Source organism: Helianthus annuus, chromosome 15, assembly GCF_002127325.2.
Source record: "Helianthus annuus cultivar XRQ/B chromosome 15, HanXRQr2.0-SUNRISE, whole genome shotgun sequence".
Lineage (NCBI taxonomy): Eukaryota > Viridiplantae > Streptophyta > Magnoliopsida > Asterales > Asteraceae > Helianthus > Helianthus annuus.
Genome location: NC_035447.2, coordinates 29554639 through 29626727, shown reverse-complemented (window position 1 = coordinate 29626727; position 72089 = coordinate 29554639). Strand labels below are relative to the sequence as shown.

The following is a 72089-nucleotide window of genomic DNA, read 5'->3' as shown; positions in this document are numbered from 1 at the left end:
TATTTGAATTTTTATTTTTTGGTCTTTATTGTAATGTGAATTTTATTTATCGCTTTTTAATAGGCAAATTGGAAAACAATAATCCCATCTTTCTGAAATTGGCCGATAATAATCCCAAGTCAGTTATTAGCCAATAATAATCCGATCTCGTCCAATTTTTTTTGTAAAATAGACCGCCGTTATAATAAGCTTAGCGGAGTTAAGTTTTTTTCTGAATTACAAACCAATGTTTTAGGGCTTTTGATCAGAACGGGGATATGAGTCGATTGATGTAAAACTTACCTCGAAATTGTGTTCGAAATGACTTGAATTTTGTTAATTGGAAGTTAAATACCCGAATTGAAGCATCGTTTTCGTGGGTTGGGGGCAGTATTTTGAGGTAAGTTTTACATCAATCGACCCGTATCCTCGTTCTGATCAAAAGCCCTAAAACATCGGTTTGTAATTCGGAAAAAAAAAAAAAAAAAACTTAACTCCGTTAAGCTATTTTAACGGCGGACTATTTTACAAAAAAAAATGGACGAGGTCGGATTATTATTGGCTAATAACTGATTTAGGATTATTATTGGCCAATTTCAGAAAGATTGGATTATAATTTTCCAATTTGCCTTTTTAATATATTATATATAGATTTATATCTTAAATTGCTCAACCGGTGTATCACATATGTAAATCGTGTTCCTTTTCATTGTATGTAGTTTATACAAATGTAAGTTAAGTATCAAAACTATTTATATTACCATAAAGTATTTTAACTATTTAAGTTAATAATAATATGAGTCATATTTTGTTCTAACAATTTCCTTGATTTTTTTTTTTTTTTATAAATTCGAATGTTCTGAAATCTATTTTTTGGAGTAGGTAAGGATGATGCCTTGACACATTAAAAACTATCACCAACTTTCTTTATTATATTGTTATACAAGTTGATATGAAATATTAATGCTTACATGTTGCATTAGTTTCAAATCTTGATATTCTATATTTAAACCATGTGATAAATCTAAAAATACTGGAGACATTCAATCCCTACGTTGACTTTCAGTTTGACTCTGGAAAAGATCAATATGACAACCGAAAAAAGTGATGAAGCATGGTCATGGATGAAGGAGGTGATACCCTTTGTTGCTATGTTGATGATCACATGCTTGGATATGAGTGTGTTGACCATAGTCAAAGCAGCCATGAATGATGGTATGTCCAGCATTGTTTATATTGTTTACCATGATGCTCTTGGCATCTTGATACTGCTTCCATTTTTCATTATCGGTTTCTTCAGGTTTGCCAACAAAATCCATTTTTATTTTTATTTTTTCGATCTTATTGCATGAAGATGAAGGATCAATTATAATAGTTTGACCTTTTACAGAAACGCTAACCGTCCACTCAGTTTCGGCATTCTTTTCAGATTCTTTATCCTTGGCCTTTTAGGGTAAGCCATGTAACAACTTTTTTTTAAGGTTAAGATGGTTTGTAGGGCTGTAAACGAACCAAACATTCGATGAACAGTTTGTGAACTGTTCGGCGGGAAGTTCGTTTGTGTTCGTTCGTTTATTAAACAAACGAACACGAACAAGAAATTTCGTTCGTTTACTTAAATGAACAAACATGAACAGAGATCGTGTTCGTTCGTTTATGTTCGTGAACGTTCGGTAACGTGTTCGATAGTTAATTAGTGTTTTTAGTTTTTGTATGTATTTAAATACTTCAAAATTCCGACAAATTAAATATCTAATAAGTGTCAGTGTATTATATATTTTGTTCATGAATGATTGTTTATCTTCGTCTGTTTCCATTTGTGCTCATAAACATTAGTTTGTGCTCATTGGTGTTCGTTGCCTAAAATTAACAAACAAACACAAACGAACACGAACAAGTTCATTTCCTTAAGAAACGAACACAAACATAAACTCTCGTTCGATAAGTGTTCGTGAACAGTTCGCGAACACATATATTTCTTAACAAACGAACACGGACAAGGTCCTGTTCGTGTTCGTGTTCGTTCGGTTCATTTGCAGCCCTAATGGTTTGTTTTGAGTCGGGTTGGTACAAAATGGGCTATTTTGGGTAAGGCTGACAAAAAAAATGTCTTATCGGGTTTAATGTCACACCCCCAAAATCCCACACTGCGGAGTACCACCGCTTGGAGGCGTGACTGACCAGGATCAAGCCACCAATCATATTGAACAAACATATAATAGTTAAAGTAGTTCCGAAAACCCAAATCAATACGATTGATGTTCAAACCAAACTTTGTTTTAAGTAGCGGAAGCATAACTATAAAAACCCAATATAAGTTATAAGTTCAAATATCGTTCACGATCCGTATCCCACAACGACCTGCTCCTCCCTGTGCAAGCTCCAAAATGTACCTAAGGTCCTGCAAGGCATGCAGCAAATAATCAACAACTAGTTGAGCGAGTTCACAGGAAATAAGTTCGTAATAGTAATGAGTATGTTCATCTAGTTGGGGGCTTCCCATGCATGTAGGTACTAATGGTGGGGGTTTCCCATGCCTTGAATATATATTACTAGTGGGGGATTCCCACGTCTATCTCCACTAATGGGGCTTCCCAATATGATACTTACTAGACTATTTGCAACCATGTGTTCTTCTTAATCCGAGAACAGGGATACGTACTAGGTCACGCAGGATTTACGTGAGTGCCCTTCCCCGAGGACAGTGGTACGCGTGGGGTTTACGTAGGATTTACGTAAGTGTCCTTCCGACCCGGAAGACAGTAGTGGGTGTTAGGTTACGCAGGATTTACGTAAGTGTACTCCCGACCCGGGAGACAATGGTAGATACTAGTTCACGTAGGTTTTACGTGAGTGTCCTGACTATCCTGAGGACGATGGTCTATAATCTAGCGATTGCGTAAATACAAGTAATCATTCCATATCAAACGTTCCAACCCAATTCCCAACCCCGGAATCCCATGCCTTGGCTGTGTGAACTCACCTTGGTTTGCTCGGCAGATACACAAAGAGGGTTTCTTGAACTAAAGTGGTCAACCACGTCCTAACAAGGTTACCACACAAATCAGGTTTTGACACAAATGATGCACGTACGTATCACATAAGTTAACACGTTACAAACATGTGAATATCATGGTAAACACATAACAGTCAAACAATGCTTCCAACATATGCGAGCAAAATAGCCCCAATAGTAATCGGCCCAACATGTTGTGCGATCCACAACATGTTGTGCGATCCGCATAGTCCCGGCCCAACTATACTTAAGCCCAACAGAAGAGAAGTCCAAAACAGTGTGCATGTATAACTGGTCTCGAGTCGCAACCAGCGATCTCGAGTCGCAACAAGAAGGTTTCGAGTCGCAATGGGACTCGCAACTGTGGTTTCGGCTTGTCATGGTCCGGTTTCGAGTCGCAATGGGACTCGCAACCGTGGTCTCGGCTCGTGCTGCTGTGTCGGTGTGAGGTCCCGAGTCGCAACTGGACTCGCAACCACGGTCTCGACTCGCAACCGTGTTAAGTCTATCAACGTGTAACAGATTTCCATGTTTCATGCAATCAGTTTCGTGGTTTCCAAACTTGCACAAAATCAATCAACGATTAACAGTTTCCATCCATGTGTTATTCGATCAAACAAGCAAATCTATTACGAATTCATATGAACCCTAACTAAACATACGAACAGTAACATAACGATTTTTATGAACATATCTTATAACTTCTAAACTATCCGATTCATATGAACATTAACACTTACACATAAGAGCCGATTACATAACAATTATATCATTTATCAAATCGCAGCCTATTAACACCTAGTACCATTCAATAACATGACCAATCATAAAAACCATACAAATCCATTAAAATCATTCGGTATACAACATCAAGAACAAGCCGATGAACATGAGCAATTTCACATATGAATCATATCTTTAACCATGAATACAAACATAAACATACTAACCGATTAATGGCAGAAAAGGGTGATCCGAACAAGGAAGGTCTTGTGCCGTCGGGTTCCAAGCAAACGAGAGAGAGAGAGAGAGAAGTCTAGGGTTTCTTGTGTGTGTTGTGTTTTGTGACAAATGAGAGAACTACCCCTAGATGGGTGTTTGTTTGCGTACAAAACAAGTGGGCCGAACCCAACTCGGGTGCTCTATGGGTCCGCGTACAAGGTGTGGCCCAAAGGGGCTTGTGTGACCGGTTAGTCTTGTACGATCGGGTTATAGTGTGTGGTTTGGGCTCGTTCACTATACTAGTATATAATACACACATATCACATAAACATAACATATCATGTATTCGTTCAAATAATATGGTTCACGTAAGCATATAACGTTACACACGGTAAGTCTAAAGTACGAGTTGTCACATTATCCCCAACTAAAAAGAAATTTCGTCCCGAAATTTGGTATGCATTCACTGAGGAAGCTAGGTAAGTTGCATCGTTCACTGCTTTTCCTGGGGTGTCACATCCTCCCCCCGTTGATCTGGAATTTCGTCCCGAAATTCCGAAGTAGTAGCTTCAGCCTCAGCAGTGGTTGCATTGGTTCCGAATAACTGGGGGTACTTTTCTGTCATCCTGTCTTCGCGTTCCCAGGTGTACTCTGGGCCACGTTTGGAGTTCCAACGTACTCGAACAAGAGGGATTCTCTTGTTTTTGAGGACCTTCACATCCCGGTCCGTGATTTCTACTGGTTCCTCGACGAACTGCAACCGCTCGTCGATAGTGAGTTCCTTAAAAGGAATGATGAGGGTTTCATCTGATAAGCACTTCTTTAGGTTCGACACATGAAAGACGTTGTGAACTGCACCGAGTTCAGCTGGTAGGTTCAGCTTGTAGGCTACCTTGCCAATCTTTTCTATGATTTCGAATGGTCCGACGTACCGCGGATTCAGTTTGCCCCGTTTGCCAAAACGAACTACACCCTTCCAGGGTGAGACTTTAAGTAAAACCCGGTCCCCGACCTGAAATTCCAAAGGCTTTCTACGCTTATCGGCGTAGGCTTTCTGACGGTCGCGTGCTGCCGCCATGCGTTGTCGTATCTGTGCTATCTTTTCTGTGGCGTCCACTACAATCTCTGGACCCGTGATCTGACTATCCCCCACCTCTGCCCAACAGAGAGGTGACCGGCATTTACGCCCGTACAATGCCTCGAATGGAGCGGCTTGTATGCTGGTGTGATAACTATTATTATATGAGAACTCCACCAAAGGGAGGTGCTTTTCCCGGCCGTTGCCGAAATCAATAACGCATGCCCTAAGCATGTCTTCAAGTGTTTGAATCGTTCGCTCAGACTGCCCATCCGTCTGAGGATGATATGCTGTGCTCATGTCTAACCGTGAGCCGAAAGATTTGTGCATTGCTTGCCATAGTTCTGACGTGAATCGTGCATCACGATCCGAAATAATGGAGGTGGGCACTCCGTGCCTCGAAACAACTTCTTTAAGATAAACGTCTGCGAGAGTGGAGAACTTATCCGTTTCCTTTATAGCCAGGAAGTGTGCAGACTTGGTGAGTCGATCCACGATCACCCATATAGTATCATTCCCACGCTGGGATCTAGGTAGGCCTGTAACGAAATCCATGGAAATTTCTTCCCATTTCCATTGAGGTATCTTAGGCTGCTGAAGTAGGCCCGCTGGTTTCTGATATTCAACCTTGACTCTCGCACAGGTCAAGCACTTGCCGACATAAGTAGCGATGTGGGCCTTCATGCTAGGCCACCAATAAGTAGTTCTGATGTCATGGTACATCTTATCCGACCCTGGGTGTACCGAGTAGCGAGACTTGTGTGCCTCGTCCATCACAAGTTCGCGTAGACCGCCATAAAGTGGGACCCAAATACGCCCCGTTACATAGTAGGCGCCGTCTGCCTTCTGTTCCATTCGTTGTCGTGAGCCGCGTAAGGCTTCAGCTTTGACATTTTCGGGTTTCAATGCTTCTACCTGAGCATCTCGTATCTGTGCAGGAAGGCTAGACTGAATCGTAAGCTGTAGCGCTCGCACGCGCCGTGGTAAAGTGTCTTTTCGACTGAGAGCGTCAGCTACAACATTGGCCATGCCTGGATGGTACTTGATAGCGCATTCGTAATCGTTCAGTAGTTCAACCCATCGTCGTTGACGCATGTTCAAATCCTTCTGCTTAAGAATATGCTCGAGGCTCCTGTGATCGGTGTAAATCGTGCACCTGGTACCGTACAGGTAGTGTCGCCATATCTTAATCGCGAAAACAACAGCTCCCAGCTCTAAATCGTGCGTCGTGTAGTTCCGTTCGTGAATCTTGAGTTGACGTGAAGCATAAGCAATAACCTTGTCGCGCTGCATTAACACACATCCAAGTCCCCGAATGGATGCATCACAATAAACCACGAAGTCATCCGTGCCCTCTGGCAGAGAGAGGATAGGTGCACTGCAAAGCCTATCCTTTAGGTGCTGAAAAGCAGTTTCCTGGGGATCTCCCCAACGGTAGGTGACACCCTTCTGTGTCAGTAATGTGAGCGGCTGAGCAATCTTTGAAAAGTCTTTAATAAACCGTCTGTAATAACCCGCCAAACCCAAGAATTGGCGTATTTCCGTTGGCGTACGTGGTGCAGGCCAGTTTCTGATTGAGTCTACCTTGGATGGATCGACATGAATCCCATCCTTGTTCACTACGTGGCCTAAGAAATGGACTTCACGAAGCCAGAAGTCGCATTTCGAAAACTTAGCGTATAACTGTTCCTTCCGTAGGAGTTCCAAAATAAGGCGTAGATGCTGCTCGTGTTCCTCCCGACTCTTGGAGTAAATTAGAATGTCGTCGATGAATACTATGACGAACTTGTCAAGATAGGGTTTGCACACCCTGTTCATAAGATCCATAAATACGGCAGGTGCGTTCGTTAACCCGAACGGCATGACAAGAAACTCGTAGTGACCGTAACGAGTTCTGAATGCAGTTTTGGAGACGTCCTCCTCCCGGACCCTCAGCTGATGGTAACCAGACCTCAAGTCTATCTTGGAGTAGTAACACGACCCTTGCAACTGGTCGAATAAATCATCTATGCGTGGAAGAGGATAACGGTTCTTCACCGTCACCTTGTTGAGTTCACGGTAGTCGATGCACATTCTGAACGTACCGTCTTTCTTTTTCACAAATAGTACTGGAGCTCCCCAAGGCGAAGAGCTTGGACGTATGAAGCCCTTTTCCAAGAGCTCTTGTAGCTGCTTTGACAATTCTTCCAATTCTGATGGAGCTAGACGATATGGTGCGCGAGCTATGGGTGTTGCTCCTGGAGCGAGCTCGATTTGAAATTCGACCTGACGGTGAGGCGGTAAGCCAGGTAAGTCTTCAGGAAACACCTGAGGGTAGTCGCGAACGATTGGAATATCCTCCAATTTCTTTTCCTTTGCTGATGCGTCGGTAACGAGTGCCAGAATGGCAGTGTGCCCCTTTCGTAAGCATTTCTGAGCCTTCAAGAAAGAGATGATGCCAACAACAGCACCACTCTTGTCGCCTTTAACTTCGAGAGGTTCTTGACCAGAACGTGGAATGCGAATAATCTTCTCGCTGCATAAAATCTCTGCCTGATGCTGGGATAACCAATCCATCCCTATGACGATATCAAAACTTCCCAAGACTATGGGAATAAGGTCGATGGAGAAAACTTGACCAGCTAAGACAATACTACAACCCTTGACTACTTGCGTGGCTTCTAAACTCTTACCGTTAGCTAGTTCTACGACGTGTTTGGTGTTTAGGGGTGTTGATGTACGTTTTAACAATTTACTGGCTTTCACAGAAATATAACTTGTATCCGCACCCGAATCAAATAAAACAGTCACATAAATATCGTCGAGGAGAAACTTACCCATAACCACATTGGGATCGTTCATTGCGTCTCCTCGTCCCAGCACGAAAGCTCGGCCCCTTGCCTCGTTGCCATTGTTGTTGTTTCCCCCGTTGTTGTGCCTGTTGCCCTGGTTATTGTTGCGATTCTGATTCAACTGGGGACAATCACGTTTGAAATGACCTTCAGCCCCACACTGGAAACATCCCCGATTTCCATGCTGTGGCTGCTGCTGCTGCTGCTGTGGGTTCTGTGGAGCTGGTTGTTGCGGTTGCTGGTTCTGATTTGCAGGTCGTGGGCTCCTACAGTCTTTGGCCTCGTGACCCATCTTGAGACATCTTTGACAACGACCCTTGTTGCACTGGCCGCTGTGATGCCTGTTGCAGTTGTGACACTTAGGGTGAAACCCTTGATACCTTCTCTGTCTATGACCACCAGAGGATTGCTGACCAGGACTCTGGTAGTGATCAGTTTTCTGCTGCTGAGCTTGGGATTGAATGAATGCTGAACCTTTGCTTGAGTCCCCATCCCACTTTCTTTTGTTGTCACTGGGTGTAGTGGGAGTAGCGGCTGAAGTGGTAGCACTGATGCGTTTGGGCAACTTGTTCTGATCCACCGCCCGATCCATGAGGCGATGAGCAAGACGCTGGATGTCTTGGATGTTGTCAATGTTAGCCGATGTAACATGGCTCTGAATTTCTGAGGCTAGACCCTTGAGGTACAACTCGATGCGCTTGATCGGAGGGTCTACCATGGTAGGACACAAAATAGCCAGTTCATTCGATCGCTTAGTGTATGCTTCTATCTCTGGCCCCGTCATCTTCAAGTGATAAAACTCATTCCCCAACTTGTGGATATCATCCCTTGTGCAGTACTCACGCTTGATGAGTTCCTTGAAATCGTTCCATGGGGTGGCGTTAGCAGCTGCCAACCCGAGAATCTGAACTTGGGCGTTCCACCAAGTTAGTGCTATTCCTTCTAGCGTGCCAGTGGCGTATTTCACCCTGCGAGCCTCAGGGCATTCACACATCTCGAAAACTGACTCTAGTTTCTCAAACCAGTGGAGGAGTCCCACTGCCCCCTCTGTGCCGCTGAAAGTACTTGGACGACAGTCCATGAAGTTCTTAAAAGTGCAAACTTGCTGTTGCGCTGGTTGACCTATTGTGTACGAATAGGGCAAAGTTTAAATACAAGGGCTAGTTTAGGAATGTAGGATCTAAAGATCCTAGTGTGTGCTATACTGCAGGATATACTACCTGCTTGAGCAGCTGCAAGTGCCGCAGCAACTTGAGCTTGAACGAGAGCCTCTAGCTGGGCTTGAGTCATGTTAATCCGTCCAGACATGATCTTCATAGTAAAAGTAACGTAAGTGAGAGTGGTTCGCGAGTAGGGCGATGACAGAAAAGCGTAAGCACGTAGGTATTCTCATGTAATACAGTCATGTGTATCTAAGCGTAATGCGAGCAAAGTTCTAAACAATTCTAGCAAACAGGCAATAAACATAAACCTTATTACCTAAGATGTCGAGTCTTGCACGTGGAGCGAAGCGTTGTTGTGAATCGTTGAGAGCACTGTTCTGATTATAGTCTGGTTTTAATAAAAACGTTTTCCCATATTAAAACCAAGTTCTCTATAACCAATGGCTCTGATACCAATCTGTCACACCCCCAAAATCCCACACTGCGGAGTACCACCGCTTGGAGGCGTGACTGACCAGGATCAAGCCACCAATCATATTGAACAAGCATATAATAGTTAAAGTAGTTCCGAAAACCCAAATCAATACGATTGATGTTCAAACCAAACTTTGTTTTAAGTAGCGGAAGCATAACTATAAAAACCCAATATAAGTTATAAGTTCAAATATCGTTCACGATCCGTATCCCACAACGACCTGCTCCTCCCTGTGCAAGCTCCAAAATGTACCTAAGGTCCTGCAAGGCATGCAGCAAATAATCAACAACTAGTTGAGCGAGTTCACAGGAAATAAGTTTGTAATAGTAATGAGTATGTTCATCTAGTTGGGGGCTTCCCATGCATGTAGGTACTAATGGTGGGGGTTTCCCATGCCTTGAATATATATTACTAGTGGGGGATTCCCACGTCTATCTCCACTAATGGGGCTTCCCAATATGGTACTTACTAGACTATTTGCAACCATGTGTTCTTCTTAATCCGAGAACAGGGATACGTACTAGGTCACGCAGGATTTACGTGAGTGCCCTTCCCCGAGGACAGTGGTACGCGTGGGGTTTACGTAGGATTTACGTAAGTGTCCTTCCGACCCGGAAGACAGTAGTGGGTGTTAGGTTACGCAGGATTTACGTAAGTGTACTCCCGACCCGGGAGACAATGGTAGATACTAGTTCACGTAGGTTTTACGTGAGTGTCCTGACTATCCTGAGGACGATGGTCTATAATCTAGCGATTGCGTAAATACAAGTAATCATTCCATATCAAACGTTCCAACCCAATTCCCAACCCGGGAATCCCATGCCTTGGCTGTGTGAACTCACCTTGGTTTGCTCGGCAGATACACAAAGAGGGTTTCTTGAACTAAAGTGGTCAACCACGTCCTAACAGGGTTACCACACAAATCAGGTTTTGACACAAATGATGCACGTACGTATCACATAAGTTAACACGTTACAAACATGTGAATATCATGGTAAACACATAACAGTCAAACAATGCTTCCAACATATGCGAGCAAAATAGCCCCAATAGTAATCGGCCCAACATGTTGTGCGATCCACAACATGTTGTGCGATCCGCATAGTCCCGGCCCAACTATACTTAAGCCCAACAGAAGAGAAGTCCAAAACAGTGTGCATGTATAACTGGTCTCGAGTCGCAACCAGCGACCTCGAGTCGCAACAAGAAGGTTTCGAGTCGCAATGGGACTCGCAACTGTGGTTTCGGCTTGTCATGGTCCGGTTTCGAGTCGCAATGGGACTCGCAACCGTGGTCTCGGCTCGTGCTGCTGTGTCGGTGTGAGGTCCCGAGTCGCAACTGGACTCGCAACCACGGTCTCGACTCGCAACCGTGTTAAGTCTATCAACGTGTAACAGATTTCCATGTTTCATGCAATCAGTTTCGTGGTTTCCAAACTTGCACAAAATCAATCAACGATTAACAATTTCCATCCATGTGTTATTCGATCAAACAAGCAAATCTATTACGAATTCATATGAACCCTAACTAAACATACGAACAGTAACATAACGATTTTTATGAACATATCTTATAACTTCTAAACTATCCGATTCATATGAACATTAACACTTACACATAAGAGCCGATTACATAACAATTATATCATTTATCAAATCGCAGCCTATTAACACCTAGTACCATTCAATAACATGACCAATCATAAAAACCATACAAAGCCATTAAAATCATTCGGTATACAACATCAAGAACAAGCCGATGAACATGAGCAATTTCAGATATGAATCATATCTTTAACCATGAATACAAACATAAACATACTAACCGATTAATGGCAGAAAAGGGTGATCCGAACAAGGAAGGTCTTGTGCCGTCGGGTTCCAAGCGAACGAGAGAGAGAGAGAAGTCTAGGGTTTCTTGTGTGTGTTGTGTTTTGTGACAAATGAGAGAACTACCCCTAGATGGGTGTTTGTTTGCGTACAAAACAAGTGGGCCGAACCCAACTCGGGTGCCCTATGGGTCCGCGTACAAGGTGTGGCCCAAAGGGGCTTGTGTGACCGGTTAGTCTTGTACGATCGGGTTATAGTGTGTGGTTTGGGCTCGTTCACTATACTAGTATATAATACACACATATCACATAAACATAACATATCATGTATTCGTTCAAATAATATGGTTCACGTAAGCATATAACGTTACACACGGTAAGTCTAAAGTACGAGTTGTCACATTTAACATGTCTCTAACGACGCGTGTAACACAAGTATTAAACATGAATACAACTCTTTTTAACTACTTTATGTATCATGTTTGTAACACAATTTTACGTTTTATATACCAAGAAGAAGAAATGATGGATCCTAACCTCATAATTATATTTATTTTTAAAAAGTAAAAAAATCACGATGTGTACTTTTTCAGTAAACAGGTCTAATCATGTCTTATACAGATATCTATTGTCAGCCCTAATTTCGGGTCTGGTTGATTACCAAAACACACCTTTTTGACCACTTCTTTGAAATAAATTAATATGGTCTATTTCTTTTAGCAATGGGAAAATTACCAAAATGTCTCTTGACCAAGTGCATTTGCAAAAATGTCACCTTCCTGCGTCCTTGGAAGGTCCTCCCAACCTCGGAAGCGTCCGCCTTTCACGTTGAAGCGTCCGCCTTTTACTTGAAGCGTCTGTTTCCATTCAAGTGACACGTGTCCGATGTTGAAGTGTCCGCCTTTCACGTTGAAGTGTCCGCCTTTCACTTGAAGCGTCCGTTTTCCTTTCAGGCGACACGTGTCCGATGCAATGTGTCCGCGAAGCTTCTTAAGCTTCGCCAACGACGCAGGTTCGTTCCGTATCTTTGTCCAATTATATATATATATATATATATATATAACTTATAAACATTTTTCTAACATGGGATCACGTGCATGCTCTTTATAAAAAAAATTAAACTATATGTATGTTAACGGAGCAAATTTTAAATGATATAAAACATATTATTTTTTAGTTAAAATTTTTTATATTAAATATTAAAAACATAACATAATAAAAAAAAAAACCAAACAACACATAAAATATTATATATATTTATCTAAAACCATATCCTAATAGCTTCCCACTCCGAGGCATGTTTGAAATCATGTCTCTCTTCATGGCGGTAGTTGATGAGGGCCACCTCCTTCTGATCGTCCTCACCAAGGTCCGGCATTTCCGTCTCCACTTTCTTGAAATATCGATCAAATCTCTCACACTCCAACCGCAGCACACGGAACCTAGAGGATAGTGCGTCAACGGCCCGGTTGTGTTCCGGACCACGTAGTTGGGCGAAATTTTGTTGAACACGGACCCAGAGCCCACCCTGTCCTCGAGGTGGAGGATCGATCATTGCCTGCTCCCATGCTTTGCACAGAGCAATGTCTTCAACGTCATTCCAGGAGGCGGCCATTGTCGGGTCGTTGACGGCGTCGAATTTTCTAGTGAAATGGCTGATTTTTGTTTGCAAATCTTTTTGAAAACGGCGGGTGTTTTGGTAAGTGATAAGTGAACGGGTTATATAGTGTTGTAAATGTGTGCAACGGTAAAAGTTAAACGGCTTTTGAGTTTTCATTTTTTTTTTACCGAAGCGTCGGTCAAGCATCGGGGGGGCGTCGGGGTCAAGCCTCGGAAACGTCGTCTAGGCCTCGGAAACGTTGGCCAGGCCTCAGAAACGTACACATGGACGCATTAAAAAAATTATGGTTATCATGCGTTGGTGACTGACGCAAGTTCGTAACGGAACGGACGCTTCAACACGTGTCGCTTAAAATGGAACGGACGCTTCAACGTGACAGGCGGACGCTTAAACGCGAAAGGCGGACGCTTCAACATCGGACACGTGTCGCTTGAATGGAAATAGACGCTTCAAGTAAAAGGCGAACGCTTCAACGTGAAAGGCGGACGCTTCCGAGGCTGGGAGGACCTTCCAAGGACGCAGGAAGGTGACATTTTTGCAAATGCACTTGGTCAAGAGACATTTTGGTAATTTTCCCTTTAGCAATCTTTATGCTTGGCTTTTAGGGTAAGCAATGTAGCCCATCAGGCCATCCCCGAGTCCTTGAAAATCCAAGGGACTAGGATGAGGAGAAAATTGGGGCCCTAAAATATAAATTTTTTAAATGAATATTGTAAAAACCTTAAAATATATAAAAAAAAATTAAAAATATATATAAACTAGTGGAATCAAACCCGTTGGGGTGGAAACTTTGTCTGTTTAGATATACTCGCTATAACAAACAAAAAAACCCAAAAACTATAATCATAATATGCTCAAAATGTGTTCGCCCCATTAGTTTTTGTGTAATAATTATAAAAGAAAAAAAAACTTTCAAAAATTATTAAAAATTATTTAGTTAAATTTAAGTTAAGTGATAAATGACAAGAAAAAAAAAGTAAATATTTAAAGATTTCAGTTGTATATTAAAAAGAAGAAAGAAATCTTGAAATTGAAAGAGGGAAAAAAATAAAAACAAAAGAGAAAAAAAGAGAAAGAAAAAAACTTAAAAGAAAAAATAAAAACAAAAGAGAAAAAATGGAAAGATAAAGTGGGAAACAGAAAAAGGTAAAAAAAAATTGTTTCAAAACAACCCAAAGCAGGATTTAAACTTGGGCCTCTAAACTTCCAAGCTTTTCAATGCACCATATACCATCTCACCTTGGTGAATAGATTAAAAACAAAATATATATATACAAGGGGCCGCTAAAATAAAAATCATTCTCAGTTAAGAGAACCACTTTCCAGCCATTGATCTTTGAAGATAGATGGATGAGATTAAAAGTTATAAAAACAATATTAAATTCTTTTTGTCTTATTATGTTTTTAATATTTTAATGTAAAAAGGGCAGTTTAGTAAATTTACTTGTTTTGTCTTATTGTATATATTGTTTTTATTAATTTTTTTGTCTTATTAAATTAATTGTTTTTTGTTAAAATCAGATTATTTAATTAAAAAACATTTTAAAATCTGATTTTTTTTTACAAAAAACAATTTTTGTCGGGATGTTTTTTACAAAAACGTTTTTACGAGCCGTTTTTTACGAGCCGTTTTTTACGCCCCATTTTTTACACGCCATTTTTACGCGCCGTTTTTAAGCCGGGTTTTACGTGCCGTTTTTACGCCCGGTTTTACGCGACGTTTTTTTACGCCCGGTTTTACGCGCCGTTTTTTACGCGCCGTTTTACGCCCCCGTATTCACGCCCCGTATTTACGCGTCGTTTTATCACTCGGTTTTTTACGAGCCGTTTTTTACGCCCTATTTTACACGCCGTTTTTCTACACACACGTTTTTAAACTTTTTTTACTGTTTTAAACTTTTTTTACGAAAACTTTTTTTACGGTTTTATACTTTCTTTTTACAAAAAAAAGCTTTTTTACAATTTTTTTACAAAAACTTTTAAAAAAGAACAAAAATTTATACGAAATTTTTTTTACGGTTTTAACCCCTTTTTTACAAAAACTTTTTTACACACACGTTTTTTAAACTTTTTTACGTTTTTTTACGAAAACGTTTTTTACAGATTTAAACTTTTTTTAACAAAAACTTTTTTACCAAAATTTTTTTACAAATTTTTTTTTTCATAAAAACTTTTTTTACAAAAGACAAAAATCTATACGATAACTTTTTACGGTTTTAACCTTCTTTTTACAAAAACCTTTTTTACACACACGTTGTTAAACTTTTTTACATTTTTTACGAAAACTTTTTTTACGGTTTTAAACTTTTTTTTACAAAAACTTTTTTATAACTTTTTTTTACAAAATAACAAAAAGAGGAGAGAGAAATGTGAAGAGAGAGAAATTGAAAAGACTTTAAAAAGAGACTTTAATGAGAAGAGAGATGATTTGATGGTTTTGATTAAATGACTATATTATCCTTTTGGTTGTCATTATCTGATTGGTGGAGAGTGGTTCTCGCAACTGGGGGTGGTTTTCATTTAAGCGGGGCGGCCCCATATATATGTGTGTGTGCGTGTATGTGTGTGTGTGTGAGATAAATAAACTTTTTTTAAAGTTTCGGGCTCTTGGGGAGACTAGGCCTTTGGTCGTCGCCCACTCCACCCTCCCCCAAAGTCAGCTCTGCAGTCCATTTCCTTAGGTTAGAGGGTGTGGGATGGAGCCATAGGGGCTTTATCAGGCCACGTAATCGACACGTAGGATCCACGTCAGCCAGGGGGCTTTATCACGCCCCCTTTAACTTGCAGGGTATGCCCCCGTCATCATTACCTCATTATTTTTTTTATATATTTATTTTTTTAAATAAATGGCAATTTTAATAACTAGAAAATTAAAAAAAAATATAATTTCATTAAAGAAAATAAAAACATTACAAAGTCATTAAAAAACACAAGTTACTAGAAAAAAAACTACATATATTTCATCCGAATTTGTGCCTTACGAGCCTACAAAATGACTCGGTCCTCCTTCGCTAGATTCGACAAACCTCTCGCGAGAAAATCCATGTCTTTTTGGATTTGTTTCTCCATTCTCATTTATTGGTCTTTTTCCCTAATCGAGATTATTTTGTTGAGACTTGCCTCGAAGTCGCTCAACTTTGACGGGCCATCCGATGGCGTTGAAGAAGACTTTCCTCGTGTCACTGCCTTACTTTTATACCAGTTGGTCGAGGCAACTCTTCTGGTTCTTCAAATTCGTCAACATCGTCGTTTAGATTAATTATTGTACGAGCATCGGACCCTGATGGTTCGGTGGTGGATGTCGATTTGGACCGTTTAGACCTAGGGCGGGTTGGGTCGAACGGTGGTACAAGATGCCACTTGGGAGATTTGCGAAGAAGCTCCCATGTTGTTACCAACGTAAAAACATGCCCATGGTACAATCTATAGTCGTTGTGGGCTTGGGTCATGACATCGACGTCGCTCGAACCACTTTTTCTTCGACTACTGTTGACGAGATTAGTATATATGTTGTTGAAATTGGTAACCTTCGTCCTCATAGCACCCCACTTTCCCGAAAAAGAGTCGAGTGTTCAATATTCGCCACGACCCATTGAGGCGAAAAACTTCTCGCGACCCCAAAATATCTTTAAGTCTTGGTCGTTTCCTATAAAAAGTGTATTTACCAAAGAATATGTTTGATTTAAAAAATAAATTTACAAAACTATATGTTTATAAAGGTATGTAAAAAATATATGGAGATAAAATTTACCAACAATCTCGTCCTCCGATACGTCGAGCCATGCTTTTGCCAACTCAAACTCTTCCTTAGGCGACCAAAATTCGACCTTCTTGGTAGCCCGTTTTTCGGACTCATCCTTCTTTCGATGGCTTCGCTTTTTTCTAAAAGAGGGTTCGACTTGGGTTTCGGGAACGGGTTTGGTTTGGGTTGTGTTTTGGGTTTCGGGTATGTTTTGGGTTTGAGGTATGTTTTGAGGTATGTTTTGGGGTATGTTTGGGGGAAAAATGGGGGTTGAGAATAATACCCGTAAAAACCGGGCATCGGTGGAGTGGTGGGATAAGGAGAAGTTGGGGTGCTTGGTGGCATCGGATAATATCCAAGCTCACCCGTATGAGGGTCTCGCGGATACCGGTCCTCTTGCTCGTTGTTTTGCAAAATTTGCCACAACGGATTGCTTGGATCCCATGGGTTTGGGTTGTTGGGAAACACTGTAGAGAAAATTATAAAAAAAAAGTGTAGAGAAAGGTATTAAAAAGGTAGAGAAAGTAAAAGGAATGGTATAAAAAAATATGAAGAAGGTGAGGTATTTATAGGATTAATTTATAAAAAAGAAAATCAATTTTTTTTAAATGTTAACGTTCAACGGTAACAATTGTTTAATTCTCCTCGTTCCACGCGATTCCTGCTCGTTATCACCATGGAGCCCCATCTATAGCGCCCCCCCTTGATTTGCTAGGTGTGGGTGTATAGCGCCTAGGGGCGCTATAGACGATGACCTGGCCTGGGTGGCGCCCCCACACCCTCCGGCCTTATAAAAAAAAAGGTCAAGATGGTTCGGCCGTCCGGGTCAGGTTGAGTTGATTCAAAATGGTCCAGTTCAGGTTTGGTTGATCCCCAAAACACTTTTTTGACTATTTATTTGAACAAAGTTATAAGCTTTTAATGTGTTACACCGTTTCAAGTTCTCTATTCTTAGCCGTTTAGGGTAATCGATGTAGCACATTTCCTTTCCTTTAAGGTCAAGATGGTCTAGGTCGAGTTGGGTCAATTCTAAATGGGTTGGGTTTGGTTGATGACCAATTGACCATTTCATTTAAAATAGTTATTGAGAACCATTTATTTTCACATTACTTTGACTTTTAGGGTAACATTGACACAGAGCTCAAGCAAATAAGAAACAAAAATTATACTTAAAGTAAGATAAATATATTTCTAAATACCCAAATTGTTACAATAGAGGCTCCCTTTTATAGGGGTTTTCTAAATTTGGCAGGTTTGCCAAATTTTTGAAATTACAATTTGACATAAATAACTTGAGATTAACACCATAAATAAGAGCGTAAATTGTGCTAATGAAAAATTCATAAAATTGGGGAGAAATCTTCGTTCATGAAATTGGAGTCTTAAATCATGGAATTCGGGTTTGACAACTAGACTACTGTGTTTTGTCACAAGGTCCGACTCGTTGAGACCTTTCCGTCCACTGGTCGTGGGCCCCGTAACTCTAACCGTAGCCTAAGTTACGCCCCTTTAAAGTTTGGACCTTTTCTGCCATGTTTTCCCCTATCAAGTTGGTCCATGTAAGAGTCAGCTAATTTTTGGACACGCTCCTCATCAAACACGCAGCCCATTTCTTATAAAAAAAGGATCAAGATTGTACGGCACGTTGGTTTAAAATGGACCGCTTCGAGTTTGGTTGATCACCAAGAAACCTTTTTGACCATTTCTATAAAAAAAGTCGTAAAACTTTTAATATAAATCCATAATAAATCAAATTTGAGTGACTTTCTATCCATTTAGCTAGTTCGTTTTTAACTAAACTTCTTGATTTGACCCGTTTAGATAATCACACCACAAATCGACCTATTTGTAACTTCTTGATTTGACCCGTTTTTAACTAAACTTCTTGATTTGACCCGTTTTTAACTAAACTTCTTTACACGTATTGGTTGCTTGTAGGCTTTGTTTATATCAGGTACTTGCATATCAAGGTATTTACTACAGCTCTCCAACCATGGCAAGTGCTATCTCAAACTTAACTCCTGGTAACACATTTTTGTTTGCAGTTGCCTTCAGGTAGTGCTCAAAGACCAGGTTGTATAACTTTTTATGGTAACCTGTGAGAACCCGTTACTGGAAAACTCACGGGACCCATTAATGCCATGCTAACCAATGAGATTAGATAAAAACTTAGCTTGTGTTAAGCAAGTGGCCTTCAAGGGGGTTAAAGGTTAGGACCAAATGCCACTAAAGTTTCAAATTGTTCTATATGTGTTTTAGGATGGAGAAAATAGACATAAGTGTTGATTGGTATAGAAAAGAATTCTTGAATTGGGTTTGAGTTGTATTGAGAATTGTTAGTACTAGAAATTAGGGTTACAATAGTGGTGTTTATATAGGACACCACTTTACACACAAGCCCCTATACAATCTATTTTTTCTCCTTTCCGACACTCCCCCTCAAGTTGAGTAGTGGGGTCACCAATACCCAACTTGCTCAAACAACTACTAAACGAGTTTCCATTGACTGCCTTTGTGAGAATATCTGCGAGTTGATCTTTTGATGCTACATACGGGAGCTCTATGATGCCTTCCTCTAACTTCTCCTTGATGAAGTGTCGATCTACCTCCACATGTTTTGTTCGATCATGTTGGACTGGATTTTCTGAGATCTGTATAGCAGCTTTATTGTCGCACATGATTTTGGTTGCTGTAGTAGGAAGAAAGCCAATCTCAGTTAGGAGCTTGCGAACCCACAGAACCTCTGCTAAGCCACGAGCAACCCCTCGAAATTCAGCTTCTGCACTAGACAGGGCGACTACCTTTTGTTTTTTACTTCTCCAGGTAACTAGATTTCCTCCAACCATGGTGAAGTACCCCGAGGTTGACCTTCTCGTTCCTTTATCCCCTGCCCAGTCGGCATCTGTATAAGCTTGGATTTCTAAGTGCCCATTTGATTTGAACAGAATACCATGACCTGCTGTTCCCTTGAGATACCTGATGATTCTTAACACTGCTTCCATATGGCTCGCTTGGGGTTGGTGCATAAACTGACTCACCACTCCTACTGCATAAGCTATATCTGGACGAGTGTGGGAGAGATATACCAGTTTTCCCACCATTCGTTGATATCTCTCCTTATCTGCTAAATCTGCTCCATCTTCCATGTGTAAGCCATGATTGACCATCATTGGAGTGTCCGCCGGTCTGCACTCAATCATTCCGGTTTCAGCTAGCAGGTCAAGGACATATTTCCTTTGACAGATAAAAATCCCTTGTTTAGATCTCAGAACTTCAATTCCAAGAAAGTACTTCAATCTTCCCAGGTCTTTCATCTCAAATTCCGAAAACAGTTTATCTCTTAACATTGACATTTCCTCTTCATCATTTCCTGTGAGAATCATGTCATCAACATAGATAATTAAGCAGGTCACAAGACTACCTCTACGTTTCAAAAATAGGGTATGATCTGAGTTGCTTTGTTTGAAGCCATATTTTTTCATCGCAAGGGTAAACCTCCCAAACCAAGCTCTAGGAGACTGTTTAAGCCCATACAAAGATTTCTTCAACCGACATGTTTCTCCAGCCTTGAAATTCTCATTGAATCCTGGTGGAGCGTCCATATAGACCTCCTCGTTTAGTTCCCCGTGAAGAAAGGCATTTTTTACATCAAATTGATGAAGAGGCCAACCTTTATTGGCAGCTATAGAAAACAGGACTCTGATTGTATCAATTTTTGCTATTGGGGAGAAGGTTTCAGAGTAGTCGATTCCATAAGTCTGAGTGTAACCTTTTGCAACCAGCCGAGCTTTGTATCGTTCAATTGTTCCATCAGGTCTGTGTTTGACTGAAAACACCCACCGACATCCCACTGGTTTCTTTCCTGGTGGGAGGGTGCATTTCTCCCACGTGTTATTCTTCTTGAGTGCTTCCATTTCGGTCTCCATAGCCTTTTTCCATTCTTCAGAACTCAATGCTTCCTGTGTTGTAGATGGCATTTGTTCAGAGCACAAGGCAGCGGTATATGCTTTAGCTTCCTTAGACAAATTTCCAGTGGCAATGTTCGCCACAGGATACCTAGACCTTGGAGTCACCTTTTCTGGAGAGTATCTCTTAGGGGGAACTCCTCTATTTTCTCTTGGGGGAAGAGGATATCTCCCGGTTGTCTCTGCTGCACCTAGTTCAACATGTTCAGTAACTGGTTCAACCTCTTCAACAACAGGTTCAACATGCTCAACATTTGGTTCACCATGTTCTGTAGGTTCGGTTGTTGTCGGATCTGTATGTTCCCCTGTTGTCTCAAAGTCACAAGGCATAGTAAACTCAGAGCTCTCATTATTTCTTACCTCAGGTATCATGTTGGATGGACTATTTTCAGTGGTACTGTGATCCGCAGATTGTGTAGTTGTGTTTGAAGATGACTGATTCGGAGTACTGTGAGGAAGTTCTGTTGTTGTTACTTCTTCAGACGAGGGAAGTTGGATTAGCCAACTCAGAGGGTCTATACATTCGTTCTCCCCCTGACCACTGAGTTGGGGTTCATAAAAGTATTTTGTTTCAAGAAAGTCAACGTTCATTGTGGTGAACATTTGACGAGTCTTAGGATTATAACACCGATAACCTATTTGGTCGATCCCATAGCCGACAAACACACATTTCTCAGCACATGGGCCGAGCTTGTTTCGGTTGACTTTGGGTATATGAACAAATGCGGTACACCCGAAGATTCGAGGTTCAAGTGTAAGAGGATGGGGAATATTGGCAGATTTGGACAGACAATCTAAAGGAGTCTTAAATTTAAGAACTTTTGTGGGAAGCCGATTTAGCAGATACACGGAGGTTGCAACTGCCTCCGGCCAGAAAGATTTAGGAACCTGAGATTCGATCAAAAGAGCTCGAGTCATTTCAAGAATAATACGGTTTTTCCGTTCGGAAACACCATTTTGTTCGGGTGTATGAGCACAAGAGGTTTGATGAATTAATCCTTTGGTTTGAAAGAATTGTTTCATAGATGTATTGACAAATTCCCCCCCATTGTCGGATCGAAGAATTTGGATTTGAGTTTGAAATTGAGTTTGAATCATGGCATAAAATGTGACAAATTTTTCGAAAACTTCGGCTTTGGTTTTTAAAAAATATACCCATGTCATGCGAGTGCAATCATCCACGAATAATATAAAGTACCGAAGACCCTGCCCCCCTATCACAGGAGCAGGACCCCACACATCAGAATGGATTAGTGAGAAAGGGGAAGCAACTTTCGTATTGCTAGGTTTGAACGGGTGTCGATGGCTTTTGGCGCGAAGACAAGTTTCACAATCTATTTTCCCATTTGAAGGGAAGAGTTTTGGAAACAAAAGGTGCGAATAACCGTGGGATGGATGTCCCAAGCGTCGATGCCATAGCCAGGCGTCCCGGTTATCAGTTCCATGAGCCAACATCACAGTACCCTGATGAGCCACTTCATCCACATAGTACAATCCTTGGCGCTCAGTACCACGTCCAATAATCACACCCGTCCTGATATCCTGTAGGAGACAGAAAGTAGGGTGCATTAGTACCGTGCAATTTAATTCTTTGGTAATATGACTGATTGACAGTAATTTGTGTGATAAGGACGGAACATAGAGGCAATTTGACAATTTCATAGTTGATGAAATTTCAATTACTCCTCCTCCTTTCACTTGCATCGTTCCGTTGTTTGCTGTATGTATTTGAGATTTCTGAGGTCGGGTCATTGACCGTATGTCCAATGGTTCAAACGTCATGGTGTCAGTGGCACCAGAATCGAAAATCCAAGCACTGTTCTTACTATGATTGATTTCCATTTTTTTTTTTGTCCCGGCACGGTTATTAAGTAACCAACCAAGCCAGCGAATTTATTAATTTCGCTGGATACTTGAACTCGCGTTCAAGATTTTTGTTTGGAATATCGTCGCTGGGTAGCGAAGATATTTTACCGGCGAATTTATTAAATACACCGGTTACTTGAACTCGCGTTCAAGATTTGAAAGCCCGCAAATTCGCTACCGACAACGAAAGCGAATTGATCCTTTGAGAATAGCGAAATTATCAAATACAAAATAAGAGCAGCGAAATTGGTCGGGATTGGTGTCGGTAGCGTAATTATAAAAAAGGAAGTTGGAACAAAAAAAAGGTAGGTAGCACAAAAAAAGGTAAGAGCAGCGAACTTGATTGGACCAATTTCAAAAAAATGGTCAAACAAAATTTTGATTGGACCAATGAAATGATTTGGAAGGGTTGGCCACGTGCTTGTAAGGCATGTGGTGGATTTGGTTTTGGTTGAATTTAGAGGTTGAAAAGGGTTTAGACAATGATGAACACTGACACATATGTTGACAATTGAAGCACTTTTCCTTTTTTTTTTTATACGGTAATATCAATTTTGAAGCAACTCTTTGACTATTTCAAACGAGAAGAAAATAATCAACCGGAAACGAACACAAACGACGAAAGAAGGTAGGGTTTAAAGCGGCGACGGCAGTGGAGTTTCGGAGTTGATCAGATTTTTGGGTTTGATTTTTGGTTTTTTCTGGTTTGATCTTGGTTGAGATAAATTGTAGATGAAGAATAGAATGTCCACGAATCAGAAACACTGCTCTGATACCATGTTGATTGGTATAGAAAAGAATTCTTGAATTGGGTTTGAGTTGTATTGAGAATTGTTAGTACTAGAAATTAGGGTTACAATAGTGGTGTTTATATAGGACACCACTTTACACACAAGCCCCTATACAATCTATTTTTTCTCCTTTCCGACAATAAGAAGTTCAAGCAGTCTAGCAAAGTTATTGGGTACTACAATAGCAATATTTGGAGCAATGTTGTTCACATTCTATAAAGGCCCGGAAATTTTTCATATGGGCCCTTTTCCAGATTCATCCAATCAGCTTCATTTGTCACGACCACCGGATTGGATATTTGGTGGAATTGTTGGTGCCATATGGAATGTTTTACAAGTAAGATTTTCCTTAAAATTAGATAAAACAAGATTATTTTTAGCTATTAATTCCTTGATTATACGTGTACATTCAGTCAGCAACAGCTAGAGAATATCCGGATCAACGCACTTTTGTCTTTTTCTACTGCCTGTTTGGGACGATACAATGTATAGCAGTATCTCCTTTCCTAGAACCAAATATAGACGCGTGGCTGTTGCTGTCTAAAACTGGGATGATTGCTGTAGTTTTTGGGGTAAGTTTAATATATCCGTGTAATTTTAACCTATTTATTTACAACTGTATCAGTTTGGGTAGTTTTTTAGTCTTACAATAAATCTAGCTTAAAGTGGGAATGGGTTAAACAGGTGTAAGTTTCCTAAAGTTTATTTTTGTATGCATACAGTTTTCTGATTTTTTTTCAGAGATTAGTTGAGTTTAAATTATTAATTTTCATATCATAATTAACGCATTAACTTATTTATTCAAACCTTTTTTTTTTAAAAGCAAACTAAATTATGTTGTCTTGTTGTCAAGTTTTATCATGCATTTTGGTGTCGGTAGATTGACCTTTTTTTTCTATTTGAAGGGGGTATTTTCGGTTGTGTTTCGTAGTACCGCCATCACATGGTGCTTGGAGAAGAAAGGCCCGGTTTTCGTTGCCATGTTCTCGCCCCTCTCCATAGTCATCGCAATCATCATGGGTGTCACTTTTCTCGGTGATTCACTTCACTTAGGAAGGTAAATGATCAGTCTTTTATTTCAAAATCATATTTTTGTAAGGTGTAAGATGTGTTTGAGATTGGAAAACACATACGGAAATAATCGATTTCTAAGTTGTCATATATATTTAGCCCAAAATAAACAGCTTGTGTTCAGATGTTTAAACCATTTAACTAAGGGGGTTATGTTCAGGATTTTCCTGAATAACACGTTTAACTAAACACGTCAACCCGTTTAAAATTAAAATAAAATAATATTCTTTTATAAGTTCCACCCACCAACCCGTTTACAACCCTTTTAACCCATAACTCGCTAACCCGTTTATGTCTCGTTTGAGATGTTTACAACTTGATTACAACCCGTTTGACTCGACTATTGGGTTAAACATGTCATGTCATGGTTACATGCTCTAAGTGAATCCAGGTTAGAGATGATGTCTTTAACACAAATAAATATATGGGTCATGTTTGGGTTCATAAATTCATCCTGACAACCCAACACGATTAACGCCTGGTGAATCTTGGCACGAATCATTTGATCCCATTTGAGGTGGTCTGGTTGATCATTGCTCATGTTCAACGAAGGAAATTGATTAATGGCTTGTTCTTGAATCTTGAATTCGTATATGCAGCGCCATTGGAGCCACGATAGTTGCTGCTGGATTTTATACTGTGATGTGGGGGCAGGCCAAAGAGAAGAACAAGTTACCAATAGCGACACGGGCTGATTTGGACGTTTCAGATGAACCCGGTTCGTCTGATCAAACAGCCCCTCTCCTTTCGTCCAGAATTGAATCAAACTGTTAGTTTGTTTTGTAATCCAGCGACCATTAATGCAAAACCATTGTTTATTGTATACATAAAAAAGTAGTGACTATCATACATTCATGTTTTAAGTGTACTTCTTCTGGGTTGTAAATTGTAACATGATCATTCATGTTTGAAAAAAAATGAGGTCTTATCATTTGCTTGTTGTATGTCTATATGAGTTGTTATTTGTCCCTTTTATACGTTCTCACGTATTTTTGTTTCGTAGCCTCAAAAAAATAATTAGGTTTTGAGTTGTTATGTGTAACCAGTTTAATAGTCTATGGACATGATGCATTGATGCTAGCTACCATAGTGTCACAATCTTCAAAGAACAAATATCAAGAATCATGTGATGCTTTAAATGCATTTAGGATTCACTGAACAACTTTTACGTGTTGTCTTGTCCTGGTTTATAAAGATCCCTAATATTGGGCTTTGTTGAAAAAGCTGTTAATTATTTCTCCTTTTTTCGTTTGTTGTTAACTTAATACAATCATGAAAAAACCTATATAAACATTATAGTCGTCTATGTAACTGTTACAAGGTAAATCACTTGTAAAATGGTGTTTAGACCCGTAGCCATAGACAACCATGTCTACAAGTGTTGACATGGTCATGTCATGTTCATAGGGTACACACTTATGAGATCGTATATAGCATGTTTCTACCACACCCGCTCATTTTCAGTCATTAAGTCGCCATCTCGTTTTAACTTTTAAAACATCAAAAAAGCTTGAAAGAGTATGTAATGTGTGACTTTTTATTGTCAAAGATTAAATCGCTATCTCATTATTTTTTATTTACAATCTAAAACTATGTGTCATGAAGGACTCTGTTTGGGTTTTATGTGAAAAATCTGTTGCCACGTAGGCACACTTTTTTCACCCTTCACACCACTTAGGTAATGTGGTTTTAAATGATTGGTCTGTATATCAACTAATTAAAAAAAGTTAAAAAAAACTTACCAAGCTTGTCTTGCGTTCGTGACTCCAGCCAAACCTCTGCCTCATGCCCCTCCATGGCGGTGTTCGTCCCCCACGCTCTGCTAAGGTGGCATGGTTGTCGCCGCCTTTGAAGCTATAACGCATACCCTAAGACTATGTGCAGTAGTTTAACTAAAAAGTGCAAAAGTTTTTACCACGTCATTGTCACGTAGACAGTGGAGCTTTAACTAACTAATCTTTCAAAAGTGTATAGTGGTTTAACTAAAAACAAAATTAATTTTTAATTTTTTTTATAGAAAATGCGATTGAAATGGTTTGATTGTGAGTTGGCCCCACAACCCACACCCTTCGTGCCAAGTAACCACCTTGCGCCCATCCTCTTTGACGCCCTTCTTTAACAGGCGGATGCAGCGTTTAGCGCCCACTTGACACGAAGCCACTAGTCACAGTCTAAGAATAACTTATACATAACTAAAGGATCAAATTTGCAACTTGCCCAATATTTAAAGGACCATATATAAACCTCACTCTCCATCTTCACACGCTATTCCATCACCCCCAAATATCATCGCCCCTTCATTTTCTTCAACTCATTCCCTCAAAACCCTAGCTCAAATCCCTCTTTTAACTCCATCAATTCTTCACAATTTCACACAATCGATTTCAAATCTCAACTGGGTATGTCTTCAATTTCATCTTTCCTTTAACTTTCAATCTCTAGGGTTTACGTTCGAAACCCTAATTCCCAAATCTGCACCAATACTTAACTCTGTTGTACTCTCTTATTGTTGTATTCAATCAGTTTATCGATCGCTAACAGGTTATCAGTTCTGATTATTGCTGAATTTTGAAACCCTAATTTTGTATTTTGGGAATTTTAATCGAATTTAAATCCAAAACAATGTCTGAAGGGTATGCAATTGAGCTTTACTTTGATCCAGCTCTTGAAAATCAAGTTTTGAAAGCATGGAATGTTGTGGCTCGTAGACAAATTAGTACCCACCTCATAGAAATTGAATCCAGGCCTCACATTACGCTGTTTTCGAGCCCGTTTATTGATCCGTCGAAGCTCGAAAACATCGTTAAGTCTTTCGCTTCAAAGCAAGATCCTTTACCATTATCTTTCGGGTCGATTGGTAGTCTTCCGAACGATAACAATGTGCTGTTTCTTGCCCCGACCCCGACTTTGCCCCTGCTGCAGTTTCATTATCAGCTCTGTGATGCAATGAAAAGGGAAGGGATTGAAATTGGGGAAGAGTATCGTCCGGATTCGTGGATTCCGTATTGTCCTGTGGCTGAGGAAGTGCCGAAGAATAGGATGGCGGAAGCGTTTACGGTTTTGAGGGACTTGAAGTTGCCGGTTACGGGTTATGCGATGGATATTGGATTGGTTGAGTACTCGCCTGTTCGTGAACTGTTTTCGTTTGTTCTTGGTAGCTCGTCGGTCGAATCTTGAGGTTTGATTGTTACATGATATATGTTTCTTTTGTGTTCATGTTGGTATTTGTTTTTGTGTCGGTGTTGATGTTTTTGTTTTTGTTTTGCATTTGATATTTTGATGTGGTCTTTTGGTGTTGTAAAAACTTATTGTAGAATAATATTGGTTATTTGTTTTCGACTATAATAGAGTATAATATGATGGTTATGTTCTTGAAATGTTGCTATAATATGATGATTATGGTCTTGAAATGTTGTTTTAGATGATATTATGGTCATGTTGGATCGATATAAGCTTTAAGCCTTCTCTGTTATGTCGCTTTTTCTCCATGAAGTTCAAGTTTGAGCTCGTTTAAACTTGGATTGATACGAGCTTTATGCTTTTAACACTGTTATGTCGCCCCCTTCTCCCCTTAACCGTTTTTTTGCTTGCTACAAAAACGTATATGAACACATTTTGATTGTTTATTCCGAACTGGATTGGTTAGGAGCAGTTTGAATAGAGGTGTTTCGGTTTTTCTAGAAAAACGAGTTCGTGTAATGAACTGAACTGGGTTGGTGAACAAAAAAAATCGGTTTGTAGAAAACCGGTTCGGGGTTTAGGAGGGAAAATGTTCGAACCTATCAAAACGATTGGGGTCGGGTTCAAACCTTAGGAAAAAAATAAATGGTTTTTTTACATGTTGAAAAATCAGGTTAGGTCCAAATCGGTCTTAGGGAATGAGGCTACGAACTATTGGGTTGGGTCTTGGGTCAATACAGTTTCGGCCAAACCGGTTTTTTGGTGAAGCGGGTCGGGTTTTTTGTACACCTCTAGATTTGTGCAACGAAATTAGTTGAAAGTGTATAGACATATTTTCTAGTTTCGCTAATTAAAAAACGCTAGATGGTTAGGAGGGTTAGTTATGAATGAATTGTCTGTTTAGTGTAAGCTGCATTTATGTAAGTTCTAGTGGTTGGTGTGACTTCTGAGTTTTTGGGTGATAGATTCTTATAGCTATGGGAAAAAAAGTTGAAGATACTATTTTAGTAAACCATAAAAAGTGGTGTACTAACAATTAAATCGACATGAATGCATGAATCATCATGCACAAAAGAAACAAAACAACGAATCTGCATGTTTTCTTGCGACTGAATCACTTATGAACCCTATCGGTTACCCCCTTAAAAACATCCTCGGATCAAACCCTGGAAGCTCACGCTTCGGCTTCGGCTTCCATCTCCAATTCAAGACCGTACACCCACCCGTGCATGTAGCATTTGTATGAGTTTGGCACTGGCAAAACACGTCTAATCGTGTTGAACAGATTAGAGACTAGGTGATTAACACAAGTATTAAGCATGAAAACGACTCGTTTAACTATTTTTATGTTTTATGTACTAAGGAGAAATGATGGAGCCTAGTCATCTATTTTATATTAATTATTTTAAAAAGTGTATAAAATTACATGGTGTATTTTTTTATTAGACGTTTATTCGTGTCATAAACATGAATGTGAAAGTTGGAGAGCGAAAGATGACCAGAACAAGTGTAGTTTGACGCGTGGGCTCACCTTTTACAGATCACAAATGATTGTGATATCGATGTACTATTGATGATTTATTTACGAAATTATTATAATACCATTGCGATTTTGAGTGTTCATAAACCATTAAAACGCATTGGATCAACAAACCGACTATCAATTTGAGGTTTATATAATTTGGTTCACGATTTAAAAAATCAGGTTTAACACTAGTCATTTTTTAAAGATGTAATAAAAGCTAAACAAGTTAGTTGAAACTTGAAACATGAACTTAACCTAACCGGACCAACGACCCAAATAACAGATCTTAACCTAATCGGACCAACGACTGAGATAACACATCCAGCAAGTATGCTTGTTATATTTTACATCCATAATTAGCGAAATAACCCAAAATTCTTATGAGAACCGGCTAAACAACAGTCAACCACCTATTTGCTATTTACATTGCAGTTCATTTTTTATAGTAGCTTGATGGTTGCAATCACAATTTTGGTGACGCTATGCATGTTCAATCCAAAGTAATTAAATTTTCATCAACAAAAACGTCAACTCATATCACAAGGAAGAAAGTATACTTTGAATCCAAAGAGTATGAAATAAGAAAACAACCATAAACTAGCCAGGACTTTTGGCCATCAGATGTGGCATCACCGGACCAATCCTTGGTCTCTGGTTATACCGCAAGCCAGACCCAGCCCTTGCTGACAAAAACAAGGCCCAGAAAAGGGCTGTTTACGCTACTCGGTCCACTATTGTTACATAGTTCTAACCCGACCCAGTCGTAACCGGGCTACAGGTAAACAATTATAAGTTTGCATGAAACAACAGAAAAAGGAAATAAAATTTAATAAACTAAACCCAGAAGAACTGGCACTCTACATATATCCGTTGAAACCAATTCCCTGGTTTTGTTTTGTTTTGTTTTGTTTCAGGTGGGCAAATGCTTTGAACACAAGTTAAACATCAACACAGGCCACACTCTGTTCAAACTATATCAAGCAACAACTCAACCCTATGCATTACAGAACCCCCACAACCAACCAAGACGGTTTTGTCACGAGGGGGGATATTCTTCACGAAACCCAACATTCCGTTCGGTCTCCAGACACCTTCCCTGCAAATCACATCAAACACATGAGCATTGTAAACGACTGAATTGACCCCGAATCCGCATATGAACCAAAAGAAGACTCACCAGGCATTGCAACAACACCATTTCTTACTGCCAATGTGGATGTTTGTAGCTAATCCTATCACCGTCCCAACCGCCATCAGGCTCTTTCCGTTTCGGTGCGCCGCCACTACCTGCCGCCATTTGCTGAAACATCTTTAACTGCTCATCAGCTACGGCTTGAGAACCAGCAAGAGGTAACTGTCTTAACGCAAAAGGCAATTTATCATCCGAACCGCCTCCAGGACCTGCATTTAGATCTAGACCTTGACCTTGACCTTGGCTACCCCACTTTCTACCGTCAGGACCAACATTACTCGAACCGCCGCCAGGTAGACTCATAAAGTACGGCCTATACGGCATTGACACCACACCGTTAGGTCCCACCGAAGGAATAGTCGGAAAACAAATCGGCCCACCACCAGACGATGAAGAATCCACATAAGCATTTGAAACCGAAGAAAACGTATTCGACATTGACGGTATTGAGAAATTGGTCTCGAATGGGAAAGCTGAATACTGAAACGGTACACTGGACGAAAACGCAACTGCGGGAGATGATGACAAGACAGGACCCCTGAACATTTCGGGATTAACTGACGTGCTGGCGACAGGAGCCAACATTCGTTGAGACGGGATGGTCATCGCTGGGTAGGTATTGTTCGGTGGAAACCACGTTGAGTAGCTTCCAATATCCATATTATTCATTCTGACATTAGAAACACCGGACATAAACTGCATACCGTTTTTGGAAAACGATACCGATTCGCCACCGACTTCTTCCACACCAGGCCCGTTCAGGTCAAAGTCCCGTGAAGAATTCGGCCCGCCAGGTAGAAATGACCTCGGTCTACTTATCGACAGCTGGACAACCTCCGGACCCTCCTCAGATGCGTTTAGATCAAGATCCAGTCCTGACGGTGCATTGCTTTGACCAGCATCTTCGGCTCCAACGTTCAGATCAAAGTCAAAAAGAGGGCGAACCGGTTTAGTTGTACGGTTATCAGGAACTGGAACGTCAACCTTTCGTGGTTCTGCTGGACGGAACGCACTGGTCGCAGCGGAACCTTTCCACCCAAGCTCGGGCTTACCTCGGGAAAGACTCTCGGAAGGGTAAAACGGTCCTTTGGCAGCGGCAGCTACTGTAATCAAACCAGACCGATTTTTATTGTTGGAAGGTAACGTGCTAGGTGTATGAAGAGCAGCCTTTTCAGCCTCGCCTTGTACCCCATCATCACTAGGAAGAACTTCATTCAGATCAAAGTCCAACTTTACTGTACGATCTTCAACACAACTGGGCTCGGGCTCGGTTACATCATTAGATTTTTCAGACACAGGGGTCTTTCCGTCGTTTTCCATATTCTCATGGGCGCATTCACTAGTGCCAGAATCCATATTTTGTCTTGCACTATGCTCGGCTTTATTGTCATCATTCTCTTCAAACTTTGGTGCTAAATCAACATCATCTGTCGACCGTTTGTGCACCAATTTCTTCTCATCCGCATGCATATCTGAAGACGACCAAGAAGCCGATTCTTCGTTTATCTGTGTTTCGGTTTTTACAGTTGCAGCAGCTGCATCAGGTGGACCCGGACCCAGACCCACGGTGCTTTTAACCGGTTTATCATCAACACACTTGTCTTCCTGTAATGAACTTAAACTGTTCGGTTTCATATTCGTAGCATTCACGGAAGCATCTTCTATCAAACCCGCAGGCTTTACGTCAGTGTCCATATTCACCAATTGTGTACTATTATCCCCACCGACAGAACCATTAGCCACACTGATATTATCTTCACTGTGACCTACATCATTAGCCGTTTGTCTTAACTTAGCAACGTTGACAGAAGAGGAGTCTTCACGTACGGGCGAGTTACTACCTGGAGAACACGCAGGTGACACATCGGATCTCGTCATTTCGCCAGCCGCCACGCTGGCAAGAAGATTAATCCCACCAACATCACCACCCGATGGAGGCACACTAGCTTCAGAAAACTTCGCACAGCTCTCCACCAACGCGTTTATCGAGCTATAAGATGGCTCGTATAGTTTCCCCGGTTTTGGAGTGATCCCTGATGACGAACCACTGCCGAACGATGCATCTTTCTTACCATGTTCTTCATCACAGACAACCAGTCCTTTAGCCGTGTTTGTGTTTTGTACGTTGCTGACGGAGTCAATTTTTCTACTTACTTTCAGATCCTGCTTCTCGGAAGGTACTGGAACCGAGCCCTTGCCAGATACCGTCGACGAATCTCCAGGTGATTCCACACTTGCAGTTTGTACGGGACTTCGACTAGTGTTTGGCAACCTCACTATGAGCCTCGGGTTGCTACCGTTATCTACAAGTGACACGTCAGATACTCTTTCTGACGTATGCTTCGTTGGCGATCCCTTTTGAACTCCCAGGATTGTAGATGCATGAAAACCGTTGCTTGAGTTTTTACTATGAGAAACGCTACTCGAGATCTTACTTACGCTCGACGTCCCCGTCTTCCCATGATCACTAGAACACGACTGACTATTGTTCGGAGATTGACTGGACGACGGTGACAGTTTTGTGGACCCCAGAGATGTTGGTGATTTGACTACAACTTCACCCGAGCTTTGTTTTGGCCGTTGAGATTTTATCACAGAAGGTTGTGAAGTAGAACCCTTAGGACCCACATGAGAAACTTCCGAAATCATCGACTTGTTTGGCCAAGAACCACCTCGACTTGTACTAGACTTTGTTTCGATAATATTCATTTCGGCTTCTACGCGTCTCTTCCATGTGCTGACCAGACTTCTAGCTTTCTTCTGAATTTCAGAATTTTTATGGCTACGTAAATGATTCACAGACTTCCCGACATTACACGTCTGTAAAGCATGAAGATTCACGGGCAACCTGTCGAGTGCGCGTAGTAACGAAAAGAGAAAATCCTCAACGGATTTTTCGTTCTCTTTAGGACTACCATCACCGATTTTACACTTGTGAATCTCTTGAAGCCATTCATCTAAAACAGACAAGCCCCGTAGCTGAACGAACCGGTTTAAGTAATCGAATCGGTCAGTACCCGATATTACATCAACAAGCATTCTCCGACAAGCTAGGTTTAGTTTCTTCTCGGTACTATCAGGTCGCATGAGCTGTATTAGTTTTTCAACTCCACCGAAATCTAACAACCCTCCTTTATCAGTAATTTTAGCGATCTCGGACTTTAATACACGTTCTGGTCTAAGTTGACCGGAATCGGCATCATCTACTTTAGATAAACGATCGCGTTTGACAGATTCTGAATTGTGAGCACCATGCTCTCTCTTCTTACTCTTGGCATGTGATGAAATGGAAGATGAACTATTTTGTACATTATCAGAACTAGGTTTGAGTTGTGCGGACCCATTCGGACCATTTATAGGTTTCGGAGACCGACCTCCGGTCTGCACTGCTCCATGCATTTCTATCGACGTCTTATCTAATAACTGGTCTACTTCTTCTTGCAGTTTCTGTGTTAAAAAAGACTACATATCCAATCAAGATAACTTTCAACAGATGATACGAAACAAAAAAAATCAAACAAATGAACAATTGTACTTACGTTAATATAGTTTTTGTCAGTTAACCACCATAAACACTCGCTCTCAATATCATACACTCGTCTGCACACAAATGAGGATATCCCTGGAGGAAATTCAACACCTTTACGAAGAAATGTGACTTTACACGGGTGGAGTAACGATGCAGCAGGTATCTCATCCTTGTGAAAAGAGTAGAAAACCTCGTTTGGTGCTGCTTCCAGCGGAGCACCTTCTTTAAGCTTTACGTCTGCAGGTCGGTAAAGCCAGTTCACACAAAGACTTAAATTGTTTTCTTTTCCTAATTTTAATTTACGAATTCTTCCAACAAACGGAAGGGAATTGTGGGATGGCTTGAACAGAGCACAGTCGCCAACATTAATCTTTCGACCATCCTGCAAGAAACAAGCCAGATTAAACCAATAGAAGATACTGTTAACTCAGCTAAAAAAGGAAATAATAAAAAGTGGAATAAGTTAAAAGCATATGTTCACATGTTAGTAGCAAATGTATCCAAATTATGATGACAAATAGTAGGAAATAATATATTTACAGACACATAAATAATGCAAAAAAGTAAGATCACACACAAAGAAAACACGAGGTGACTAATGAAGCTTCCACCTTGCTTAACAAACTCAATAATCAATAAACTGATAAGATTCAAACAAACTACAGTAGTGGATGATGAAACGAACTAATAAGAATCAAAGATAACCATAAATCCAAAAGAAAACTACACGTTATGTATAACTAGACCGTCAATTCAAATAGAAAGCAAGCAGATTGATTTATATCATGTAATGAATAAATTACTAATGAATATAAACCTAATTGTAACCATAAATTACAGTACGAACAACCAATTCCGAGTAATAACTAACCATCATAGCATTCCAATATCATCCTAATTAACAAAAAAAAAAACACTCAAAAAAGTATACCAGTCAAGAAGATCAACAATTTACAAACACAATACACACTGAAACAAACAAAAAACATACATAAATACATATATATATATATATATATATATATATACACACACACTTTTGAGAAAGCAGATTAACTTACAAACACACATACAGATACACAGACCCTAAAACAACAAAACATATACATATGATAGATATACTTTAGAGAAAGAGTTAGTATCAACAAATACGAATGAATTGTTCTGAGCAGCTACAGACGGCGTGGAGGAAGATGGGACCGGCCACATGTGCCACCGGTGGAACCACAACTCACCTTCCCACCGCCCATACATAACAATAATCGTCCATCATCACTCTTATTAATCAAATCTCGTTGTTCTCCGTACCGTGCGACTTCAACCATCAGCCACTTTTCCGATCCCCTTTTTTATTATATATCTAACCAAACCCTAGCTCCTTCAATTAACCGATCATGAACCTCCGTAACCGCCTCAACTGTTCCAGATCGAGATTCAAACAGCCAAAAGTTCAATTAATCGATCGATAACCGAACGGATGTTTGGAATTTGGGGGAATTAGGGTTTTTTTGATTGGGGAATTGGGGGTGGGTGGAATTGGGGGGGATTAGGGTTAGATCTGTGGGGGAATTGGAGGATTGGGGGATTTGGTGAGGGTTTGCGAGCAGGCGGAGAGGAGAGAGAGTAGAGAGAGAGAGGAGAGAGAAGGGGAAGATGGAATTTGATCGGGAGAGATGAGAGAGAGAGAGTGGAGAGAGGAGAGAGAGACGGGGTTGTGATGGAACGCGAAACGGTGATGGCGTGGTCACGAGCTCATGTGTTGACTATTGTCTAGGGGAAAGTTTTCTACTTTGGGGTTATACGCTGTCGTTTTGTCTATAGATATATAAGGGGTATGTTTGGGAAAAGTAGCTGGTGGCTGATAGCTGGTAGCTAGTAGCGATAGCTTTTTATATATATTTGGTGTTTGGTAGAGTAGCTGGAGCTTTTAATAAAATGTATAAAATGACTAAAATGCACATAACTAAAAATTTAGAAAGTTGGTGCATTAAAAAGTTTCTTATTTTTAGAGGTTAAAATAGTCATTTTTTCCCTAAAAGCTTGTAGCTCCTTCTAAACGCTACTAGTAATAGCGTTCAACCAAAAGATTCAAACTCCTAACCTAAAAGCTTAAAGCTCTTTCAACCAAACAAGACTTTTTATTGATTATGAGCTTTTTCTTAAAAGCTTAAAGCTAGAAACTCATAAAAGCTCCATGTCAAACATACCCAAGATGGGAACTGGGAATATGCGTTACTATGTTAAGTTATATATACTCGTGTAACCAAAACCAATGTTTTAAAAACTGGTTTAAACCGAACAGTATATAACCGGTTAAACTGTTTGGTATATAATTACACACAATTATGTGTATAATTATGCACGGTATCGATATTTTTAAAAAAGTAAACTTTGTTTTTCAATTAAGGTTATATAGTGGTGATGTACTAAAATTATAGATGTAAAAATCTCGATTTTATGATGTAATTGAGAAAAAAAGTTGTAAAAGTTAATTCAATTTAAAAGATGAAAAAACTGGATTTAAACCATTTTTTTGTTATTTGTAACTCATTTTTTGAGAATTTGTCATTATTATCTTAATTTCATTTTTTAAGATTTTGTCATTATTGTGAGATTAAATCTATATTATTTGAGGCTATTTTTTATGGTTATTATATGTATTTTTTTATGACATGATATCTAAACACAAGTTTATGTAAAAACCTATTTACATATATGTAATCAAAAAATTACATATAATATATGACAAAACTACCCTCAAAGATTATTAAGTATATAAAATAAAAGGATTGATTGCTAAGAGTTATTAAACCAACCGTCAACCAAGAAAATTTTTTACTTTTTATTAAAAGTTAACAATTGTAATAAAAAAATTTAAATATATATAGGTAGATTGACGACCAACATATATGATGTATGTAGTTCACGAAGATACATGTATATATGACGCATACAAGGTATATATACGTAGTTCACAAACTACATGTAATTCGTCGATATACATATATATTTTATTTTTTATTTATTTATTTTTTTATAAATATTGGTAACATATATAATAAGCAGAAAAAACTAAAAAGAAAACTATTTGGTTGATACCGGTTCTTTATGTTCTTAAAGGTGGAGGGTATAGTCAAACACCTTAGGGTGTTTGAGTGAAATACTACCCAATAATATTATGACATGTCAACTCTCCATTCTACTCCTCATTTTGCACTCAATCAGAGGGTATAGTCAAACACCCTAGGGTGTTTGAGTAGGTTAAAAAATAAAAAAATTGTGATTGGTTGAAAGGGGTTGGGACCCACCATTAAACCTCCCTCCCTCCACATTCCCTCCTCTTCCCGCATCGGTGAATATATACCGAAAAAGTGCAAAATTTCGGTGACTCAAACAGTAGGGGGTGGTCACCGATCGGTGAATCCAACTCACCGCTACAAGTCCCCGCTACTATACCCCTCACCCTAAGTAATCTATGGTTCTCACATGATTCTTTCCCAACACACATATATCTATATCTATATAACGAGTTTTAGGTAGACAACTACATAATGTGCTTGTAGATAGTGCATGAAAGACAATCAAAAGTAACATGAGAGAAAGAGAGATAGGTATATGTCCATTTTGTGCATCGCATTTAAAACATGTAAAAGTGTTTTATACTATAGAAAGTAGTTCTTTAGTTAAATTGATTTCTTATTGAATAATTATATTTGTGTATATATATATAGGGTAAGGATAGTGTAAAAAGGGCCTAAAGTGTGAGAAGTGTATTATAACACTATATATAATACTATATAACACCATATAAACACCGTATACAATATGTAACACCATATAATACCATATAACACTATGTAACACTATATAACATTATATAACAAATATAACACTATACATCTATCATAGACATGCTATCAGACAAACTATAGTGTTATATTTGTTATATAATGTTATATAGTGTTACATAGTGTTATATGGTATTATATGGTGTTACATATTGTTATAAGATGTTTATATGGTGTTATATAGTATTATATATAGTGTTATAATACACTTCTCACACTTCTAGCACTTTTTACAGGATCCTCTACCTATATATATATATATATATATATATATATATATATATATATATATATATATATATATATATATATATAAATGAAGCAACGGATTTTTTTTATAATTGAAAATGGCCTGTTATAATAATCTAAAAACCAAAACATCAATTATAGGTTCGATTCTAATAGATAATCCAATGAAAGTGGCATTTTCAGCACTACATTTTAGTCTTAAGTAGAAGTTTTTACAATGGACAATATTATATTTTACATGTATAGTTATTTTTTAAATCTTAATTTATATATTATATGGTGTTTCAGTGGATCATAAATAAGTTCTGAAAATAAATGTGGTTTTACCCGTTCATAAATCATAACAAATCACATCATCTTGGCCTCAGAAGTCAAAAGTACATGTTTGTTTTTTTGTGTTAAAGTAAACATAAACATATTTGTGATGACTTTGTAATCAAATTAAAGTTATAAAAGTTAATAATTACTATAAAATATTAAAGACGTCTGAATATTAAGTTTAAGTTAGTATTTTCTTTAATACCTATATATATTATTTATAAAGTAAATAATAATTATAAAAAGAACAGAAAATGACTGGATAGCCAATCAAATGGTCCAAGGCATATGAAACAAACTTGTACGATACCAATATTTGCTTGATTTGGGACTCTGAGTCGAGTCGGGCTCAAACCCCATTCCCAACCCCCACATGTTTTTGTCCTTTAGTTGATATGACTTGTTAATCATTTACTTCTATTTTTATTTAAAAAATTTCATACTTATTCTATTTTTATTTAAAAAATTCATACTTATGTCATTTTATATTTACATTTACATATATACATATAGAGAATTGACTGTTTTTCCTTTGAATTCTTTTACTAATCAAGACGTGATACATGTATTTCAATATTTCATACGGGAGGTATATGTGTTAGTTTATTTAATCAGCATTTTATATTATTAGGTAGTCGTTTTGTTTCTGTTAGATAGTTACTTGTTTCAGTTAGTAGTTAGTTGGACGTTAGTTTTCTATTTGTAATTAGGGTTATATAATAGTTCATCTTCAATAAAGTTTTCACTTTTCCCCCAATTCATTCCATTCAAAATTACATGGTATCAGAGCGATCCTGCTCCTGATTCATATTTCTTCATCATTTTCGTTCTTCAATCTTGATTCTTTCATTCGATTTCTGCTCGATTTCTTCTTCAGTTTCAGGTTTGTCTTTAATTCTGCTCGTTTGTTTTTCATTGCCTCAATCAAATTCAACGAATACTCAAATGAATTCAACAATTGATCCTTCAAATTCGTTTTATTTGCATCCTTAGATCATCCAGGGATGATTCTTGTTTCTAAACAACTTGATTGAATCGGTTTTGGATCATGGAAGAGGGCGATGTTAATTGCACTTTCTGCAAAGAACAAGTTAGGTTTTGTTGATGGAACAATTGCAAGTGCTGCAAACCCTAGTTTATGGAATCGCTGTAATGATATGGTGATCTCATGGATCATTAACACATTATCCAAGGATATTAGTGAAAGTGTTTTGTATGTGCAGAGTGCTGCTCAACTTTGGACAGAACTAAATGATAGATATGGACATGCTAATGGTGCAAAGATGTATCAATTACAAAAGAGTTTATGTGAAATTTCACAAGGAAGTAGCAGTATTGCGGCTTCTTTTACAAAGAGCAAAGGAATTTGGGGTGAACTCAGTTCTTTATCTACTATTTCTCCATATTCCTGTGGTACATATGCTGAAATTGTGAAAAAGGACGAAGAACAAAGGTTAATTCAATTCCTAATGGGATTAAATCCTAGTTATGATAATGTTAGGGGTAATATTCTGATGATGCAACCATTACCTGCTATAAGCAAAGCTTATTCTCTTTTGACACAAGATGAGAAACAAAGAGAGATTTGATGTGCACAAAATGCAACATATAAATTACATCAATTATGACATAAAACTAACCCTTTTTTAGTACTAATGTTGGAAAAAGTGTGCTTTTGTCTTCCTTTTGTATTTTCAAGATTAAATGAGCTCAAATAAACAAAAGAAGCAAAAAGGCAGTTAAATCTAACATAAATACAAGAAAAGGAACAAACGTGGCATGCCCGGCCTCCCCGACAGCATCTTCCCAAGCAAAACAAGAGAACAGAAGGCTGAACACGCCCCGTGCTCAATGAACACGAGGGTGTGCCCAAGTGTCACCAGAAAAGACAAAGTTGTAGAAGCTTCTATCGCCCACCACGGGGCCGTGCCCAGCGGACACGGGGCCGTGGTCAACTCTAAGATTCGCAGGATCTAGGGAAATCTTGATAGTACAGATACGCTTCTGCACACGGGGTCGTGCTCAGCGGACACGGGAGCGTGGTCAACTAATGTAGACAAACTGCAATTGATGAAGAAAGAGAGAAGGATGGACATGGGGTCGTGCCCAATGAACACGGGGCCGTGCCCGAGCTTCTGTTCAGCCTATAAATAGGAGTGCTTGGATCACTTGCAACTCATCCCTTGGCACACCACCTCTCTCACATTTCAACTACCACCCACCACGATCACAACACCATCATCCATTGTCCATCATAGAGTGTGTGAGTCGTCTCGGGATCCAAGATTGATCGTAAGAGTTCTTGACAATCAAAGGCCATGTTTACCTAAGTCTCGTACATCACTTGGTGAAGACAAGTGTTTAGTGTAATACTTTTTATTTTTAATCTTTTCGCACTTTTTATTTGGTTATGTAATAACTAGTTTCTTATGTTGAAGGTGATTCTTCCTTATCATTTGTCCGTGGTGTCTTGGCATTATTTTACTGTCTATATAAAATAAAAGATTTTCACCATTCATATCTCCACGGTCTATATGGAGATATGTTGGCTACCTGATCGGGGGTTAAGGGAACGGTTTGGTAAGAGTCTTGCCATTGTTCAGTGTATAGATCCTGCAAAGGACCTGTGTCAAATTTAGTAGGACCTCCTTCAATACCCACCGGTATTGGATGGCGGGGGTCCAAACTCTTTGATCCCCTCATAAGTTAAACTACTATTAAAACTTTAACCCGGCTACTTAGGACTGTATCCCTGCTGACTCAGACTACTTAGCCGAGGGTAACGTCACCTTCAAAAGAGGGTCCTACCACATTATGCATTAATAACTTAATTAATTATCTTTCAATAATCCGACCCTTTAGGATTGTATCCTTGCTGACTCAAACTACTGGGTTGAGGGTAACGTCACCTTCAAAAGGGGGGCCTACTACAATAACTAAGATAATCTCTTAAAAATTGCAAAAGTGCGGAAATAATCAAAGGTTACACTACACACGAGTCAGATCCAAGTGATTCATCTTGTCTATCTGTTTTTACGTTTATTTTATTTTTCAGCATTTTAGTTAGTTTTATTTTTCTAGTTTAATAACTTTTTTTCTAACTTTTTGATTTGATTAGACGTTGAGGATAAACCGGTACTAAAAGCTCTTGTGTCCTTGGACGACCTCGGTATCTTACCAACACTATACTACGTCCACGATGGGTGCACTTGCCCATATGTGTGTTTAGTGTTAGTAAATATCGTGTTTTATAAATTTAAAACTTGGCTAAAAAGTGTAAAAAAGCTTAAAATATACATTAAAAAACCTATAACACACGACACGCATCAAGTTTTTGGCGCCGCTGCCGGGGACACAAGGATTTTAAGAAGGCTTAAAATCGACGGCCTAATCAGTTTTTCAAAACTTTTTCAAAACGCGCGCACATTTTTCTGCATTTTAGTTTAGTTTGCATTTACAGTAGCCTGAACACGGGGCCGTGCTGGATATTTTTTATAAAACACCCAGATACAGAGTCTGAACACGGGGTCGTGCTCACTGAACACGCCCCCGTGCTGCACAAAACCAGTAACTTTTAATTAAAACGCCCAGATACAGACCCTGAACACGGGTCGTGTCCACTGAACACGGGGCCGTGTCCAGCTTCTGTTTCTGTTTTTATTTTCGTTTTCTGGTCCCGAGACTCTGTTGTGGTCTGTTGAGTGATTCTCATGGATCAATACTCAGGAGGCTACAACTACACCTATGATGGGGATGATTATAGGGAAGACTATTGTACTAATTATGGTAACCCGCACTCGGTGCAATATTGTAACTTATTTCAACCATCCACTTCATACACCTACTATGAGGAGCCCAGGTACGAGCCATCGACTTCATACACATCCTATGAAGACCAAAGGTATGAACCTTCTCCCTCATACTCATATTTTGATGAACCAAGGTATGAGCCTTCATACTCATACTTTGAGGAACCAAGATATGAGTCACCACCTTCATATTCTTGTTATGAGGAACCATGGCGTGAACAGCCCACCTCATATGAGTATTATGAAGAACAAAATTACGACCCTTATCCATCATATACTTATAATGAGGAACAATGGTATGAACCATCTACTTCATATGAGTATTATGAGGAACCAAGGATCGAACAACCGGATTCAAGCTTTGAAAATCCCGATCCTTACTCTATCACCGAAGTGACCGATAGGATATTAGAACACCTTAAAACTATCGCGCGATACATAAAAGAATCTCGCGCAAGGGAAGAGGAGTCCCGCGCAAGAGAAGAATTAAATAAAAAAGAGATAGTGGAAGAGGTAAAAATGGAAGAACAAATAAGTGAAAAACCGACACATGAGTTAAACAACGAAAAAGGTGAGTCCGTCAACGTTAAAATTCAAGAAGAGTCTAATTTTGAAGAAATTAATCTCTTGTCACCTTCTTTCAAAAATCATTGTTTAGTACCCACTCATGCTAAGTTTTTAAAAGAGTTAAACACTAACACTATAATTGACAAAACGGTAAGTATTGAGTTAACTAACGATCAAACTTCGCTAATAAAAGAAGACCCATTTGAAATCAACATTACACCGGTTCCATGTTTTTTTCAAAATTCCTTTATTAGTAATATCACGATTGATAAAAATCTTTGTGTTAACATAATGCCTAATTACATTTTCGAAAAATTAAGTATTAGTGATTTTTCTCCACTTCAAATACCCATTTTTCTATCCAATCGGAAAGTAATAAAATCAATCGGTATAGTTGAGGATGTTTTGGTTCAAACAAATCAAATGGTAATCCCAACCGACTTTGTCATCCTTGATGACGCTCCTCTAGTGTTGGGACGACCTTTTGTAAAAACTCACGAAGCTTTGAAAAACCGGAAGTACAATAATCTACCTCTTCAATTAGGGGCATTCAAAAGGAGCATACATCTTGAGCATTCAATGAAATATCCTTTTGGCAATAATGACCCCCTAATTGAAGATGAAGATGAACCACTCGATACAAGTGAAAAGATTGACCACTTTGTTGAAGAAGAGGTCGCCATAGAACAAACTTTTAAAGTTCTTAATCAAAATGAGCAACCAAATAAGGAGTCTCCTAAAGACCACCTCTTCAGCTCAAGAACTTACGAAAGGTTTGGAATATGCTTTTCTAGACAAAGATGGTAAATCTCCTGTAATTATTTCGTCTAAGTTAAGTAGTTTAGAAAAAGAAAAATTAAAATAAACTTTTGAAAAAACACAAAAATGCGATCGCTTGGAAGCTTGTAGATATTAAAGGAATAAGTCATTCCATGTGCACGCACAAAATATTAATGAATGATGACTACAAATCCGTAATACAACCACAACGTAGAGTAAATCCAAATGTACAAGAAGTGGTTAAAAACGAAGTCATCAAACTACTTAACGTATCCAATCTCAGATAGTCCTTGGGTAAGTCCCGTTCAAGTAGTTCCAAAGAAAGGAGGTATGACGGTAATAACTAATGAAAAGAATGAATTAATACCAACAAGAACTGTCACAGGATGGAGAGTATGTATAGATTATAGACGGTTAAATGAAGCAACAAGGAAAGATCACTTTCCTTTGCCCTTCATTGACCAAATGTTAGAAACATTATCTGTCACACCCCCAATTTCCACGTGTCACCGGTGGGCCCGGTGGAGGGTATGGTGACGTAGTTGGCATCATCATAGACAAACAACACAATATAATAATACACAGCGGAGGCAGAAATAGATTCATTTCAACTTTAAATAAAATGTAATATTAAATATCACGAGTAGTTGAAACGGATCCACAGGCGGATCAAATAAAATAAGATAATTGTTCAACAGTTTTATTGTCGTCCGAGCTTGCGAGACTATTGTGGACGCTCTAGGAGACAGCCAGCCTAGTACGTGTAGTACCTGCACTTAACCTTTTGGGAAAATACGTCAGTTTACACTGGTAAATACAAATTAACTGACTCATTTTAAAAATGCTTGAAAATTGATTTAAATGCACATGACATAAAATATTTTTATAACTTGGGATAATTATGCAATATAATCTTGTGAACGAATTACATGTTACTTGTGCGTTCAGTAGCCCGGATCTTGTCCGGGTTAAAGATCAATAGACACACCACATTAAAGAGTTATACACTGACAGGTGTACGCCTACACCTTGTGCTCTGATCGTGGCCATCTCGTAAGATGATGCCAAGGATATCCGGGACATGGTCATTAACCCCCCAAAGGCTTTAAGTAAAACAAGACTGTTTAAACGAGCCGATCAAATTATTCAATTGAACACCCAAGGGTGCAAGATTTGTACGCTCAATCAAGCGGTATTCTATATACCGTAACCCAATCCCGTATAGGGAAAATAAGTTAAAAGTATTTACCTTAGTAAGTATGAATCACAATTTGGCAAGTGAGGGTAGCTTTTACTGGGCCTCCTATTCTGGAACAAAGGTTTATAATAACCTATTAGATTCCTAACGGGTCTTTTATTTAAGCCTAAGCTTGACCGGTTAGTTTTAAGGACGATACGGTTCAAGCGCACGATTAAGCGAAGACCGGATAGAATGTGATTTAGACCCGACAAGTTTGAATACTTGTATAATATGGGTATACTAAATACATTCTGGATTTTGAAACAAAAATGATAACGTTTGACCCGTTTCGGTCAATTTATGCAAACTAGTTACATAAACCGAACCGAGCGCTAAAAGGGCGTTACGGGTAGCCAAAAGAGTCATATGCAAGTTCCCTGTGATAATATGCTTTAAATATGATATAATATCAGCAAGTTATGTTCTATTATGCCCCGAACGAATTTAAACTCAATTTACGCCTCATAAGGGCATTTTGGTCATTTAAGAGATTATAAAAGAGTTAAATTGGAAATCTGAGTTACAGGTCTGATTTATACAGTAAATATACTTAATTTGACATATTATAACAGTAGGGTATGACCCATATACAAAACTTATTATTTAAAATCAAACTATGCACCTTAGGGGTATTTCGGTAATTTCACAAGGGCTAAAAATGTCAAAACTGGAAATCTGAGTTCAAAAACTTATACTTACTGTTATTTTATAAAAATGTGCTAAATACATCAGTAGGTATAATCCTTATATGTTTAATATGGGTATAACGCATACCATGCGTTAAAAACGCTTAGAAAGGCGATTTAGAGCCGTTTCCGGGTTTTCAAAAGAAAGCTGAGATTTTTATATTTCCAGAATGCTCAAAATAATTTATTTAACAAATAAAATCAGTAGAAAAAGGTTTGGGGTCAAAAGGATGCATAAAACTCATTTTATGGCTTAAAAGGTCAAAACCGGTATTAACCGAATCAACTTAGAGACCTATGATACGATCAGCCAAAAATTAAATAAAAATCTTCAAAAATCCCAAAATATTATATAACATCAGTGGGTAAAATGTTTTATATCAAAAAGTGGCCTTAAATTGGTTATATGCCAAATGCGCCGTTTATGTAACATAAAGCTATAGTTATACGATATCGGACATAACTCGAAATCTGGACCTCCAACTGATATCAAATTTTCGGTGCAAATTTATAAATCAGTAATAAAGGTTTCTACTCTTTCATTTTTGCAAAAATCACGTTTTATAACAAAAAGGGTAAAATAGTTAACTTTAAGCATAAATCGGAAACATGCATATGAATCGATTAAGCATGGACTCAATTTGCAAAATTCCAGAGAGTTACACATAAATATAAATGGTCTAAAATAAGCTCTAATGCAGATCTCAAACATGCATGCACGGATCCGAATCGATAGTCAAAGAAAAAGTCGTTTTATAAGACTTTCGGTTCCGATCCGAGTTTATACTAAAGATTGTCGAGTTGATCATGATAAAACATATTCTTACATTTATTATGAAGTTATTTTTGATGATCAAACTGATTGCATGTCATCTACATTACCATTTATGCTGTATTTCGCAAAAACACTTCCTGTTGACTTTTTAAGAACAACTTTGACTCGACAAATAGCATGCTTAGAGTGGGAATCAGAGAATACCCTTTTGAGGGTTTGTTTCCCACATAAATACCAACTTATAGGCACTTTCAATTTGAGAAATGACTGAGCCAATTTCGTTTAATCGAAAAGTCAAACTATATTCACTACGGATTGACTTTTGGCTAATAATCTATGCTAGAACGAATTAGAGGAAGTTATGGATGCTTACAAGAGTCCTAATGAAGCTTAGATAGCACTTGGAAGTAGCCTTGTCGATCAGAATGCCCCTGGAGATGCCTTGTCAATTTTGAAAGTTTGCTAGTGTTCTTGTTTCTAACACAAGTGCCCCCAAATGAGGAATTGATCTGAATTTAAGGGTGTTTCAGATGTTGTAAGAAGTCTACAGGTGTCCATACATGCATGAGGGCTGATTGGTGCAATTGGGAGGTGCTGAAAGCTGTCAAACACTCAAGAATTGGACCTAAAATGGCTACTGTTCGCGAACTGATGCTGGGCGTGGGTCGCGGCCCGCGTCAGTCTGCCCAGGCGGGCCGCCTGGGTCTGCTGATCCACCAAACATTTGTTTAAAAGTTGCAGTTCAGTCCCTGGTCTTCGTAAACGAGATTTTGGCCATTTATCTTGACCCGTAAACCCTCAAACTTGATTTTTAGGAACCTTGGGACTTTTACCAACATGGTAAAGTCCTTGGTTAACTTTGCGCTCACCCGAAAAGTCATGAAATTCGACGTTGACGCTTTTAACCCCTCAAGTACGATTTTGGCCATAACTTTCTCATACGATAACGAAACTTCATGAAATTTTTACCACATATTCTAGTGAGTATATTCTAGCATTACAAAGCTTCGGGGCTGCCAAAAGTTCACTCAGAGGTATAAATTCAACATGTTGACACTTTTAGTCCCTATAGTTTGTAATTCCTCACTTTCGTGCAATTTCCGCTTCGTATGATCCATGATCTATCCGTTTAGGGTTATACACACCATGTAGGGTTATTATAGAGTCTATTTATCCATTGTTGACACTTTGGACCCTTACGTTCCATAGTTTTCACAGTTTGTCAACTTTAGTCCCTCTAAAGTATGTTTTCGCATATGCAAAGTCTATGACACGTGTCAATGCATTATTGGACGAAATTTTTCGAGGTGTTACATTATCCGATCATAAATTTTATTGTTTCTTGGATGGTTTTTCAGGTTACTTTCAAATCCCGATAGCACCCGAAGACCAAGAAAAGACAACATTCACATGTCCCTATGGAACTTTTGCTTATCGACGCATGCCATTCGGTATATGTAATGCCCCCGCAACCTTCCAACGTTGCATGGTGGCCATCTTCCATGATATGATAGAAAAGACAATGGAAGTCTTCATGGACGACTTTTCTATCTTTGGAGATTCATACGACCAATGCCTCGATAACCTTGAACGAATGCTATCCCGATGTGAGGAAACTAACCTCGTCCTTAATTGGGAAAAATGCCATTTCATGGTTACAGAGGGAATAGTACTCCGTCACAAAATCTCGAGCGAAGGAATGGAAGGTAATCGAGCCAAAATAGACACTATTTCTCGATTACCTCCACCATCCTCCGTTAGAGCAATCAGAAGTTTCTTAGGGCATGCTGGATTTTATAGGCGGTTTATCAAAGACTTTTCTAAAATTTCAAGACCTCTAACAAAATTACTTGAAAAAGATGCCCCTTTCATCTTTGACAAGGATTGCAATCAAGCATTTTTAACCCTCAAGGAAATGCAAGTCAATGCACCTATCATGATAGCGCCCGATTAGAAATTACCTTTCGAAATCATGTGTGATGCAAGTGACTTTGCAATTGGAGCAGTCTTGGGACAAAGAAAAGAAAAGCATTTTCACCCAATTTATTATGCTAGTAAAACACTTAAAGATGCACAAGAAAATTACACAACAACTGAAAAAGAGTTACTAGCTGTGGTATTTGCTTTTGATAAATTTCGTTCTTATCTTGTTCTTTCTAAAACAATAGTCTATACAGATCATGCAGCCATTTGATACCTTTTCAAGAACCAAGATGCTAAACCCCGTTTGATTCAGTGGATTCTACTCCTTCAAGAATTTGATATTGAAATCAAAGACAAAAGAGGAGCAGAAAACACCGCAGCAGATCATCTTTCACGTTTAGAAGACCCAGCTTTGGAGGCAACCAGGGACGAGCAAATCAACGAAAAATTTCCAACGGAGTCTCTGGAAATGGTGGAATACAGAGAAGAACCATGGTACGCTGACTATGCTAATTACTTAGCTAGCGGAATAGTCGCCAAAGGATGGCCACATCACCAAAGAAAAAAATTCTTTGCTGATATAAAGCATTATTTTTGGGAAGATCCTAATCTTTTCAAAATGTGTGCCGACCAACTCATCTGACGGTGTGTACATGGTAGTGAAGCAAGGAGAATTCTCTGCCATTGTCATGAAGGTCCATACGGAGGACATCATGGTGCCACTAGTACCGCATGAAAGGTATTTGATTCAGGATTTTATTGGCCTACCATTTACAAAGACGCCCAAAGTCTTGTCAAGACATGTGACGCTTGCCAAAGATCAGGTAATATTTCTTCCAAAAACGAAATGCCACAAAATGGCATTCTTGTTTGCGAAATTTTTGATGTGTGGGGACTTGACTTTATGGGTGTCACACCCCGATTTCCACACGTTTCACCGGTGGGCCCGGTGGGGGATTACCGTGACGTAGTTGGCAACAATATAGTCAAACCACACAATATTTAAATGCACAGCGGAAGCATAAAGATAGATATATTTTAACCAACAAAATGTAATATCCAAGTATCACAAGTAGTCGAAATAATCCACAGGGGATCAAAAATAAAATAGGAAATAATGTTCAACAGATAGTGGCATCCAAGCTTGCGAGACTCTAATGATGCTAAGGAGTGGCCAGCCTATTTCGTGTAGAACCTGCATTTAATCTTTTTGAGGAAAATATGTCAGTTTACACTGGTAAATACATTCAACCGACACTTTTAAAAAGTTTAATAAAAATTGATTTAAATGCACGAGGCACAAACTTTCATAACTTGGGATAATTAATCAAATTTAATCTTGTAAAAGAATTACATGTTCGTTATGCGTTCAGTCGCCCGGTTCATGTCGGGTTTAAGGTTAATTAACACACCACATAGTATAAAACCGTGGTGGGAAAACCAATGGTTATACCTTTATAATTATGGACACATTGTCGGGTGTACGCCTACACCCGCGTGTCAAAGTCGTGGCCATTTCGTAAAATGATGCCAAGGATATCCGGGACATGGTCATTGAACTCCCAAAGGCGTAAAACAACAAAACCAAATTTTTAAACGGGTCACAATGATAATACTCAACTGCTAATGAGTTAAGGTCAATTGCCCGACCAAGCGGTATTTTATATACCGTACCCCAAGCCCGTATAAGGGAAAATAAGTTAAAAACATTTACCTGAGCAAGTAATAACCACAACAAGCAAATGCAAGTATCTTTTACTGGTCTCCTATTCTGGAACGAAGGTTTATAACAACCTATTAGAATCCTAACGGGTCTTTAATTTAGCCTAAGCTTAGACCGGTTAGTTTCAAAGGATAAATACGGTTTAATCGCATGAAAGGCGAAAACCGGGAATGGAATGTAGTTTGGACCCAACAAGTTCGGAGACTTGCATATTATGGGTAAACTAAACACATTCTGGATTTTGAGGTGAAAACGACAAGGTTGGACCCGTTTCGGCTAATTTATGCAAACTAGTTACATAAACCGGACCGAACGCGTAAATGGAAAAAAAAAAGTAACGGGTAACCGTAAGAGTCTTACACAGGTTTCCTAAGTTAATATGCTCCGAAGAGGTTGTGGTATCAGTGGAATACCTTCCATTATGCCCATAACTAGTTTAATCCCAATATACGCCCTGTAGGGGTATTTTGGTTATTTTTAAGATTATAAAAGAGATTTCTGAGTTCTACAGGAAACCTGAGTTTCCCAAATAGGTTATAAAGTTCAAAATACTTTATTTATTATTTAAAACTAGTAGCAACTAGATTCGGGTCAAAATACCATGTAGAACTCATTTTACGTCCGAAAAGGGTATATTCGGTATTTACCGAATCAATGCCATAACCGCAGGTTATGAGCAGGTTAAAAATAATTAAAAATCTTTAAAAATCCCAAAATATTATTTTACATCAGTGTGTAAAATGGTTGGTGTCGAAATTTGGGTTTAGATAGGTTTTATGCTAATTGCGCCGTTTAATTACTAAAGTTTCCGTAATTGCGCTATTTAGCATAACTCCTATTCTGGATCTCGGATTGACATAAAATTTTAGGGACATGCTTAGAAATCAGTAACTAAGGTTATTGTCCTTTCACATGTCCAAAATTCTCGTTTTAAAGTTAAAAGGGCGTTATGGTCAACATTTAAGCATATAACGGAAATGTGCAAACGACTCGGACAAACAACGAACCGGTCACAGAGGGTTATACCATCATGTAACCTAGTCCTAAGAGAGTCCTAAGGCATATCTAAAACATACCATAACATGTCAGAACTGAAGTCAAAGCAAAAGTCAAAGTTTTGCGACTTTCGGTCCCGAACCGGGTCAAAACAGTAAATGGTCGGATCAAACAAGCCTTGACCAATTATAATACTTATTATCAAGTTATATGAGTGATAAAATAGGTTACATGCCATCTACATTGTTAATTATGTGTTAAATCGAAAATTAGCATTCTGTTGACTTTTTCTAAGCAACTTTGACCCGTCATTTGGACTAGTTAGAGTGGGAATCAGAGGGTGCCCTTTTAAGGGTTTAATACCCACATAATTACCAACATATAACTACCTTTGATTCGACTAATCACTGGACTATTTGTGATTAATCGTTAAGTCAACCGTTAATTACGATGGTTTGACTTTTAAGCTTAAACTAAGCAAAAACTTAACTAAAAAGGTTAAGCATACTTACTGAAGTCTAATGCAAGATTAGGAATGCTTAGGGAAGACTCTTGAGCTCTAGAAAGCTTCACAATGCAGAAGGAAGGTGTGATCTCAATGGTTGCAACCTTGTGGCCTTTTATAGTATTCTAAATCCTCCAAGATGGTGACAACTAAGTCTATAAGGTGATCCAGATCATTTACAAGTGTTTCCTATTGTCTAGGAAAGGTTAGGGGTCGCCCATGTTGCTGTAAATATCTTACTATGTCGGTTTGACGTTTATAACAGCCAACAGCCAAGCTGCTGTCGCTGGGCATCCCTTACGGACCGTAAGGCAAGGCCCTTGCGGTCCGTAAGCCTTTGACAGAGAAAAATTTTTAACCTTTCGCACCTTACGGACCGTAAGGCAGGACCCTTGCGCTCCGTAAGCCCTTGTCAGAAGCAAAAAAAAAAAATAACCTTTCATGCATTGAACAGACAACTTGTAGTGCATGATTTCTGGTCTTGAATTTTCAGTATAATGCCTTTAACCCATGCTTGAACAGTTATCTACCCTATCATGTAGAATCATTGGTTTGCACAAAGATGGGATTTATGAACGAAGGTTTGAATTGCATTGTTTTCTTAGGACCCATTCTTGCAAATTTGGCATCCATCACTTTAGTAATCACCGGATTAAAGGCATACTAGATGTTTATTAATCATGCTTAGGGTCTTGGGATTTATAATGAAGTCGCTCAGAGGTATAAATTAACATGTCGACATGTTCAAAAATCCTACCGTACATCTTTAACCAAATCCGGGTTTACAATATTTTTGTCGTAAGTGACACGTGTCGTTTATTTATTGGACACAAATTTTCGAGGTGTTACATCCTCACCCCCTTAAAAGAAATATCGACCTCGAGATTTATTGAAATAAATGAGTGTACTTTTCTTTCATTGTGGACTCTACCTCCCACGTATACTCGGGACCTCTACGGGCATCCCATTTTACCTTCACAATCGGTATATACTTCCTTCGAAGCTTTTTGACCTGTCGATCCTCGACCGACACCGGTTTTTCAACAAACTTTAAGCTCTCATCGATGTGTACATCTGTATGCGGTATAACTAGTGATTCATCAGCAAAACACTTCTTCAGATTGCAGATGTGGAAAACATTATGAATACTACTGAGCTCTTCTGGTAAGTTTAACTTATAGGCAACCGACCCGACACGTTCGATTACTTCGAATGGTCCAATGTATCTTGGGCTCAACTTGCCTTTCTTACCGAATCGCATCACTCCCTTCCAGGGTGATACTTTAAGCAATACTTTGTCACCTACTTCGAAGTTAAAAGGTTTACGCTTCAAATCTGCGTAGCTCTTCTGCCTATCTCGGGCAGCTTTCAAATGGTCACGAATCTGGACAATCTTGTCCGTCGTTTCAAAAATTATATCAGGTCCTGTCATCTGGACATCTCCAACTTCTGCCCAACAAACAGGCGTTCTACACTTTCTACTGTACAAGGCTTCGAAAGGCGCAGCCTTAATGCTCGTATGGTAGCTATTGTTATATGAGAACTCGACTAATGGTAGGTGGTTATCCCAACTACCACCTAAATCGATCACACATGCACGAAGCATGTCTTCCAACGTCTGTATTGTACGCTCACTCTGTCCGTCCGTCTGAGGGTGGTAAGCCGTACTGAAGTTTAAGCGCGTGCCCAAAGATTGTTGGAAACTTTTCCAAAAATGTGACGTGTACCTAGTATCTCTGTCAGAGATAATAGACACAGGCACGCCATGAAGGGATACAATCTTATCTACAAACAACTGGGCTAACACATCGGAGCTATGAGTCTCCTTAATGGGTAGGAAATGTGCTGACTTAGTCAGTCTATCAACTATTACCCATATCATATCGTTTCCCTTCTTTGTCCTTGGCAACTTGGTGATGAAATCCATCGTCACCATTTCCCATTTCCACTCGGGAAGTTCAGGCTGTTGCAGCAAGCCTGACGGCTTTTGATGTTCGGCTTTTACTTGAGCACAAGTCAAACACTTTGCTACATAGGTGGCTATAGACTTCTTCAAGCCTATCCACCAAAAGTTTGCCTTCAAATCCTGGTACATTTTGTCTGCTCCAGGATGAACGGAATATCTGGAACTGTGGGCTTCCTGGAGGATAACGTCCCGAAGACCTCCATAAACAGGAACCCATATCCTTCCATTTAATCTCAGGATTCCGTCTTTGCCATAGGATAACTGTTCCTCAGTTACTCCTAGCTTTTCGTTGGGATAGTTAGTTTCTGACACAACTTCCTTCTGTGCAGCTAACAATCGTTCATTCAGACTGTTCTTGATTTCAATGCTCTTGGCATTGATCCTTATTGGTTTCACTCTTTCTTTTCTGCTCAAGGCATCTGCGACCACGTTGGCCTTGCCTGGATGGTATCTTATTTCACAGTCATAATCGTTTAGAGTTTCCATCCAACGTCGCTGCCTCATATTCAAATCCTTCTGATTGAATAGGTGCTGAAGGCTTTTGTGATCAGAATAGATCACAAATTTAATGCCATACAAATAATGCCTCCATAGATTTAGTGCAAATACAACGGCACCCAACTCCAAGTCATGGGTGGTGTAATTCTTTTCATGCACTTTCAACTGACGCGAAGCATAGGCAATGACCTTGCCTTTCTGCATAAGCACATATCCCATCCTGGTGTGTGATGCATCGCAGTATACTACAAATTCTTCCATTCCGTCCGGCAATGTCAACACATGTGCATTGCTCAGCTTCTGCTTAAGTATATCAAAAGCTTCTTGCTGCCTAGGGCCCCAATTAAACTTGCTATTCTTGCGAGTCAGCAAAGTTAGGGGTGCTGCAATTCTTGAGAAATTTTCGATGAAGCGCCTGTAGTATCCCGCTAGCCCTAAGAAGCTGCGAATCTCCGTAGGCGTCTTCAGCTCCTGCCAATTCATGACGGCTTCAACCTTGGCGGGATCCACTTGGATACCACGCTCACTGACTACATGTCCAAGGAATTGGACTTCTCGTAGCCAAAATTCACATTTAGAGAATTTGGCATAAAGCTTTTCTTGATGAAGCAATTTAAGAATACTTCGAAGATGCTTCTCGTGGTCAGCTTGACTCTTCGAGTATATGACGATGTCATCGATGAAGACAATGACAAACTTATCCAAATAGGGCTTACAAACGCGATTCATGAGATCCATGAATGCGGCAGGTGCATTAGTGAGCCCAAAAGGCATCACTAGGAACTCGAAATGACCATAACGAGTCCTAAATGCAGTCTTGTGTACATCTTCGTCCTTGACCCTCAATTGATGGTAGCCTGACCTTAGGTCAATCTTGGAAAAGTAGCTTGCTCCTTGCAACTGATCGAACAGATCGTCGATTCTGGGCAAGGGATACCTATTCTTTATTGTCACACCCCTCCAAAACCCCACCCCGCCTTGGAGGTGTGACATGCCCAGGATCATAGCCACCAATCATATTGAACAACGTATTTAAGTAAATAAAACCAACCACAATACAATTGGTGTCAAAACATAGTTTGAGTTTACAACGGAAGCAAAACATAAGTTTTAATATAAGTTTTCCCACAACGACCACGCCTCCTCGTGCAAGCTCCATAAGCTAGGGACCTAATGACCTGCAAGGCATGTGACAACGAGTCAACAACAAAGTTGAGTGAATTCACGGTTGGTTCAGTGGCTTACTAGCCCGTATCGCGGTCTCCCAGACATGTGTGCGAAGGTTAGTATCCGTATCGCGTCGCGGCCCTACAGGCATGTGTGCGAAGATTAGTGGAGTGGCATCCTACCTCTGGAGGATGGCCGTGCCTTGTAGAAAGTTCGTGAACTCACCTTTGCTTTTGCTTTGCTCGGTTTGCTTATCTTCTTTGATTGTAAGGGTATGGGATAGAGTTTAGCCTACTGATAAGCCTAATAATCTAACGCACACGAAATTAGGTAAGTAACCAATACAGCATTTACGACAATTCACGAGATTAAACCCTCACAACGATTAACAAAATGCAATACTTAACAATTCAGTGGATTCACAACGAATAACAGAGCATAGTCCGAAATTGGATAATACTCAAATATTCAAGTCGAAATCACGACGAATAACAAAGTATAAACTCAATTTGAGCAACACTTAATCATACGTTGGATAGTTTCAATCGATCGGACGTTGAATCGTAATAGCGATCGAATTAATACCCTGAATCGTAGCAGCGTTTCGGGATTGGTGTGTGTTTGTAGTATTTTTGCTATAACTCAGCGTAGAATTGGAATTTCTACGTCGAACGAACAACAGAATGCAAGTGCCAGGCCCTTCTATTTATACACAAAAATTGCACCTCCCGCTAGTCGCGGAAGAATCCGTGTCGCGTGCCGCGTGTCGCCTGTGGTGACATTTTTAGGGTAGGGTAGGTATGTGTCCAACTAGCTCAGATGAGTCGACAATTCGTTAAAATTCAATTTCCACGTAAATCTGTAAAGATAATATCAACTAGGTTTTACCCCCCCCCCAAGTTTTAGGGGCCCTAATCCTGATTCTGATTGTTCTGGAAATCTTTGGGTTTCTGCAGAATCACTTGGGTTTCTCAATTTGGGTTTCCTATTAGACTAATAATAAATAGGACTTTTAGTGAGAGTTGCTACATTTATAGTAACCTTATTAAGCTCACGGTAATCAATGCATAGATGCATCGAACCATCTTTCTTTTTGACGAATAAGATTGGTGCTCCCCATGGAGACGAACTAGGTCTAACAAAACCTTTGGCTAGCAGATCATCTAGCTGCGTTCTCAATTCTTTCATTTCTGTGGGTGCCAATCTATAAGGTGCCCTTGCAATAGGCGCTGCTCATGGAATGATGTCGATACTGAATTCCACTTGTCTATCTGGTGGCAAACCAGGTAGTTCTTCCGGGTAGTCAAAGATGACTGGGATGTGTTCAATCTTGGGTTTCTCCTCACCAATGGTCACCTGTGCCATATAAATGACACACCCCTTCTTCAAACATCTGGATGCCTTTAGCATAGACACTTGCGCAGGCAATCCATGCCGAGTATCTCGCTGGATGGTAAGTGGTTCTCCAGACGGAGTCTTGACCACCACTTGTTTCTTGTTGCACACAATCTGAGCTTGGTTATGCGATAACCAATCCATACCCAACACTATGTCGAAACTAGCTAGCTTAAAGGGTAACAGGGATAAAGGAAATGAGTGGTTCCTAATGGATATGACACATCCATCTAACACAGTTGAGACTGTTTCCATAGTCCCATTAGCTAACTCGACCTCATAATTTACACTCAAGGTTTTAACAGGCAATTTTAACAACTCACAAAACTTACTATCCACAAAGGATTTATCTGCTCCAGAATCAAATAATACTCTTGCGAATACATCATTAATGAGAAACGTACCGGTTATGACGTTGTCGTTCTGGATAGCCTCTTGAACATTCATCTGAAAAACCCTGGCATTGGTCTTTTTCCCTTCTTCAGCCTTCTTCACCAGCTTTGGGCAGTTAGTCTTGATGTGCCCTTTTTCATTACAACTATAACATGTTGCATCCTTCAGTTTCTTACATTCAAGAGTCCTATGCTCAGAGGACTTGCAAATCCCACATGCCTTCGGTTGGGATTTCTGTTCATACCTGCACCTCCCGAAATGGTGCTTCTTGCAAACATTGCACTTGGTCTTATCGCCCGACTGTTGGTCATTCTTCTTGTTCTCAGACCCCTTCTTGTGATCATGGTTCCCCCGATGCTTCTTGCTTGACCTACGTGAATTATCATCTTCACGTTTCCTCTTCTCAGTGTCAGCATTCCTTAAAGATCTCTGTCTCACTGCATCCAGTATGAGAGACAGAGATATATCTGCCACGGATCTAAATGTAGCGGGCCGAGAGGCCTTTACGCTAGCTTTGATTTCTGGGGCCAGACCCCCAATGAAACGCGCGATCCGTTTGGGTTTCGGGGTCACAAGGTACGGAACCAATCTGGACAGGGTGTTGAAACTTGTAAGATATGCCTGGCAATCCAGGTTCTTCATGACCAACGATAGGAAATCAGATTCTATCTTCTTGACATCGTGTTAAGGGCAGTAGTTTTCTTTTATGAAAGCAACAAATTGCTCCCATGTCATGCTGTACAAAACAGCCTTTCCTGAGGCTTGAACCAATGACCTCCACCACGCTAGGGCTTCACCTTTAAATGACTGGGATACAAACTTCACCACATCCCTCTCAGTACAACCACTTATGTCCACAACAGTGTCCATTTCGTCCATCCAGGTCATGCAATCCACAGCGCCTTTTTCCCCAGTAAAATCTCGGGGCTTGCAGGAAACAAAATACTTATATGTGCAACGCTTGGCGTGAGGTGCATTATCGAACACTATCTTCTTAGGACGGGCACTATTCTCATTTGATGAATGACGATCATCGTCCTTCTTAGGTTTAGAGGGTGGTTTGCTATGAGATTCAGAATGAGTTCTTGGTTTAGAGTGTGGTGCAGATCGCTTCATACTGCCGTTCTAAGGCCTCTTTGACAGCGTTGTCCACTAATGCTTTTAATTCTGCACCCGTTATATTAACTTGGGCGTTATCATTCTCATTCTCGTTTGGATGACTGTTATTTTCGTCCGAATCAGCCATTGAAATCTTGATCTGCTACAAAAGATAATAACAGAAGTCTTATTTGGGAGTTAATTATGGAATTACCCTTATTGGGTAATTCATCAACCATGGTAAACATAGGCCATATCTGGTTAATTTGTTACTCACATTTAGGATTTTAATATAACTTATCCTAATTACAAATAATATTGTTAGTGGCACAGAAGCCTAGTCACAGGGACATTTTTATATTACAAGCCAGGATTTCAGAGAATCAAGGCATGCAGGTTTGAACATAGTTCATTACCTTTCTGACAGGGAGTCACAGACTACAGCTGTCTTTTGTCTTATATGACAATGAGTATAGCCCGTAGGCACTACATCACTAATGGATGTTTGATAAGTGATCATCTTACTTGATGATGTAAACCCATGATTTATAAATTATTAATTTAGGTTTTGGAATCCTTAGAAGGATCCTTGTGCAAATTGACACGTGTGATTTTAATGAATCACATCTGCCAGGAGGGTTAACATGTTTACAGAGGTTAACCAGATTCTGGATCTTTTAATCAGGTCTTACCATCTTGGCCGGGTCTTATAATGACACCAGGCTAGGTTTCACCATTAAGATACTTAATGAAGTCTAATGCAAGATTAGGAATGCTTAGGGAAGACTCTTGAGCTCCAAAAAGCTTCACAATGCAGAAGGAAGGTGTGATCTCAATGGTTGCAACCTTGTGGCCTTTTATATTGTTCTAAATCCTCCAAGATGGTGACAACTAAGTCTATAGGATGATCCAGATCATTTACAAGTGTTTCCTATTGTCTAGGAAAGGTTAGGGGTCGCCCATGTTGCTGTAAATATCTTACTATGTCGGTTTGACGTTTATAACAGCCAACAGCCAAGCTGCTGTCGCTGGGCATCCCTTACGGACCGTAAGGCAAGGCCCTTGCGGTCCGTAAGCCTTTGACAGAGAAAAATTTTTAACCTTTCGCACCTTACGGACCATAAGGCAGGACCCTTGCGTTCCCAACTCGCGTTCCCATATTTAAATAGCTACTTACATTCCACCATAACTATTTTTGTGGTGGATTTACATAAGGACCCCATAATCCCAAATTTTTACCCTTCGTTTAGTCATTTTACATGATTGACCCGTTTTTAGGCATTTAACCTACAAAGTATATGCCTACAACTCTTACATGTATCTAAGGGTTACATAATTATAATACAAGTTTCTAAACTGCCTCTAAGGGTCGTTTGCCCGATTTACCCATTAAGGGCTTTTTGGTCAATTCTAGTCTCCTATTTTACGATGAAAGACTCTCACCAAATATTTGACCAATATAGCACTTTTAACTACAACATAATCATGCGTACCTGAATCGGATCAACATATTGACCCGTTTTAATACCTTGTCTTCACTTATTTGCTATTTCATAGCATCGCTAATTCACGAGCCGTTCATCCTGCGAGCATGAAACTTGACATACACTTATTAGTCGCTAATTGTCAAATGGTATCAATATTACCATTTGATCCGTTTTACTCTTTTTATTAGTTTAAGCTTACTTAATAAGTAGCCGTTCGAAAACTCATTTTATCTTAGTCTTTTCGTGACTAATTTACCGTTCCACCCCGTTTTACCATTACTATGGTTTTTTTAACACTTGTTTTTAGTTCCGACCCGTATCATTTTGTGTCGGTAACCATATTTCAAATATTATTTCTTTGTATTTACAACTTATAGAATAGATGCGTATTCTACAAAAAGGTGTAAGTTTCACTTACCTTGCATCCGGCTATGCTCTTTTTCCGCGTACTCGCTCCATTTGACCCGCTTCTTTCCCAAGCTTCCACCTAGCTTGTCGAGCGTCAACTATCATCATAATTCGTAAGACGGTTAGTTTAGTCATTATCACATACGACTATTCCATATTACGAATTCTATGTCGAAACTACTATTCGACTTCATCATTGATAAATTTGACTTTTAAAAGTCAATTACCTTTAATCGTATGAATTGCATATTTGCGTTCAATAACTTATTTAGGCGATCATATCAACTATCCGGTAGACATTATAATGATGCTACCGTTTTAAAATATTTTCTACCCAACTTCATTACGTTTCCTATACTTCAACTAGTTCAAGTGATTATCAAGACTAATTTATTCATGTATTTTCGCAAGAACTAAGGGTTTCTCATATACGAGTGAAACCCGTTTCCTCCTATCACTAGCATTCATCCGAACACTTACTAAAATCAAGTTTTATCTATCAATTAGTAGATAACATGATCTCATACACCTAGTTCGATCCGCGCTAACAGGTGGTTTGCTATTAAATAATTGGTTTTTGTAATCACTTAGTTAATTAATTTAATGTTTTACAAAACCAAAATGGCTTAACTTGAATGGGCTTTTGATGTATCATTTCTGGCCAAAGCTGATTTAATACATCTACTTATCATTCAAGTAGTAAGAAAGCTATGTTAAGTGTGCATCATAAACATGAATGTCTTAATATCTGGCCAAAGCTGATTTAGTTCCTTCATAGATGGCATACTTAACAAGTGCATAACTAAAGTGATTGTCTCAATTTCTGGCCAAAGCTGATTTGTTACAATCATTTTGCACACATGCTTAAATGATTACACTTCTGGCCAAAGCTGATTTGTCTTCGTTTAAGTATAATTTTAACTAAGTCTGTTATTTTGATGTTAGTAATAGACAATATCACAGCTTCATAATGTAAAATGGTCATTATTTATGCCTGCCTTAGTTTAGCGTGCCCTTATATCACATTAGGACTTCTTCCTTAGTATCATAACTTGCTCATCTTATTTCCACTATCAGCGCCCAATTGCGGGATTCCACCTTTGACCGGTGATAACTTTGCTGCATGGAAGGATGCTCTCATGATTACACTTGGATTGCTGGACTTTGACTATGCTCTAAGAGAGAATAAGCCAGCGGACCTTACTCTACAAAGTACTGCTGCTGAGCAGTTAACTCATGAAAAGTGGACTAGGTGTAACCGCATGCCTCTCATGTTCATGAAGCAGTCCATAAGAAATGCAATCAGGGGAGCCATTCCTGATTCTGAAGATGCTAAAACCTACTTGGCTTCTGTGGAGGCACAGTTCAAGGGGACGTCTAAAGCACACGCTAGTACCCTTATCCTCAAGCTGGTGACAACTAAGTATGATGGGAGGAGCAGCATTCGCGAGCACATCATGATGATGAATGACATGCCCCATAAGCTGAAGGGGCTGGAAATGGAAATCAGTGATGGTTTCCTCGTTCATTTCATCATTACTTCGCTTCCTTCGTCCTTTGAAGCATTCAAGATCAATTACAACACTCAGAAGGACAAATGGACGATGAGTGAGCTGGTCGCTATGCGCGTACAGGAGGAAGAGCGTATGAGGATGGATCGCACTACCGATGTTGTTAACTTGACCACCTCCAACACTAAGAAAAGGAAGAACAATCATCAAAGGAAGGATGCTTCTAAAGTCCAAAGGCCTAATCCTAATACAAGTGCACCTTCCAGCTCTAAGAACTCCTTAGGTAGAATCCACTGCAAGTTCTGTAAAAAGGTAGGACACATGTAGAAGGAATGCCCTGACTTTAAGGAGTGGCTGGCTAAGAAAGGTAACGATTATTTTATGATACTTGAGTCCTATAATTTAAGTGTTCCTGCTAATTCTTGGTGGTTTGATTATGGTTCTATGGTTCATGTTACCAATTCAACTCAGGGATTCCTTACAATCCGAAAGCTGGAAAGAAACCAAAAAACGCTTAAGGTTGGGGATGATCGAGAATTAGAAGTGAAGGCCATTGGAACATTACAATTATTTATGAAAACTGGTTTATGTATCAAACTTTATGATACCTTATATGTTCCTGAGGTAACTCGGAACCTTGTATCAGGACCAAAGTTAGACATGGACGGTTTTATTGTTTCCCATGGTCATCGCAAACTCTCTATCCTCTATGATTCTGTTCTTTATGGTACTGGTATTCTAGATGGTGGTCTCTATAGATTAGAACTAGATGATAGTTTTTCCAAATCTTTGTTGTCATATAACATTAATGAATCACTCACAAAGATGAAAGAGAAACATGACTTAGAGACTTCATCCATGTTGTGGCATCAGCGTTTAGGCCACATCTCAAGAGAACGATTAAATCGTCTCATAAAGGATGAAGTCTTACATCCTCTCGATTTCTCTGATTTTGGAACATGTGTCAAATGTCTTAAAGGTAAAATGACATTAACAAATAAGAAAGGTGCCACTAGGAGCTCTAATTTATTAGAACTCATTCACACTGACATTAGTGTTCCCTACCAAATCGCTGGCATAACAGGACATACTTCATTTATCACTTTTATTGATGATTATTCTCGTTACATGTACTTGTATCTTATTAAGGAAAAGTCTGAATCTCTTACAACTTTAAAGATTATAAGGCTGAAGTTGAAAAACAATTAGATCGCCAGATTAAAGTTGTGAGATCAGATAGAGGCGGTGAATATTATGGAAGACATACTGATGTGGGTCAAGCTCCTGGTCCATTTTATGAGTTTTGTAAGGGCCAGGGGATTGTGAACCAATACACCATGCCTGGTACACCTCAGCAGAACGGTGTCGCTGAAAGAAGAAACCGTACCCTTATGAACATGGTGCGCAGTATGTTAGCCAACACTAATTTACCATTATTCCTCTAGACTAAAGCGTTAAAAGCAGATGTTCATATATTCGATAGAGTTCCTTCTAAGCCTGTCCCTAAAACTCCTTATGAACTTTGGACAGGAAGGAAACCGAGTCTTAAATATATGAAAGTATGGGGCTGCATTGCTGAAGCAAAACTTTACAATCCTTTCCTAAGGAAACTTGACCCTAAAACAGTTACCTACTTCTTTATTGGGTATCCTGATAATTCTAAGGGTTATCGTTTCTATTGTCCTTCCCATGTCACCCGTATTGTTGAAACCAAGGCGTGCTGCGTTCCTAGAGGATTTCAAGGTCAGTGGGAGCAGTACCAACCCTTACGAAGAATACAAGAAGTACAAGATGCGGGGGGGGGGGGGGAGACTCGTTGCTTGCCATTACTCCGATTACTCCTCTTGTACCCAATGCAACTACCGCACCTGAAGCTACTGCACCAACTCCAAATTCACCTCTACAATCAGAACCCATTATTCCTCATGACGAAGGCACATCAAACGCTCATAACCAAGACAACGTTGAACCTGATAATCTACTCAGGAGGTCATCTAGGCAAAGAAGGCCTACTAATTGGGATGATTATGTTACCTACCTGACTGAAATGGATCCCGGAAAGCTCAATGATCCTATCTCTTACAATGAAGCTATAAGCAGTGATCAGTCTTCTGAATGGAATAAAGCAATGATTGATGAGCTTGAATCCATGAAGAAAAATGACGTTTGGGGATTTAGTAGAATTACCCAACGGTGTCAAACCCGTAGGATGCAAATGGGTGTTCAAAACAAAACTGGATCCGAATGGGAACGTTGAACGCTACAAAGCGAGATTGGTTGCAAAGGGCTATACTCAGAAAGAGGAAATTGATTATCAAAAGACGTTTTCACCTGTCTCTCATAAAGATTCATTAAGGATCGTCATGGCGCTAGTAGCTCATTTTGATTTAGAGCTGCATCAGATGGACGTTAAAACCACTTTCAGATGGCCTAGATCACTGGAAAGCAGCTAAGAAGGTACTTCGATATCTGCAAGGGACGAAAGACTATAAACTGACTTATAGAAGAAGTGATCATTTAGAAGTGGTGGGCTATTCTGATTCTGACTTTGCCAAATGCAAAGATGATAAGAAATCCATTTCGGGCTATATCTTTATGTTAGTAGGCGACCCTATCTCTTGGAATAGTCATAAACAACAGTTGACCACAACTTCCACAATGATGGCAGAGCACATTGCTGTTATAACGCAACCTGTCATGGAATGTTGCTTAGAAATCTGATCACTGGACTCAAAATCATTAATTCCATTTCTAGACCATTGAAGCTTTACTGTGATAATTCAGCTGCCGTTAGTTTCTCGAACAGTAACAGTTCGACTGGAGCTGGTTTATATCTTGATACAAAATATATGTTCGTACGTGAATGAGTTGAGGAAATAATCTTTGTATCGAGTATATTAGTACTAAAGATATGCTTACGGATCCGATGACTGAAGGTCTCCCTCCTAAGGTTTACGAAGAACATGTTCGGAATATGGGATTTAGTAAAGACCTTATTTAAGCATATTGTACTAGCTTATGTTTTATGATTAATGAAATTTCCCCAGTTTGATTTTGTATGTCTCTTAGAATACGTTCAACCGATATAATGGCATATAGACAAATAAAGTTACAAATCAAACAAAGGGCTTATGCGTATTTCGATCATAACGATTAGGTTTTAAATTAAGGCTATAGTATGACTAATGGGGGTCCTGAGTCGCATAATGATTCAACGGCTGTATTTCTCTGCTATAGTACTTGTTTAAGGCTAAAATGAGTGTTAACTCCTGATCAGGCTTATCTAGTGCTCATAGTAAATGATTACTCGGCTAAGTGGGATAATGTAAGATTAAATATATTATGTTTAATATTTAATCTAGTAGCCATTATAATCATTTACATAATATAGATCAAAATATATAATAACCTATTAAATAATTAGTTGGTAATTGTTGATGGACCATGTTACCCTTATTAACTAATTAGGTTTCCTCTTGGGTGCTTATATAAGGAGAATTATGTAGAGGTTAATAGGTTACACACTTAGACATAACCTAATAAGCATAACATCACAATCGACCTCTTCTCCATAACCGAACTCCCTTATTCAGTTCTCATCATCACCATCATCAATCAGCACCCTAATGAGGAACCAGATCACGTTGACAAACATGTCGAACTCGATGGCATCTTCTATCACTGGATTCTCCACTGCACTGTCTGCTGTAACAAGTATGTTTTCATGTTTTCCATTATGTTTAAACAGAACTGATCCAACATCATGAACATAGCTACCAAATTTCATCATAACGTTTAAAAACCCATTTCAACCATGTATGAACAAGCACCCAAATCGCGTGATTCCTTCGAGTGCCTTGTTTCTATTATCAAATATGATGATCTTAAACATGTGTATATCATCATCTTCACAACATTGTCAAACCCACTTATCTAAGTGTGGTAAATCATCAATTTATTCAAATCATAGCAATTTCACTTCAAATTTCTACTTAGGGTTTGTTCCTAAGTAATCATACTTCATTAATTCGGCCATAGCCTCTACGATTCATACATAGATCACACCATGCAAAGTTAACTATTTTCACAACTTCATGAATGTTAAAATTTCGACATACCTTACGATCCCCTTGACTAGGTGATCGTTTATATATATATTCAAATCCTGATTTGGCCTTCAATTGATCCTCCAATTTGAAGATTTTTTTGATTTTAGGGTTAGGCTCCCATGGAGCTCTCTCTCCTGGTCGATCCTACGCACACACATGTGTGTGTTTCTTTTTCTTATTTATTTAGTTAAATTTCAAGTTAACCCTTTTGGCCCCTCATGTTTAGTTTTGTTTTGAAAGAAGCTATAATTCGTTATTCATCACTTAATCACATATTATTAACTAGGTTAATTATTCCTAGATAACTCAGTGAGTTCGGGAAGTGATAACCCGTTTTATTTTATGTACCGTTCATTCGGGCCTTCTATATACTTTGTTTTCTTTTTTTTTCTCGAAGTATTTATCCTCCTTTTAATTAACATCAAGTTTATTTATTTAAATCCTAATATTTACCGGGTTATTATTTTTTTTACCACTAACGGTATTTTACCCGTTGTCACTATTAACGTGGTTTGATTACCAAACCCGTTTTTGGGGTGTTACAAGTCTACCCCCCCTTAAAGAGGTTTCATCCCCGAAACCTTATTTACGTAGCTCTTTTATTTAGACTAAACGCACTTAGTTTCGTTTTCAAGGCATTCAATCATTCTTTTCAATCTAATATTTTCATTTATATTGACACGTGCGTCTTTCATGTGTAAGGCCTCGCGGGCCGTTACCTTCAACTTATATCCTTTATCTTTATTGACCGAGTTGTCACTCGACCACTTAGTCTCATTCGTCTGTTAACATGTTTATCCCGCGCTTGTCTTATATTAACAAGCACTTTGTATTTGTCATGACATTTTCCTAACTTCGAATAGTTTTTACTGGCTAGACTAATTATTCGCTGTCGCTTCATACCCCGTCATCTGGGTAATAATGTTTTGCCATCTCCAGCCTTATGTGTGTTTAAGATTTTCTAAATCCCCTCATATTAATTATGTTTGTTAAAACGTTGCTTTTGACTAAAAACTAAATTTTTAGTTTACGTTTTCTCTGTCTTACGTCTTTTTCTCCATGTCTAGGAATTTCCGTCTAAGTTTTATTCCTGACCACTTTTATTTTACATGGAGAATTGTAATCAGTTTTCCACGCTTTACCCCAAGTGACCCGTAGGTTCCTTTACTTAGCCTCGTAGGCTTTTTCTTTAAATTTTCACCTTTTTAAGGTAAGACCCCCAACGGTTTATTTCATTCTATTTGTGAACCAAGGGTCTTTTTGGTCCCGTAGACCTTAACACCACCTCTAATCCGTAGGTTATGATGATCCCGTAGATCCTTTTTTATTCTGTCTTTATTCAATGTACATATATGTACATATATGGTGTCAAGGCACCCCTTATTATTATCTATACTATATTATAAAGCATTTCCTCAAGGACTTCTTAAAATTTAAGAGGTACAAGTAGAAATGCTTAGGATACAACACACAATGCATGTATTAATTATATTTGGGGGGTAAATTTGTCTTTTTTCCACAAGGACTTCTTAAAAATTAAGAGGTACAAGTTGAAATGTTTAACATACAACACAAAATGCATATATTAATTATGTTTGAGGGGTAAATTTGTCTTTACGCACCATGATAAGTTAATGAATCATTACCCAAGTTAATAAACAATTAAGACCGTAAGTCTTTCCACATGCATATATTAATTAAATGAAAAGTTAATACGTAAATTTAATATGAAAATTAATTAAACAATATGCTTTTGAATGCTTTGATTCGTTAATCAATTACCACATTTTCATTCTTATCATTAGGATTTATGACATCTCAAGACTCAAAATATGAAAGGAACTGATGCGTCTAATAACCGATCAGATTTATGACAATTATATGAAAATTAAACAACATTGAATAGCCATGATGAGCAACTCTTAAGTATATATATCACATCTCAATTTCATGACTCCCCCATTGCCATTCTGTTCGATCTTAATCACCATTGTACACCACCTCCCCAGTTTTCTTTCTAAATAAGTTCGACGTCGTAGTTACAGAAATTACCGCCGCTGTTGCCCGAGATACTAGAAGACGGTGTCATCGGCCACTTTCCCGACCGACCCTAAAATGTGTAGTTGGGCTTTTGTCGGTCCCACTTTTGGTTAGCTGATTTACACTTTGAGGACTGAGACCGAGTAGTAACAACAGAATATCTTGAGTTGTAAATGAATTTCTACTCATCTTTTAATTCATTTACACGTCTCCATCTTTTGGTATTATGATGGAGTATAACCTTCATCTCTTTAGATAAATTGTATTATAGAAAAAGAAAATGTATTAAAAAAGGAATATTACAAAGAAGGAATAGAGAATTTGTATATTAGCTTAATCTTATAATTTGTAACACACAAAGTCGGTCTAAAACAACCTGCCAAGATGGAAAATTAACCTTAAGTTGTATGTATGTATTATTTCTGTTGTAGGATTATATTATTGAAAGAACATGACTACTATTTTACGCTTTGTTTTCTTATGATACTTCATGAGTTCATCTTCTTATTACTTTAACTAATTTTTATATTGTGACACCCCGCGAAAACACTTAACAAAACTAGCTTCCTCAGTGACTGTTTGCTAAATTTCGGGGCGAGATTCCTCTTCAAGTTGGGGATGATGCCACAACTGAGCAGAACCCGCAACAATCCTGATTTCTCACTTCGTTTCTCTCACACTTGACGCTTGTCAAATTTCGGGACGAAATTTCTTTCAAGTTGGGGATGATGTGACAACCCGAACCTTCACGGTTAGTATCGTTTTCTTAACTCAGTTAAACCTAACTAACTCGGTTAGATTTGGATAACCTACATCTTGTTAACATTAGAAAATATGTCACAAATGGGCCTGATGTTATTAAATGGGCCGTACATCTTGTTAATATCAGTAGGCCGACTTCTTTAATTGGTTGTTTAGAAAAGAGAATAGGCCGGCCCAGCTTCCTTATTGCTTATCTAGATGGGCTAATCAGCCCAACACCTTCATATTTATATAATTTCATTATTTAGCCCAACATTCTATCGGTTGGTTTAGAAAAGGTAATCGGCCCAATTGTGATATCCTTATAGGTATGGGCATACGTAATGTACTCTAAATCAAATTGTGGTTAGTTTAAAAGCATAACAAACTCTACCCTATATCTCTCTCAAATCACATCTCGAACACGGCAGAAGGATCTCTCATTATTCGCGAGCATTCATCCTCTATAATCGAGTTCTGGTTAGTAATTTCATGTGTCCGCTAACTGATAATTGCTAATTGGTAATTGTATTGTGTATAATCTTGATCGGAAAAGTTGGTTGCATATTTTATAAACGTATTAGATATGATAATATAGTTGATGATGATGTATGTGTTTTTTTTATTGATGTGATCCCATGTATAGTGGCCGAATTATATAAGATTTGTGTGACTCTATTTTGGGTGGTCCAATAAAGATCAAGAAACAATTGCTAATGCGTCTCATGTAGTAGTGTAAATCCTTGCATGTGATGTGTTAGTTATGATCATGAGTAAACTTGCAGGTCATTAAATAAATCGGTCAAATCATGCTTGTGTTTGTCACTTAGGTCAGGTTAGCATGTGCTTGTGTTGTTGTTTGTCAGTGAGCGGCCCAATGGGGTGGTCCATGAAGTAAACGGTCTAATGGGTATGAATAGGCATTAACAGTTTCGGCCATGTGTGTGTGTGTGTGCTGTTTCGAAATTGGCGGCCAGTGTGTTTATAATATGCATGTGACATCTTGATGAGTTGAGTAGAGTGGCCCATGTGTTGATTGCTTAGTGGACCGAGCAAAGGTCCAATGGGGGGGGGGGGGGGCTTGTGTGATCAATAACTTTTAAAAATCAAATGATTTGATCAGTGTAAAAACATGAAAAAGATATAATAATTACTATTCTCCTATATATTGAATAAACATTAGTTTAGTAATAATAGTAAGCAAAACAATCGGGCTTCACAGGAGCACTTGGGCTCGACAAACAACAGGCCCACTTCAATGTTGTTTGGACCGTACCATGGCGAGTCGGGAGCCTGGGAGGTACTAGTGGGCTGTTGTGGGTCGAAGCATAGTTGACTGTTATAACTCAAAGTGTGGAACTAGAATTAATATATTGTTGTGAATAAACTGAACTTGGGCCCTATGGGCTACTCACACGCATGTATGTAATTGCAAGTATCATGTAGTTCTTGTGAGCTCGCAATGGTAGTCAGAAGGTTATGTTATGCATGATAAGCTAAATCACGTTGGCTAGGGAAATGGTAATATGAACAGGACGCGAGTAGTTGCAATGTGTTGAGTAGTGTTGGTGATTTACGCGTGTAACAACGTAGATGACATGAGTTAATAAATGCCTATGTGAGACATGGACACTGTTGATTGACTGATACGACTTGCACAACCTGTTTAATGTTAATGTACTGTCTTATGAATACATGTGAAACAATATGCGCTAAGCTTGTATGTGAACTAACTGTTATGTAAAAACCATCGTAGGATTCGATTGATCATTTCTGTTAAACGAATAATTAATCTTACCGAGCAAACCAAAGGTGAGTTCATTGCTCTTTTCTCAAGCATGGATCCCAGGGGAGGGATAACGGGTAACGTTCCGATGAGGAATGCAAGGGTAATGGGATGTTGGTTATTGTACTCAGTTTTCTATCATTGTAAGACCACTACATCTACCGGGTCGTTGCTTGTAGGGCAACGGGGGTTATTAGTTGATAGCGCTATTAGGTTTGGCACCCTCACGACGTTCGAGGAGAACGGGCGTGAACTAATTACCTTAAAACATGACCAATGCTTTGATAGAGGCATTGGGGTTGGCAATCACATATCATCTGGCCATTCGGTAATCGAGTAATAACAACATCGAAACATCAAACATCATAACAACGAATAACATATCGTCTTGTAAACTGTTTTACTAACATGATCGGTAACACTACTTGGTAAACAAACACAAACCTTGAACTCACCAGCGTAGTCTGACACACTTGTTTACATGCTTGTAGGTAATTACAGAAGGAACTTGGGAACTTGCTGTCTGATGCTGCTGGAGTGGTTATGGTCATGATAAACATTTATATTGATTGGGTTTCGACACATTTATACATTTATACTTTTATGCTTCCGCTCAATACTTTGGTTTTGGTTAAACTTTTTAAACGTTACATTTATTTCAATTGGGGTATTTTAATACATTATAACTTGTGTTTGATATGATTGGTGGCTCTTTGTTGGATCGTTGCACCTCCAATAGGGACATACCCTAGGTGGTAATTTGGGGGTGTGACAGTTTGGTATCAGAGCCACTGGTTATAGAGAACTCGGTTTTAAAAATGTTTTCATAAAACCAGACTATAACCGAATTGATCCAAACGATGACCATGACACTCAGCTTCAGACTGCAAGGTTCGTTCCTCGTTAGCTTATGCTTTAAATGCCTAGTAAATGTAACTATGATTTATAGCATGCACGATACGACTTGGTAGGCGTCATGACACATTGATAGTGTAACATAACACTTGCACCTAGTAAATTCTAATCTTGTTGGTAGTGCTCATTTTATTTGTTGGTTGGGGTGGGAGAAACTTCAAACCATAAGTTAAGAAGCATTGAGAGGAGCATGCAAACCGCCTTATTATCATGGGTGCACACATAATAATAACGCGTGGTGCATGCAAATCCCAATGAGGCTTAACGAGTGTAAGAGGGGTTCTTCCCTGTTTGTGTATGAACATGGTAGTTAATCGTTCTTAACGTGATAAACCTGAACACTTTCCTCGTTTTCGACCCCTAAATTAGTTCATTTCCATATATAGAAACATGAGTGGACGAGGAAACGGACGTAGCAACTATTGATTGAAACCTTGTGTGCTTACTCTTTCTGTCATTTTTTTCCTTTCTGCGTTAATACCCTCTTTTGGAACGTTGTGAGTGTGCATTCTTTCGTTTAACTTGCGTTACGTCATCAACTCGACAGGCATGTCTACACCGTCCGCATCTTTCGACCAATCCCGGGCGCCAGGGAAGGCACCCGCTGCTACTCACTCACCCCCGCGTCAGATGGAGACGCGTGCTGCTTATAGGAAGAGACTCGCACAGGGCGGGGAGTCGTCCTCCCGACCTACGCATGCACTACCAGTTAACTCCCTCAGCGCTCAGGCCGAGTCGGCTGTGAGTAAGGCCCTCCGAGATTATAACCAGATTCTAATAGAACAAAACCAAGTCTTAATGGAGCAAAATCAGAAATTACTAAGAAAGGTTGATACCCAAGGAGGGCGATTGGAAGCTCAAGAGAAGCAGATACAGGAACTTACTAGGAGAACTACTGACTTGAAGGTAGAAGCCCTAAAAGGGCGTGAGGTACAAGGTCTGATACTGAGAGACGCTCGAGTGGATCATGAAAGGCTTAACTCGCATGCCGAAAGGATAGGTATGATGGATTGGAGGGTCCATCAGTTGGAGGAAGCCCGCTTCGCACCTGAACCCGAGCCAGCCCCAGTCCCGGCACCTCCCGAACCAGAGGCGGAAGGGTCTGATAAAGAGCCGGAAGAGGAGGAAGAAGAGCCAGAGGAGGTCTCGGATAATGACGGAGACGATGATGATGGTAGTGACCTCGGGGATGGTGACGTGGACGACTGACTCGTCTTTCAATCGTTTATCTAGTTATTTTTTCTTTCAGTTGTTTTCGTATAAACAATCATGGTGATTAAAACTTTTGCGAATATTCGATGTAGTGACTTATATGGTTCAATTTGAATGGGTTTCTTATTTTATCGTTTAAAGGATATTTCT

At 39.2% G+C, this 72089-nt stretch overlaps 4 protein-coding genes across 13 annotated transcripts; 3 read left to right on the top strand and 1 right to left on the bottom strand.

Moving 5' to 3' along the window:
• Positions 1 to 18624: 18624 nt before the first annotated feature.
• On the top strand, positions 18625 to 25341 carry LOC110911177 (WAT1-related protein At5g40240). 2 transcript variants are annotated; one of them, XM_035984013.1, is made up of 6 exons: positions 18625 to 18730; positions 18935 to 18954; positions 23441 to 23634; positions 23711 to 23869; positions 24203 to 24354; positions 24968 to 25341. In XM_035984013.1, exons 1-6 carry the CDS (start codon positions 18669 to 18671, stop codon positions 25140 to 25142), a joined length of 762 nt encoding a protein of 253 aa, XP_035839906.1. In that variant the 5' UTR covers positions 18625 to 18668; the 3' UTR covers positions 25143 to 25341. The 2 variants fall into 2 exon arrangements, with proteins under 2 accessions (XP_035839906.1, XP_022011470.2); XM_022155778.2 differs by having other exon boundaries at positions 18654 to 18730; positions 18935 to 18949; positions 23436 to 23634.
• A 1279-nt stretch (positions 25342 to 26620) lies between these two features.
• On the top strand, positions 26621 to 27745 carry LOC110911176. Its single transcript, XM_022155777.2, has one exon. It carries the CDS (start codon positions 26991 to 26993, stop codon positions 27543 to 27545), a length of 555 nt encoding a protein of 184 aa, XP_022011469.1. The 5' UTR covers positions 26621 to 26990; the 3' UTR covers positions 27546 to 27745.
• A 2129-nt stretch (positions 27746 to 29874) lies between these two features.
• On the bottom strand, positions 29875 to 35537 carry LOC110911175. Of its 9 annotated transcripts, none has more exons than XM_022155771.2 (4): positions 34917 to 35537; positions 33805 to 34176; positions 30251 to 33727; positions 29875 to 30169 (listed from the first exon to the last, which is right to left on the bottom strand). In XM_022155771.2, exons 1-3 carry the CDS (start codon positions 35046 to 35048, stop codon positions 30275 to 30277), a joined length of 3957 nt encoding a protein of 1318 aa, XP_022011463.1. In that variant the 5' UTR covers positions 35049 to 35537; the 3' UTR covers positions 29875 to 30169; positions 30251 to 30274. The 9 variants fall into 9 exon arrangements, with proteins under 9 accessions (XP_022011463.1, XP_022011464.1, XP_022011465.1 ...); XM_022155772.2 differs by having other exon boundaries at positions 30251 to 33712; XM_022155773.2 differs by having other exon boundaries at positions 34941 to 35537.
• Positions 35538 to 39270: 3733 nt separating this feature from the next.
• On the top strand, positions 39271 to 39798 carry LOC110913499. Its single transcript, XM_022158324.1, has one exon. It carries the CDS (start codon positions 39271 to 39273, stop codon positions 39796 to 39798), a length of 528 nt encoding a protein of 175 aa, XP_022014016.1.
• Positions 39799 to 72089: the final 32291 nt, after the last annotated feature.

Coding starts and splice junctions, on each gene's coding strand:
- LOC110911175 (XM_022155771.2), bottom strand. CDS start 35,048: ATGTATGGGCGGTGGGAAGGTGAGTTGTGGTTCCACCGGTGGCACATG. Junction 34,177..34,916: donor ATACTAACTCTTTCTCTAAA/GTATATCTATCA, acceptor TGTTTCTTGCAG/GATGGTCGAAAGATTAATGT. Junction 33,728..33,804: donor CTGACAAAAACTATATTAAC/GTAAGTACAATT, acceptor TTGGATATGTAG/TCTTTTTTAACACAGAAACT.
- LOC110911176 (XM_022155777.2), top strand. CDS start 26,991: ATGTCTGAAGGGTATGCAATTGAGCTTTACTTTGATCCAGCTCTTGAA.
- LOC110911177 (XM_035984013.1), top strand. CDS start 18,669: ATGGCAAGTGCTATCTCAAACTTAACTCCTGGTAACACATTTTTGTTT. Junction 18,731..18,934: donor TTGTTTGCAGTTGCCTTCAG/GTAGTGCTCAAA, acceptor TATGTGTTTTAG/GATGGAGAAAATAGACATAA. Junction 23,635..23,710: donor CCATATGGAATGTTTTACAA/GTAAGATTTTCC, acceptor GTGTACATTCAG/TCAGCAACAGCTAGAGAATA.
- LOC110913499 (XM_022158324.1), top strand. CDS start 39,271: ATGTTAATTGCACTTTCTGCAAAGAACAAGTTAGGTTTTGTTGATGGA.